Source organism: Neodiprion virginianus, chromosome 1 (genome assembly GCF_021901495.1).
Source record: "Neodiprion virginianus isolate iyNeoVirg1 chromosome 1, iyNeoVirg1.1, whole genome shotgun sequence".
Taxonomy (NCBI): Eukaryota; Metazoa; Arthropoda; class Insecta; order Hymenoptera; family Diprionidae; genus Neodiprion; species Neodiprion virginianus.
The window spans coordinates 22,075,214-22,147,302 of record NC_060877.1 but is presented as its reverse complement, the minus strand read 5'-3'; the positions used below and the strand labels follow the sequence as shown (position 1 = coordinate 22,147,302).

The following is a 72,089-nucleotide window of genomic DNA, read 5'->3' as shown; positions in this document are numbered from 1 at the left end:
GCATGCCTGCGTTTAACGACCACCATCCCTATCCCTATCCCTATCCGGGTCCCTATTCCCACCTTGGTTATCCCGCCCGGGCAACAAAAACACACCCGCAGGCGCAAAGAGTGCTTTCGACATCTCAATTGACTCTCGGTGTAACCGGTGATTTATATCCTAATTTTCAATAGACCTTGGCATTGCCTTCGTGCTGCAGGGCGACTAATGTGTCTCTTGCTCATACGTGTGGCGGACTCGAACGTTGAGAGGGAGCTTAACGACGCCGCACCGGCCGCTCGAGACAATGCCTGCGTTTTATTCCACTTGAAACACAAAATGGAAAGTCGGAATTTGCATACGGCGCTGTTATTCGTTAATTGGAAAAACGGAGAGAGCATTTTTTTCTCCACGAAATTCTTCACCGTGCTGCGGTTAATCCCTTTGAGGAGGATAGTTGGCCAAAAATCAGGCCATTTTGCCAATTTTAGAAAAAAATCATCAGCCATTGACCATTTATCGCGTCTTGTATTCGTGAGCTACGCAGATACCGTTAAAAATATAAAAATATGAAACACTAATTATAAAAGATTGCTTGGATTGATTCTTCGTTTCAAATCACTTCAAAATACAGGTTACAAATCCAGTACCTTCATTCTTTCGATTTCAGTCTGCGATTGCTCATCTTACTCAGGAGGCCATTTTTTACTAATTGTTAGTCACTGAAATGGATATTTTTTCAATAGTCAATTGACTATTGTCATTTGTTGATCATAATTAATATCGGTGCCATGTCGTGAAATTTGATATTTAACGATACAGTATGCATAATGACGGACATTTATTTAATTGATTTTTAGAAACTAGTGTTCATAATAAAACTTCGATCCATCATACAATAAAATCAAACGAGTATACTTGATTTCGAATCACTTTAGAAAATTTGGAATAGAACATGAAAACTAAGCATTTATTATGATTTTATTTTATATCCTTCAGTTTTCAGAGATTCTCGTAACTCGCGAATTTGATAAATAGTCAATATATGACAGTCTCTTAGTTAAAGTTATACATTTATTTTTGAGCAACCAACCACCTTAATTCAAAATAATTTTTCTTCGAACTTGCCCTGCTAATTTGTGCTTCTCCTCCTCAAACATTAAACGAACATGTAACATTTCACGTTCTCCATAGATATAAATATTCTTCGTTATTTTCTACACAGTAATTTTCCGAAGCTTGAAATTCTCGGCAAAACTGCTGGAACAACATATGCGACTTCAGTTTTTGACGAAATCGAATTTCTGTAACGTTTCCGGTTTTGCCTGGCGTCTAGCGCCTGCAGCGGATCGTCTTTCGCATGAATTACGATCCGGCTTAGCTCAATATTGACCCGAGCGAACGTGTGGCGAATATTATTCCGACATCTGCATAATATCTGTATTCAGTTGCCGCACCTCAAACGGTTCTGTAATTACTTAGCCCGCCACGGTTTGGCGGATAAATATTCTACATCTCGCACCGGGTTTTCCCCCATGTAAATATCTTGTTTACCACACAAGAATCTATCCTATGTGACAAACGATATCGTTTCGGTGATTGTCGCCCCAATCGAAATGTCAAATCATCGGTGTCTTCGATTCGTACGTCCATATAAACCAGGTGCATCCATCAGGAGGCTCGTGCATACTTACGGAAAAAAGTAAGAGGCGTGAACCAGGACGGTGTCTTCGTCGCGTGATCCAATTTATATCAAGACGCACTTCAGCTCCGTTATGGCTTCCATCGCTCGGCGAGGTTTCAGGTCGTCGGAGGTTGCACGCTATGCAGGGATAGGGATGAAGCAGACCGAGTGCGTCGGAATGATCCCTATGGAAACAATGCAGCCTTAATAATTGATCCCGAAGTATATAAACGTTGATTATGAATCGAGCTGATTGCCCGAGAGACGTGATGAACGCTCAAACATCGGCTCGTCCACAAAAGCGGTAATGCCCTGCGCCCTGGAACCCTAAAACGATTATCCACTCCAGGGTTTCTCGTTCCAGAGTGGGAGGAATCAGGCCGACGCCAGCTTGCCTCCCGTAACGACGTATTGTCAGGTCTCTTTGGGCAAAGCCCGCCGGGGTTTGGCGCATCGCGAAAATTCAACCCGCAGAGATATTTCTGATGCCGCCATGCCGCCGCCAAATCAACCGCGCGCCTGTAACACCGTCGGAGACTCGGCGAGAGGTCGATAAAGGAATTGGCCAGGTTCAGGAAGTGAATTTATACACGTATAGCCACGGGGTGTCAGAGAATATATAAGCAAAGGCACTGCTGAGGGAAGAGAAGAGAACCTCACCAAAAGTGAAAGCTTCAGTTATATACTTCAAAGCCATTGTTTCGCCTTTTTTTTATATCATGCAAAGTATTGAAGAGAATATTCCATTCGTTGATCTAAAGGTTTTTTGTATCGTTGCTTATGAATTCAAGCTTGAAATTAGAACATAAACACAGGGTATTCAATATTGTACTAGGAATTTCGAAGAATTTTGAAATTTTTACGAGAACGATCGATTCCTCGAAGTTTTTATGATCGCTGAAAATTTTGATACTGACGATGAAATTACGGAATTTGAGATTGCGTGTGAAAAATCGTAGTTACGAAATCAGTGAGTTGTAGAGTGATATTTTTATAGAAATCTGTTGTTACAAGTTTCTGGAGTTTTTGATGACATCATATCTGAGCTTGAATCTGCGAACTCAAAGTAGCAGGTGGTATATAATTCATACGGGAATTTTGGGAATTCACATTTTTATCAAACTGCTTCTTCTGTTGAAGTTTAGTCAGCCGCCTTGAATCTGTTACTACAAATCATCTATTTCACAGACCAACTTGGTAATAAGATACATACGCAAAAGACCCTGAAAATTGGATTTCATACAAATTTTTTGTATTTCCGCACATCGTGTGCTTTAATAACTATCTGACACAACATGTTATACTCATATGAAAGATTCTGTGCCAGAGTAGCCTAACCAGCATTGCCGATAAGGCATATTTTAAATGACTTAGGATAGTTAAAGTGAGCCTTATCAACAATTTGGATTAAGCTACTCTGGCAGTGAACCCTTCATATAATGCAGAGTCTGTGTTCCGCGATCTCATTTCATTCAAATTTCCAACGACAAATTTCAGAATTCAGTTGTTATGTCCAGCGTTCCGCTAAACGACTTCCCCATCTTCTTCGACCATCTCTTGACTCTACCTGCTAACTATTCCACATTCCTTACAGTAACATTATACTCTCCATCCTGTCCTCCTATTTCTATCCAGCCGCACGTCACCTGCTTTCACCCTCACTCCGCTAATTCTATTCCCCACTATTCCGGATTCTCGCACCTTTCATGCACTCGTATTCTTTGTTTCAAGCTTACTGCTATTCCAACGTCCGTCTACTCAACTTCTATTCCATCCTCCATCAAATATACCCAAATTCCAAGATTCAAAGAATTCACTTCGTTCAACTATACATTTAAATTCGTCACTATTCTAATAAAGCACTTATACACTCGATCGTAAGCCGTCCTTAGATTAGTTCTTACTCCTTCCTCCATTCCTTGACTCGAGAGCAATGACCGGACGCCAAAGTACCCGAAACGACACCTCGGGTGGGTGTAAAAATATATTGACAGCCGCTTGTCAATACCTTCCCTCTAATCCGTAACAAAATAATCAAATTTTTCATCAAGGAAAAAGTTCAAGGCTTACTTAAGTATCGCAACTTAATATTAGTAAGTCTCCTTCGTAAGCATCAAACATAAAGAGTTTAGCGTAAGAAGTTCCGAGCATGCCAAAAGAAGTTTGAAAACACACGTTGGCGCGTTGTACCTTTTCTCCTGATCCTTCTTACTTCCCGCGATTCTTACTGTAAGAAGAGATAACAGACGGAAACAGAAATCCTCTTCGATTTCCTTAATCCCAACGTGAGAAAACGGGAAGAGGGAGTAGAAGGGAGGAGAGCGAGAACGTTGGTACCGAACGGCTCTCACAAGCCTGGGTAGAACCACCCTTTTCCGTTCTACCCAACATATATCATGCATTGATGCTAAGGCGCTAAATTGCCGCACCGATTACTTTTGCGAAGCAAGTAAATAGACGGAGATTCTGGTGGTGAACTAAACTCTTTCAAATTTCACTACCCTCCTATTTTGGGGGTTCTCGGACAATCCTTCGAGACTCGAGGCAGGCGCCTCGCTAAGAGATAGTCCTGTCCATTCGAGGAGTTATCTAGAGCCCCTTCAGACCATTTGTCCGGTGGGTATTGCTTGCGATAAACACTTTCGTCGTTGTTTTCTTTCTTTTGAGAATAGCTCGGCTCGCGCATCCAAAGTACTCGAGAAGTAGACAAAGCGTTGATCAAACGACACTATCGTGGTTCCAACGGCGGTATCTTGGGCTCTCGTATTTCGGTTTGTTTGAAAAATTTGTCTCTATGATATACGTACCGGCGATGAATAATGCAGGAGGCAACTTTATCGGCCCGGTGAATAAAAGGGCGGCTGATACCTATCGACGAAAACTTGCTTATTGCATATTTTCAGAGCGGCGTGGTGTTGGCAATCCGTGGCGTTCCAAGATCCATCCATACGGAACACGACGACGCCTCGTGGGCGTCCCGACGCCGTTTGGGACCCTTGGAAGATGAAGGGCTCGCGGCACTGTAGGAACGCTCGCTTCCCCTGCAGGAACTCTTAGTGCCGCTTGAATTAATAATCCTCATCGCATTTCGGAATCGAGTGACAGAGCCGAGGCTCGGGGAACATTCGGGGAAAACGGCAAATTTCCCGTGATAAAGAGACCAGACGCTCGGTGGAAGATATACCGTAAATGCTGAGTTACCGCTGCGCCTCTCGTCAACGAAAACAACAGCTGCGTACCTGCCGGTAGAATATTTAACAGCTATATATTTCGGTTTAGTGGAGGCTGAATTGATGGGTTCGACACAATCCTTTCACTATTCGGATCCTCGGATATCGGGCATCGTACGCTTCTTCCCTCACTGAGAATAATTTCGGTGGTACCTTTATTCGATCCCATTTGATTTCGAAAAATAATAAATCTAGGAATGATGTCTTTAAGCCACTCGGCATTTTACGTGCCATAAATTGGGTCAATATAACCTTCTTCACATTGGATGCTTTCTGTCGATACTTCTGAAATTATAAAGAAACTCGAAAACATTATCGACGTTTGCCAGTTTTGTTGTACGTATACACATTCTAATCCTGCGTATGTGAATTCATCACGACACGAAAATCCTCACTAACGATTTGCAGTTCATTCTTCTTGCATGAGTATGCTTGATACAGATTCATTACATTCAAATATAATCTCTGTGCATGACAAGTATAAAGTCTGCAAGGCACCAGGGGACCAACTCTACCCGTTAGTAACTCAGTCCGAGAAAGGTTCTAGAATACTAACGAAAGTCTGAATAAGTTGTGACATAGCGTCGTGTATAAGTCTCTGGACAAAAGTGAGAACGAGTTGAGTTTGCTGGGTTAAACTTAGACGAGGACGCAAATCTTAATCTTCTAATTTCATCCTAGAGGGTCGTCCAGAGAAAAGTTGAACTACACTTCGCCTGTAGACTGTGACTTGATCTTCACCAAAGCCATCTTGAATCCAACGACTGGGTGACAAGTCGGACAAGTGTTGAATCTGCTTCTTCTCACTTGTTTGAAAAACTCCGGCTGATGATAATAAGCATACATCAATTTGCACACGCCGTTCAAGTGCACAATTTCCGCTGGGGGATTAGCGAAGTTCTACGTGTATACTGCTTGTTCAGGTGACTTTTGCGTGCACCTAGCTCATTGGGCGCAACGGTATAATTCTGTCGGGTGTTCAGAAGGAGTTGTCGGAAATCTGAACAACAGTCACCAGCTCTTCCCGTCGACTAATTTGTTCCAGGAACAATGGAAAGGCGAGTTGGGCGGTTAGCGTTCGTGGCTAATGGTCCGAGAAACCAACATCGGGTGTAGATTGCCGGCAAGCTTCAGTTTCACGCCAAGTTACGGCAATTAGAGCTCTTGTCTTCTCAAAGAAAACGGATTTTCTTCAGACTCTCACGGAATATAAGAGAACGCACAATAGTAAGACACCGGCTTTATACCCGCTTGACACGCTACATTTTCCGTGCCTACCCATTGATTTGCTCTTAGGTCATTACGCCATTATTTCTCTCGCGTTTCTCGACTCTCTGCTTACCTCCCGATCACTAACTCCTCAGAAAAAATAAAAATAATAAAAAACAATCTCAACCCACTCTCGCGTGCCTCTATAATTTACGCTGTCAATGAGTGTCGTTTTATTTGCTGCTCTTTTTCCGCAGTATCTCCGGCTATCTCTGGCTTGTTAACTTCTATCAAAGTTCACGTTTCAGGCTCTGTATCGCGGCTCACCCGCTGGCCACGAGCCAGACCGCAGAGTTGATCGGAATGTTGAGTAACGTAGAAGGATAGAAGCGGACAATTTTCACTCGAGGAATGAGAGAAACTAAAGTAAAAGGACCAAGATGCCTGACTCTGAGAGCCAGGGAGAAGGAATTTTTTAATTTTCGAAATTTCAAACCAACAAACCAACACATTTTTCTTCCAGGCTCATCCCCCGATCACCTTTCGTTGTTTTCTTATTCCACGCCCGGTGATCACTTGACCCAGTCTACGTGACACTCACGTACAATCTTATCAGGATCACCGCGAGCTCAGCATAAGTGGAATGCCGCTGAGCAATTCTCACACTCGAATTCAGTCGGAGAATTTGATTGCATTTTTGTTCGGTTCAAACCTAAGAAGTCGCCGAGGAATAGCCATAAAGAAAAGATGAGAAAGTGAAAGTGGACTCCGGTCACTTCGGAGATTTTATTGACTTGCACCGATCATCGCAACAGCTGGGAGGATCCAGGCGTCAAACTGTGTACAAACACCATCCACGTCAAACGGGAATTTATTATGCTCTTCCAAACCTTGAAAACCGCATTGACGGACGGAAATTTAGATGTGAAAGATAATCCAGAGATATACTCGTCGTGTAAAGGTGATTCAGTACGAACTCCGAGAATAGGTGGAGCTTGGTTGAACTAGAGGCGACGCCCATTAGAGAATCAGTCAAGTGATCATGCGGACCACATTGAAGCAACGTCGATATTGATATCGAAGCCAAGGTTGCCACAATCAGATATTGGTATTCACGATTTCCCGGAAAAGTAAGAAGCGTTTCATTGTGTAGAAAAGTGAAATCAGAAGTCTTCTAGACACCAGCCGGCATTCGGAGTAAGTCATGTTTGACAACGGATTCGTTATGATGAGCGGGTTCCATTGATCAACTAAGCTTCTCCTATTTTTAGATTTTGTAGATTTTTTCTGACTCTGTATTGAAAATCCAAGCATTGGATGAATCGAGGATCGAACAGGCATCTCAGAATCGGGTTAGCTATCCCAGAACATTGAGTGGTTGTGGCATTAGTTTTGGGGCGCGAATTTAAGGCGAAGGAACTGAGTCCTATAACAATACTTGAAGGGGTCAAGAATTTAAGTGCAAAGGTTACCTCGAATAAATATTTGTGGTATAGTAACGGGAGGAAGATTAAAGAAGGAGGGAATAGCCATGAGAGAAACGTCGACGAAGTGCCTCGAGATCCAGAAAGCGTGGGCCTAACTGACACGCTTTCGTCGGTAACACAAGACCCGCGCTGCGAAACAGAAAGGTGTGTGTTTACAACGAAGCTTTTAAGCCCGAGTCCCGGGGCTTCGGCCCATAACGGAACAAGATAACATCTGCGATGCCTCGCTATCGGCATAAATCAATGTTCGATGGACCGATGCTCCCAACAATATATCCAGATTAAGATCTCCGTATATATGCTTTACAGCCTTCCATTTGTGCCAGTTGTCTCGGCGTACTGGGGATGCACAAATCATCTTATTGTCCCGATCTTGGAGGTTGATGCTTTCCCAGCTACCCCTGAACGGACACCCAAATGATGCACACCTTTTACAAATTGAATGTACCTGTAAGAGCCTCCCGATTCTTTCGCTCGGACCACGGTACTTCAGGCTTCGTCCGGACACAATGAAAGTGTTGACAAATAGCAAATTCACGTGTTTCCGAAGGTGACGTTGTTGAGTCATCGCAGCCTGTTAATTTATTCACGATCCATTTATCTGGCTGAAACGCAATCCCGCTTATCATTAGTTACACAATTTATATCCATGCTGCATTGACGGGTGAATCTACCAGTCGTATATTCGACAACGGCATAACGATTCGATGCTCGATCCGGAATCGTGTTAAAGTGATCGTTATCTCTTTATATGCACGGGCAATAATGCACAACGAGCTTAACGACGCCGCGGTTTTATCGCGTTACGAATTTTACTGATTATTCAAATTTCAACGTAGCAAAATGGCGAAGGCTTATGATTTTGATTACGATTCATTGAATGGCTCTATCACGCGGAAGTAACAAGTTTGGAAACTGTAGATTAGACAAATTTTAACATGTATTTGGACGTTTATTGGAGACTTTGAAATATTGTGAATAGATTATATCTGAAAGTGGTAGAAACTAGGGAAATAAAATTCCGTCCGAATAAGTAAAAAGACGGAAACTTCAACACCAAAAAAACAGAAGCAAAGTCGCTACAAAGAAGCTACAAAGTCGCATTATTTGATAAATTGCGAAAATTTAAAAAAAAATGTGATCCATTTACGCGAGAACTGACAAATTTCAACGTTTATCAAATGAGTACTGTTAGGTGAAATGCATGTGTACAATTCTTTACCGTTGTAGATAACTGAATATGATAATTTTGTCAAGACTTTTCTGGAATGTTCTGCAATTTTCATCTTTCATCGGAATTTTATTGTTTGGTACTTCTGTTATTGACGTACATAAGTTTTCATTTAACGTTCATCATGAATTCGATTTTGACTACTATAATTCTTTGTGAACGTAACCTAATTTACTGTTTCTGTATTCTAAAAAATTTTAATTCTGTGTTAATTTAAGAAATAGATCTTATAAATTCCAGAATCATTACAACAATATTTCGTACTTGATTATTTTTCACATTTCAAGTTGCAATAACTTTCTATTCGTACATTCAATAGTTTTATTATACCTTTTGTTTGGTCAAAAATATGACCCCTATTCGAATTTGTTACCTTGCCTCTAGAAATTTGATTTTCAAAAAATTGTGTGGGTAGAAGTATCGTAATATTCGACGAACCATAATTCAACTAAAATCAGAAGTCAAATAATGCGGCCAGTTCGGAAGTACGAGAAAAGGTGTACAGCCCTTATTGCGTAACGTTGGAGCTCGTTTATAATGGAAATATGCCTGCCTAAATCGAACCCCTCCACCCAACCGGGTATCAAGTTACCCATTAAATGGGTCACAGATTAGTTCATAGAAACTTAATAAATTCCCACACGGTCTCTTTTGTACATAAACAAACCAGCCTCCGTACCTGAAATTCGATACTATTTAGCCAGTTCTTTTTTCTTCCATCAACCGAACTCCAGGTGGAGACCGCCAGTCCTTGCAAACCAATTCAAGGGGTTATTTCCGGTCCCGACCATCTTGTCAGCTTCCATTAGCGCGGCATCCGTGAGAACCCTTATAGTAATAACTTACACGATGCAGCGTAGTTGCACGCAAAGATGTTAAAAACATCAGCAGCAATTGTACAAATTTTTTAGTGTGAACGTATTACTTTTACTTTATTTCACATTTCGTACCTAATGCCAATTGTTCCTAAAGTGTGACACAATAAATTCCACGTATAAACTCGTAGGATAAAATTTTAACTTAGTTCAACCATCGACAAATTTTCTTGAATAAACAATATCAATGGTTTATATCAACTCTTCACCTTATTGGAGTAAAACTTCCTGGAACTAAAGCAATTTATATTTTCGTTGGTCGTACTAGTAATTCGGTAATTGATTACCTATTTTATAAAATTATACTCGTATTTTGTAAAAATTGTAAATAATTAAAGCTGCCAGTGTGTGTGATTTTTTTTTTTGTGCGATCGAACTGGTTGACAAATATTCATTTTGATTTCATTAACTGATGCATTGATAGTAATGTCGAATATATACTATATTCAATTTAAATTTTTCGACACAACCACACATTTCATTTTGTAATCTCGTGAAGTTCTTAGATTTCGCAATTTTCGATTTCACGATGCAAGGAAAATTAGAAAAAAATGTGATTGGGAAGAATAATTTCGGCATTGAAAGTCACTATCAGATTTTCCGTAAGTAAAAAACTGATTCTTCAATGAATTTCATGTTAAAAAATTTTATGCATCAATGAGAGCACACAGACATGGAAATTTGAACAAAGGAATACGTTAGGAATACTTTGGTATAATTACGAACATATCCTGTAATGAAAGTAGTCCCAAAATTGGCGATGAATATTGTACATATCATACGATTTCGTTTGTTGCCTTTTTTCAATTTCAAGGGTAACAGATTCCTAATATTACCCCATGAATTCCAGAACAGGATAGAATAAAACAAAAGGCAGCATATCAAATCTGTGATTCGTTTGATATTATTGGGTTTCCGGTCCGGGAGGATGGACGGGGACGTTGGGTCGGCTTGGATCGAGTCCATATTTTCGAAAAAGTAGTAACCCTCTCAACCTTTTTTATCTTTCCTTTCGTATATTATTAAACATCCTAAGGTACGAAGGTTCGAATGCCGCTTTCATTCTCTCGGCGGTTATGAGACAAAAAGTTTGCCCGTACTTTGTATTCAGCATTTAACTGTTAACCAATCCCCGATGTAAGAACCAACTATTCCAAGAATGCGTAAAAATGTTTTACCTCCTTATCCCGCAGGCTACATCACTGCTGAGAAACAATGGCCAGAGAAAATATATAGGATCTAGCGTCCCTAATTAAACTGTAGAATTGAATTTCTCGAAATTACAAGATTCCTTGAGTTAAACCGGCAATAGAAAATCCTCCCCCGCGATAATGGACAGCTTTCATTACAGATACACAGTCGTCGATCCTTGCAGCCTGTCCCCGAATATCCGGATTGCACTTAAACGAATTCCCGCAGGATTCTAATAACGACAGGTGCATCGCACTTTGCAGGCGCGTCGACGTTATCTTAAATTTCCGGCTATTTCACCCGCCAGGTAAACAGCTTGGATTAAACACTTCGCCACCGAGTGCATAACAGGCCGCAGGTAAACCGAACCGTGAACCTTGAGACTCGGCTCAAGATTCCCGGCATGTGAAACGCAACTCGGATCTGTCTTTTTTGCACTAAGCAAGGGTAAGTCTAAGTGCATTCGCTTGTACATCTTGGCCATTAAGACTTCTTTATTGCCTCCGAACATATACAACTCTCTCCTCTTGTACCGCACTTGAGTTTTTTCTTTTTTTTTTTTTTGCACGATAACAAACCCTCGCCTTCGAATATTTCGATTGAATATTTTATTATCTTGAAACAGTAGTACCCACTTAGTTTACTAGATGCAGCACATCCGTTTCGAGGTTTCGATGACTCGAACATTTCCCACCGTTGTGGGATCGGAAATTATGCATCACGCTTAAGAACATGCTTTTCTCCTGAATTCATCGAGTGTTACGAGATTTTTCATCTGTGTTTAATCGTGGCATTGTGTTTTCACTATTTTGGCACAGAAAGTGATTCCATAGACCTCTCGAATTCTTTTGCAAAAGAATTAAAAAAAATCAGGATCAATTGAATAGAATTGGGAATCCTGTAAAAGAAACAGGTATAGGTAGAATTGGTGGAATTGGGAATTGGGTCGAAAGGATCATAATTTTTGTTCAAGGAATGGAAAGAAATATTTAAAATAAATTCATGATTGAGCGATAATTTTTTTTTTTTGCATCATGTCGTTAATGAAGTTGATAACTTAGCGCGGTAATAATCACCTGCATCAGTACAGAAATAGCCCTGTCAAAAAAAAAAACGCCGCCCTAATACAGTCCGACCTCTTAATAAGCCCGCAAAAGCCGCCGCGGGTAAGAGAAAAAAAAAATGGGTGCGTGTACTTATGTACGCGCGTGAGAAGTTATACTTCTTTGGCATCATTAAAAACAATAAAACAAATAACGGATGTCTTACATTATATTTAAATAATCTATTAAATTTTTGTCACGAACTTTTTATTAAATGTTCTATTAAATTTATTTCTTTATTTTGTAAATATTAAAAAACCAATAATAAATATTCAACATTGATAATTTAATAATATTTAGTATTAATTATATTAAATAATGATATTTTAATTTATATCAATAAATAATACATACGGATAACTAACCTCAATTATATTGGAGCACTTGAAAAAGTATTTTAGCACAATTTTTTCACTAATATTCACAAATAGTAAATAATATTAATCCAAATATTCAATTTAAATCACTACTGAATATATTTTATTGCCACATATATAATTCGCACTTGTATGAAAATAAAACACGTGTTATGACTGTAAAAACTAAAACCATATGGATAAATATTTAGCTTTTTTTCGAGACTTAATGAATTCGGTTGAGTGGGCAACTTCATCCTGTTAATTGTGTGTTGCAGTGATGCGCGCGCATGAATTCGGTTGAGTGGGCAGCTTCATCCTGTTAATTTTGTGTTACAGTTTTGTATTACAGTGATGCGCGCGCATCCTGAAATTTCACTCTCATCAGTTTTTCATAACGCGCCTAAAGAAGTATAACTTCAAAAATCCAAAATAAGGTTAGTCGGTTGGAAATCAATACTATTTACCATTTTTAATACAACGTAGTAGTGCACTGAGTATGTATGAAATTATACATATATTCGTAAGCTGCAAAAATGTCTTTAAAAATATAAATATGAAAATATTAGAATTATAGAAAAATCCTAAGGATAGCGATGCTACAGTTCAAATAGCTTTCAGATGGTTAAAGATCTATCAGCTATATTCGATTCACGCTGCAATGGATAATTTCATTTACAATTAGAAGACCAATTTTTACAAATTCACAATTTTCTTTTCAGCAATGTTATAAAATTAAATATAGAACGACGCTTGTAATTCAAATGAGTTATCGTGGAGGAAAATTGACAAGATCTACTATGCTGATTTTGAATCTGATTTCCAAGCATTCTTAGGCTACTCGAAACGAAGCATCGGCGCCTGAGTACTTGTTCACAATTCTAGCCTTATGTATTTTTGTATTTTCAAAGAAATATTCACAGCTTGTAACAAATATAATATCTTAATAGATACGTAATGCATGACTAATGCGTAATAAGATAAAAAAAAAGTGTGTTTCGATTTCTATTCAACCAACTTGATCAAGATGGCTGTCCCTTTTATTCAAACCACGGATCGTGTCATTGTACTGAAAATCAAAGTTTTTCAACGACAAATTACTGCAACGTTTGATGGAAATAGTATATTATGTCACAAGGGAATAAAGTCGGAGACTATTCCCACGAATAGGTTTACTGCCCGGGCGAAGCGAGCCGGCGAACCGTCGGCACTCATTATAAAAACGAAAATCGAGACAACTGAAAAAGTAATCAGCGAAAGATTATCTCAAATTTTTCGTAAATCTCATATTTCTCTCAGATTAGCGAAAAAATTTAAGAGGGAATAATATGCTGCTTTCGTCCCACTTGTCAGGTAAAAAAAGTGAACATTCGGGTTGAGTCGGGAATAAAAACACTTTCTTCGTTAGGCAAAATGAGTCACAAATATTCGCGTGACGAACCAAATGACTCAGAAAATGCTGAACCAGACCCACAGGATGGAAATCCCACTTAAGACCGCGCACGAAATTACGACAAATCAAAAATCTGCTAAAATTTCGGATTCGCAAGGAAACGAAATTCTCCCGGGGAGATTTTTATTGGCTCATTCATCCCCGATCGACGGAAGTGCAAACCAAATGCTGGCGCATTCGTACGCGAGCAAACGTATACACACATACCCACCACCGTATCACCTCTCAAGGGGTGAGTCGTGCATCTATAGCGAAGCGGGCAGCAGCGCAGCTCAGTCGCTCACCGCGTGCCGACCCGCGAGCTTCGCCGCTTCGTTCTCTCGCGTCTTTGGTGGTCCGGCGTTTCCCCGTCAAGGGAGCTTCGCTAAATTCGTCAAAACGAAAGCTCGGGCGATACCCCGAATGTGACGTCCCGGAACGAATTGATGTTGGCGCTTCCGCTGCACTGTGAAATACGGATAAGCTATGAGCTTGCGTGACGAAATATACGCCTCCGGGAAGATCGGCCGATACTGATTTTAACAGAATTTTGTCGTTTTTATTATAGTTTTTTTCATCTCTCAACGAGAAAAAAATTCCATGCCATGATTGATCTCGACACTCGATGTTGGGTCGAGCTTTAATTCCGTCGACTCCGCGATCTTAACTACCGTGTTAATTAACACCTCGGTATCGTAGCACCGCATGCTACTACCCGACACGCGACGTTACGGTTGTCGCGTGGTGGTTTCGTTACCAACAGTTTTATATGTGAAATACATCTGAGTTATAGTAATAATAACAAGAATAATAAGATTAATAATGATAATAATAAATTAAAAATGCCATGAAGTGATGGAGTTGAAAATAAGCATCGTGCTGTTGGCACTCCTTCAAATTGCCTTCACTCTCGAAAGTAAGCGGTGTTATACATAATGTACATACCTATATACCACATAATTCCGCACAATTACCATAATTCTTGTCACGCTTTCAGTGAGCCTCTGAGCTTTCGCAATAAGCTCTTATACACGGTTAACGTGACAAAATGTCAACATTTTTGACGGCTGCGAATATCCGATCGCTTGTGTACAGCCACGTTTAAGAAAACACGACCTCAAAACGTCAAGAGAAAATCTCCGTAAGCCGCTCACGCGAATTTACGCACCGTTATGTTCTTTCTTTTTTCACGTCTTGACGCGGCGCTACACGCTGAAAGCCTCTGACGTTATAGATGGGATACAAAAATTCGCGTCATGATTTGAATTTCAAAGAGAGGTCAAAATTCAAACTAACCTGCGGAATTCGTTTAGAAATTTTTAGAGATCCCGAACGAAGAATAAAAGAACTAATATTGACACTTACAGGGGTCAGAAATTAGCACTGGTTATTTCCCTCTTATTTTTGGCCTGCTTTCCATCTCTTTGAATAACCCTGAGAGCGTTCGGGTCAGGGGTTGAAGAACATTAATCAAATGATCACTTAGCGAGGAGTAAGGAAGTGCATGAGGAGCTTGAGCGAAGATGTTAAACCCCTTCGAAATATCAGAACGATAATCGAGGCATGACTGACGGGTGGCTTCTTTTAACTCCTACTTAAATAAATTAATGATCTTACCTAGGCTTGCTCGGGGTTTAAAACCGTGACGTACGAGCCACTAATTCGAAAATAATTGCCAAATATCAGAGAGACGGCTAGCAACGAACGCCGCTGCATTCACCCTTCGTTCTTCACTCACTCTCCACCCTTTGCCCTCCACCCTTTAACCCCTACCTTTTACCGCGGTAGTGAGGTGGGGAAGTATTTTTAGTTAGGACAAAAATACGCAGGGTTAACTGACACCGCAGTCCAGGCGGTTGTGTTGTACATGCATGCATCCGATATACGTAATTATAGGGCTAAGGGATCACGCCGCAATTAACATCGGGCAAGAAAACGTGTTATTAGCTTCGAATCTTTACTTCCTCTTTCACAGGAAAGAGCAAAGCCGTGGCCGTTACGTTCTTTTCGTCGAGAAAAAAAGTTAATGTCAGGAGTTTTCGAATTGAGTTTTTAATTACCCCCCGAGGATCAAATCAAAATTTCTCAAATACCAGCTGGATTTCGAAAAAACTTTAAACACAGAGTAGCAACTAAATTACAATGAAGTTGTATTCACAATTAAGGATTTTCGTGTAAAATATTAGGTTGAAACACCATCGATGGTTATAAAATTGATTTTATCATTCGAATCTAACTTATTTTTTTCAGTTTCAGCGAATTTTCTCGCCTTAAGATAATCAAGACCAATTTTCAAAAACATCATATATTTCATTTCAAAACTTCGGAATCATAGTGAGATAATATTCTTTATCGAAACTTTCCTGTAGGTGCACTGTATCGATTTCACTGAAGATTAGTGACAGCTGGTGTAGCGGTGCAAAACGTCGCAAACTTTCATCTCATCTTCGATTTTTCTTCAGCCTGAGGACGCTTGTTATTTTTCAAGCATATGTAGCGATTTTTCCCTCCCTGCTGCAATCGTTATTTGTCGCACGTAGCCTCTGAGCTTTGCCCGCAAGCTGGGATCGCCCAACGTAATTGAACACCTGCACGGCAACGGGATTTCCGAAATATAGGTGAGGGACGATTGCGGGCTCGGAATTAAAGCAGTCCTGCAAGCGGTTGTCCGCAAGCCGACATTGACCAGGGATGGGCTTTAAGCCCGTGGGTAAAACTGAGCGGATTTCCAAACGAGAAGCGACGCGTTGCGTCGAGCCGGTCGGAAATGGAATCCTGAGTGCATCGCTGCGCTGATGGATTCCTGACATAAAGTACAGCTTCCTCGTCGTTGAACAGAGTTTATGGCCTCGGTGTGTCATTTTCCAACTGCTCATTTCTGGCGCCTAAATATATTCGAATGATGAACGGAATTACCTACGTGACGACTGATGCAACTTTCCCTCGAGCTAACGATGCTTTCAGACTCGCTAAGCTCCCGGTGTTACGTCTTACGTTAGTCTGCAAAGTAAACCCTCGATCCGCTCGATTCGTACTAGTTAAACCTGTTCGTGCGAGAGAATTATTCCAACTAACTTTGACTTCGGCTCGGTTATTTTTCGCCTAAGAGACAGACGAATTTTATACAAGGTTGAAGTTAGCAACGTTATCGTAACGATACATTGGAGAAAAAACCACTATTTTTTTAATTTTCCAATCATTTTTAAGGAACGAGCATTTCGAAATATGAGCGTGTCTTGTTTTTATTACGGTTTACTGAATTTCAGACAATTCCAGAATCGTGAAATAACAGTATTTCCTCAGCGTAAGTCGTCACGATAACGTTACTAATTTCAGTATGATCATTTTAAACCGCTTTTCGCGGATCTTGTATAGAATATACATTGATTCGTAGACCTTTTCATTTAATGTCTTATGCAAATCTGCAGGAAAAGAATCTTTGAACCAATTCGCATTTTCGTCTGAATTGAATATAAACAAATTAATATTAAGCAATCCTACTTTTACTAGACGAGATTCTTAACGCCAAATCCAAATTCAATTAGGCTTTAGATTTTTCCGAAATTTTTCATTCGCTTAAGAACAACTTCTTTCAAAAATATTATTTTATTAAAGTGCAGAGATTTTTCTTACCAAATTGGTATTCAGCATGAAAAACTTCTAATATAGACAATTGGACGAGTCGATCAAGCTTAGTTAGCTTCTATTTTTATGGTAAAACGTAATTCAAAATCTAAGACTCGAGCTTTGAGGTCAGATTTCTAGGGACTTGAGACTCGCACATGTATTTGCTTCTGGGAATCATAACCAGAGTACAAACCGGTATTTTAAATCGTTCGTTACGGTTTGTTTCAGGTTCCAAGGAAGATGACGACGCCGAGGAGGACGACGAGGATAATTATCCACTTGAGGATTATGAGAATCCAGCGACGATAGCCACTGACACGGAATTGATTCCCGGTGCATCGCTTCCCGTATTTCTTATCGAACCTTTGGATTCCTACGTCGTTAAAGGAAAACCAGCAACCCTAAAATGTCAAGCTGCGAATGCGCTTCAGGTCAGTGCGATTCTCATGTGTATATTTATATATGGAAATCGTTTCTCGACACGTATATATATGTATTAACGAACTTAAAGTCCGATAGAAGTCTTACACTGAGAAAAATTTCGTTTGTTACAGTAACTAGAAAAATTCAGTAAAACAGGTATCGTTAAAAAAACTGTTTGAATATTGTTGGAATTCCGAAAAATTAGGTACACATAATCATTTTGCGTTATTGTCGATCCGTTTTTGGTAATTGCAACGCAAAATCAGTTTGTGAGGTTTACTGTACTTTTTTAGTTAAGTAAGGCTTCAACATCAATTTATTGTTGCACAAGCATTAAATTTTCGCAACAGTTACAAGAAAATATAGTAACAGTGATCGTAATGAGAAAAAATACTAATGGGTATTAGACTTTCTGGTAACAGCTAGAAAACTATTTTTCATTTTGTATCTAGAACTAAATTTTTCGATCGTGATAAAAAATAAAAATAGTCAAAAACTGAGCGGTAACCGGAATTAAAAATTTCTCTCAGTGTAGTAAAACCTGCAGGCCCTTAGGGGGCATCCATAAAGGATGTCCGCGCTTATAGGGGGAGGAGGGGTTCACGAAATGTGACTATTTGCGACCAACCCGACCAACAAAAAACCCGTTTTCCATATTTGAACATAAAACGATGCTTTAATTTTGTTGTGATATTTTTTCACAATTGTTTTTTAGCATATTTTATTGAAAATGGGTAGATAAATAATTTGAACATTATTTTTCATTCAACTGCACTAGTAAGAAAGGTAAGTTCTTTGAATACTCTTTAATAGATTTCTTCAAGAGTCTGCCGGGTGGTTAGAAAGACCTCAAAGTACTTCTTCACCTTAAGGGGGGGGGCTCCTCGCTTAAAAGAGGGAAAAACACGTTTTATTTTTTTATTGAGCGAAAGAAAATCGTATCAACAATCACAAACGAGAGATTGTTCAAAATGCTTTTCTCGTTGTATAAAAAAATATTTAGATCGGTGTATAAAAAATTGTGGAAGAAGTGCTGTTTTAAAAATATTTGTCTTATTCCGAAAAAATGCAACTTCTCCTATAATTTCTTATATTCTGACCTGAACATTCGTCAATATGATTATTGAAACATTACCAACAATCGCTCGATGCGATTTTATTTTCACCAAGTTGAAATGAAGCGTGGAGCCCCTCCCCCCCCCCCCCCCTTAAATCGTATGAAGAATTTTGTTCTTTCTTCTCATGGAATAATTTTTCATATTTACATAAAAGAATTTTTGAGACATAATTTTCATAGTATTTTTTTCACGTCACTTGCGACTTTAAAGAATTAAGGGGGGGTCTACTATTGTGACCATCGGACATTTCGTAGGGGGGAGGGGTTCGAATATTGTGACCAACTGCGACAAGGCCGGGGGGGGGGGGGGGGGTGGGCCAAAAATTCGCAAAAATTTGCCGACGTCCTTTATGGATGTGCCCTTACCAGAAACTCTAATCCAATTTTTATCAATTTTTTATTGAATGAAATCGACTGACTCTAATCCACGTAAATTGAATTCATTTCTTGAGAAACTCAAGTCTTACGGTGCTCTGTAATGATGTGCTAAGAATTAAAATTATAATTTTTTAAAATATTGACTCAACCTCTTTTTCATTTGACTGCCGTCTTTATTCGCAAATCGATAAGGGAAAATTTTGTGAAGCGAAAAATTTTATCGTTTTCCAATTGTATTCCGGTTTGTTATGGCTATTATTTGGGCAATATCGATTCCGCTTCACAGTATGTAAATGACAATATCCAGTGAGGGGCAAGGGGTGCTTCCCCGATATTGCTTACCACTTGCGGCTGACATGCGACGCAGCAGGAGACATCAATTTCGGCACGCAGGATATAAAATATGGGCAAGGTAATAAACCTTGAGGCATAGTTTCGGTAATAACGGGTTTGCGAGCTTTTGTAGGGCTTTGATGCTCGCGGTTTTTGCGGTCTGGCTTGTTTTCAGAGTAAGCTGCAAGGCAACGCGTTCAGGACCTTCAAAATTTTTGCCACGAAATCCGACAACGCCAGGCGAATTCCTTAACTTCCATTATAACCACGAAGCCTCGTGCAGCCTGCGTGTATTTTCTTGTCGTTTAATTATCGCTCATTTTAATGTCGCTTATCTGTGTAAGATGAAAATAAATCTTGCGATTTTTTCCAACTTCCTAGTTTTCTCTGGGCGAAAACTTGTCAGTGACATTTCACCGTTTCACCCTTGCAAAAAAACCGACAAAATAACCGAGATAAGCAAGAAGAGAAAAATAATCCCAACCGTCCGTTCAGTGTTCAAAAATAAACCATCGCGTTAATTAACGACCGTTCACTTCAGGCAGAGTCTGCAATTTCCAAGAAGAGACCTTGAGAGCCGTAATGAGTGCTGTTTCTTTGATCGTGATGGGCATAGGAAATTAGTAGATATCCCAATTTCCTTTGTGATTCCCGAGTGTCTTACCGCGGCAATGTTCCATTTGTATGGACCCACTTTTCTTCTGTTTACGAACGGATGAATTTCTCATTAGTTCGGACTGTGATAATCTAAGCCGGATAACTCACTCCAACATCACGTCGAACTGAATATACACAATACTGTGCTAAATTGAGAATGCTATAATCGAGATGCGTTGTGAAATCTTCCACCATGAAAACAAAAACTGTAATATCAAAAATCCAGCATGGATATTAAAATCAAAAAGTCACCTGTCGTTCTCCGGATCGGTGAAATTTACTGTGCGAAATATTTAATTAAGATTCAGTATTTTTTCAAATCGTAATTCCAAGCGTTGTTAATACGAATTGAATCGTCTCCTTGTCTAACATTTTTACGACATTCCATATTCAATACTTTACCAAACATTTATCCACCGGTTTTACATCCGGCTTCCTAGACATTACAATTTTATCAACAAAACCAGAAACAGTATCGTTCAGAGGCGTTGTAAAATTGTGCAGAACGTATTCACGCAATATTTAGTAATTCGCTTCAAAGTCCCTCTGTAACGGGATTGACAGCAACTGCTTCAAAGCCAATAAAAAACCGTTGTCAACTCAGCGGCTGAAATTTTACGATCGCTAAAAATATCGGAGATTTTTCCGAGATATCCAGGATTCTCCGTGTAACCTGGAACCATGTAGAAACGTGGAGTGCATCGCTGTTGGGCGCATTCCAATGTCAACGTAGCATTTCCCGCTAACTTTATATCGTCACGTTCGCGGGATCAGCTTTGCTGAGCTTTTCGCAAACACACTTTCTGGCTGCAGGTATATTTCCGGTGCAACGGTGTTCGAATCGATGGCTCCCAGCACCAGGGGTTCGTCGATCCTCATACCGGCACCCGCATCGTCGAGGCGGAGCTGAACGTAACCAGAAACCAGGTTGAAGAATACTTTGGCAAGGAGAAGTTCAAGTGCGAGTGCGTCGCCTGGTCTGGACCGGGAGAGATCAAAAGCCAAAGCGCCACTGTCGACGTTGCCTGTGAGTACATCACACCTTGAATCGCCGAATTTTTACTTAACAACAATAAAATATCGGAAACCTTGTGCAGAAAACAATTCGACGTATCTCTCGCAAACTTTGATTATTTAAGAGACTTTAAAAAGTTGGTTGTGTTTGTAAAAACCATATACGGACTCGCGCATATTGAAATGTTCCAAAATTGGTCACCAAGTGTCTAATGTGTTTGCAAAAAATTTTGATGACAAAAATGACGTAGAAAATTACTGTAATTCAGTTTATAAATGGCAAACAAATGAAACCTTGTATATTTTCCTTAAGCTCTTGTTTTAGACGTAAATGTGACAAGCTGCTTGAGTCGAGATAAAAATTTTAGAGAAACGCGCTCTGAACTTGACACAATTTCTGTACAGACTGTAGCGTTACAAGTAGCGCATTTTAATGTGGTGCATGAGTTCAATTTAAAGTCCATCGCGAAGATATCGATTCTTGGGCTGCAATGAATACGCAATGAGGCCGGTTGCCGCGGCAGCGTATATCCTGGTAGTATCTTAAATTAACATCTCGGTTCCTCCGTTCGTTATACAAGGTTCCTGCAGTATTTGAATACATCTACTTACGCCCAACCGAATACAACACGTTCGAGTATCGGTGTAAAACTTGTTGGAAGAAACAACTTTTCAATACAAACCTACTATTGTTCTTTTGTAATTTGACAAGTAATTCGCATGTACCGTTGTCCCGCAGAGCGAGAGTTCTTCCTTGAATCGTATATATATACGTACAAGTTGTAAGGAAAGACAAAAAAGCAAGGAAATTCATACGGTCGGTAGGTAGATATATTTTGTGATCTTATAATGAATCAGCTCGAGTTCATGTTTTATTAATGACGTGATATCCGCTCCTTGACAACCGAGAAACTTTATTTGAACCTTATACCTTCGCTCGCCCTTTAATTGAGACTCGTTTAAAAAGTACCAAACTAACAACCGTCGCGTTTTGCGGTTGAACTGCCCTCCGAGGGGCAACCCAGGACCCTCCTTGAAACGGTATAACTTTGTTATCGATGAGGTAAAAAAAATAAAATAAAAATAACACGGGTAGGTACCCAGAACTCGGAATTCGTCGACGCGTTCAATGATAACTTCTTGAAAGCGCGGATTTATGGTTAAGCAGATATATACATACAGCCCCGTGAGAAATTTTAATTGAAATTAATTCAATATTTCTCTTTCCAGTTTGAAATTCAAATACCGTATCTACCTGTAAACATTAAACGAAATTGAATTTGCATTTAAATGTAAACATCCGGTTGTACAACGCCAATGCTCAACGATATTGCAAAATGAAAATTGGATACGTGACGTTAGAGTAATCCGTAACGTTCAGTAAAATTTTTCAACCTTCACCGCTTTTCGTTTTCTTACTTTATCTCGCTGCTTTTCTTAATTTCATTTCAATGCATGGCTTCAGGCATGATGAAAATAAATATGTCCAAGGTTACTGCATAGCCAATATCCCACGCCATCAACTTCATCGATACATGGCATTCCATGCCGGCGTAGCTGACGTTCAATATGGGCTAACCGTAATCTAGTTATTGTTTATTTTTCATATTAATATTGTCCAACGACAGTAAAATTCGGTAACATGCTTGCAAATTTTCCTTTAAAGTCAAATTAATTGTCATTCCACTTCATTCGCTTCCTCAAGCTTTTATTCGACTATCATGATACTGACTGATCTGAGGATTGATCTCGCGATTTTTTAAAGACGGGTCGATGAATCTTATTCCTAAATTGATTTAGGTACATTCCCAATAAAACTTCATTGGTTAGCTATTCAATGAATATTTCAAAAATCCTGCTCTCAAAAATGCAATTTTATTCCAGTGTCCAGACACTGATACATACAAAAATATGGATTAAATTTGGCGGCCATTGTAAGCCAGCCGTTAATTGAATTGGTATGAAATGCTCCGTATCTACTTGAACTCTAAACTATTTGCCGTATAGCTGAAAATCCAAAGCAAACAGATTCGTGGTGGACTTCCCCTTCTTTGTCCATTTCCATTTCCTCCCATGCTCTTTTCATGTTTGTTTCTTTCCATCTATACTTACACACTGTGCCTTATACGTATACCTATCTATCGCTACACTCGTTCCTCGGTATCCCACACAGACTAAAAGGCGTTCGTTTCATCTCACGTTACTAATGCTATTTACCCTGGCTTTGCCAGGGTTCTAGGGACGACTTGGGAATAAATCGATTTGGTAATTCTATTCTTCTAAATCGCATTAAGTACCACTTGGATACGCAACAATCGTTGGAATTAAATTGAGCGTGACTAAGTACATTTGGCTATGTTGGTGTTACTTTCTGCGAATGAGGTAGAGGCACATATCCCGTGAAATCCGTGTGACTTCATCACGAGCGTTATTCGCAGGTAAGAATTTTAAAAGAATGTCATCTTCATATCCATCCAATGTAAGCCGAAAAGAAAAATATGAAAATAAAGAAGAAGGCAAAGAGAAGAAGAATACGAGTCCAAAAATAGTATTCATTTCCATAAAAGAGAAGAAAGTATCTCAGGCACAAAGAGCTGCGTATATCAACGCATCCCATTCACTCTAGGAGGGTAGTAGACAAATCCCCTCCTCATCGTCACGACGTCCATTTACCTAGCTACACATTTCGACATGCAGGAATCCCCGCTATTTCCTTCCCTCCCTCCTTTCCCTCCTTCGAATCACCCATAGCTTCTTCTTCCATCTCCCCAGCCCTTCGAGTAACTCGCGTATCCACTATCCCACGATCTCTCCGCCGAACCGATACCTCATTTTAAAGCTTTTCCCTCCAAATAGGGCTGTTCAGTTTAAAGGGAATTCGTCATTTTTCGTAGGCGGTATTCGATCAAATCCCATGGCTCTTATTCACTGCACTGAATGAGTTCCGAAACTGCAAATAGTGTATCTGGTTTCGACGCAGAGGCTTTAAAATATTCGCAAAAATGATGTATACTCAATATCTATAACTCTTGGACGATTTCGTTGAGTAAATAATGCGTTATTCATGCATAAATCCCTGGTGCAGGGCATTACCTGCTGAGCATATATGGAAAGGAGCATGTAGACTGCAGAACGGTAGGCAGTCAATACTCGACTATAGGACTGTATGTGTACGCGAACGTTGGGGGTATGAACGCCATGAACGTCACGAGCCTGCAGAACCCCGGCAACGCGATTGCCGAGGTATATTTTTCTCTTTTCTCCATAAAAACCGGCTCCCATTTACCGTAGCCCTAATATCGCTGAGTGCTTGGCCGCTGCTAGTCAACGGTGGCCAAAGTCGACGGCGTGCAGTAGCTGGGCAACCCCTCGTTGCAGCCCGTAACTCATGTTTAGCGAATATTAAAAAGCGCCCCACGATTGGTTGGAGGAAAAGAAAAAGAAAAAATAGAAAAAAAAACAAAACAGAATATACCGAACAATGCGAAGGACAGTGAAATGTACAATAAGCGAATGCCCTTTATAAGCTTCCAGGACATGTATTCATTATGTGCTTGTGCTCAGGCGCATATCCTGTAAGGATATGCAGCTAGGTACGTGCTTCGTGTCTCTGTGTGTGTAGGTACTTCGGTACAAGAGAACGTCTTTTATTTAGTCACGGCTAGAGTGACACGAAAATTGCGTAGACGAAGCCAACCTGCAGACGGTGATTCTGTATAGAAGATTTTTCTCTCGCTTTAGTCCTCGACTGCAAACTGCGAATGACGTGTCAGGAGAAAAACGACATTGTCACGCCTTTTAACCCCTTCAAGTCTTTTCTCTCACCACGGACGCATGCTTGTCTTCCCGCGTCTGTCTGTTCCCTAGTGTCGTTTTCTTCTTTCTCTTTTTTTTTATACCCATTTTGTTTCGAATTCTCTTAATGCACAACACCTTTTATACCACTATTCGTTTTGTGGAACTTGGCAAGCTCACTTACCGAATTAGTCGAATGTAACGCAAAAGCTCTGAGTTTTGTTGTAGAATGAATAGTCCGCCATGTGGACGAATTACTGCTCGGCTTCATTGTTTGGCATTGTTTTACGACTTAGTCGAAATACGCGGCTCTTGAAATAGATTTGGTTCCACAATAATTAAGTGGATTCGCGCGAGACGCTATTCACACACCTGAAGTCGTCATTGGATCTGATTAGTCTAGGAACCTCAGAACTTCTTCAAAATCAACTCAAACTAAACATAGCTTAAAAATTCGTTAAACGTCATACCCCACCATGAAAATTTAATCTGTTAAAAATTAATTGAAAATTACCTAAAGAAAAGTGAAAAAGTATGTTTATGCCTCGCAATTAACAAATAATTGATACGGAATTGTTTTTTAATTTTTTCCTTTTATATTCATCCAGTAATTGACTTATAGGATACAAAATTGAGTCAATGATCTTTTGGGATTCTTCAACTCCTTGAAAAGAAGTAAAATAGTATGTGACCTACTTACACTTGTACTTACGGAGGCTTGCGTTGAACTGAACAATAGATTAATTATTCGACTACTCTAGGCCAAAAGAATTAGAACTTTATTGAGGTCTCCACGACTAATGCGGGATTTGTATTTAAAAATGAAATATTACAGACTTAAAAAAACAGTTTGAATCACCACCATACTCCGTCTCGGTGGAAGTTGGACATGGAACTGAGTTGAGATGCATTCCACCATCCGGAGTGCCTTATCCCCAAGTTTACTGGTTCAGAAATGGTGCGCCACTTGAAATAACGCCAGCATCTCCAAACGCGGACACCCTGTTGGTGTCCAGTGAAGGCCATCTTCTCCTGGGACAGGCGGGACTGCAGCACCAGGCGAACTACACTTGTGTTGCTGAAAATATAGCGGCAAAAAGGATCAGTGATTCGGCCAGCTTGACTGTATACGGTACGACGCTACAGTGAGAGTCGTGTCTGCCAGTGCGATTTTCGGAAAAGTCAAGTCAACGAAGTTCTCTTGATTGCAGTCAATGGGGGATGGACAACCTGGTCTGGATGGTCAGAGTGCAGTACCAGGTGCGGCAGAGGAGCGCAGAAAAGGACGAGATCCTGTTCAAATCCGTTGCCTATCAACGGCGGCCAACCATGTCTTGGTCCATCTTTGCAGAGAACGGATTGCAACTCACCGTGTCCCGGTAGATATTTATCAAAGATCGATAACGCGTTTGATGATAGAACTGCGTGATGTCTTTAACCTTCACTGAACTCATTTGAACTTGCAGCATTTGATTCGCTCCATCAGTACTACCAAAACGACAACGTCCACGAACCATTTTTATAAATATCATTTCCTAACGTAAACAAAGTTCTATTTGGTTGTACGTAACAACAATCCTGTTCAAAAACGACTCTGCGATTATTCCAAGCGAAGAAAGTTATCGCTTCCTGTACCACTTTGCGTTTTCTGTATTGAAACGGAGTCTCAAACGGGAACACCTTGTTCCAGCGGTGGATGGCAGGTGGTCAGCGTGGTCCTCTTGGTCTATGTGTGGATCCGATTGTTCTCGAATAAGACGAAGGGCCTGCGACAATCCGCCTCCGAGTCACGGGGGCCGAATTTGCCAAGGCAGGGACATCACAGTGGACGTTTGTTCCGGTGAACAATGCAACAACGGTGAGTCATCTTTCGAAATAGGTATGTTGTAGGAGTTGAAATTTTTTTTTACCTTGTCCATTATCAATCATATTGTGACGCACGCAGCGGTTGGATACGGTGGTACTCAAGTTCTTAAAGAAGGTGAGAATAAATGGATGTGTCAAGTCGAACACTGTCATGATCACCAATGGGGAATAAATCTGGAGTAGGCAATGGGAATTTATTTTTTTCAGCCACCAGGGCCGAACAGCAGACTTCTATAGCACTTTGGATATCCCTAAGCGTAGCAACGATATTCTTGCTACTGACAACGATCTTTATCGTTCGATTTCTGAAGCGTAAAGAAAGAGACAATTCATTGTACAGCATGGCGAGGTCAGATTTTCAGCCGGAATTTTTTCCGGAACAAGATAAGAAGTCCATGATTAACGGACACACAAACATGACTGGCAGCGGGCATGGATGCTACGATTATTCGTTAAACAAGCAGAATTTCTCAATGCAAAGGTAAAGAACGTACGGTTACATATAGTTTCTTCGCGAAATAACCATAGACGAGAGTAGCCTGTTGACGGTTAAAGTTATTCGCATGCGGTCAGACGTCAATCTTAGATATCCGATCTAAGTACACCCTTCAGCATCGTCGATTTATTCCCCTGAATATCATTTCGCTTTAATTCGAGGCCAGCCACTAGATCCTACTTTGTCGTTGACCAGGTCCTGTTCCGAGCACCACTATGACGTGCCACACATGTCCCTACCCTCGACCAAATCGTCGTTGACCCCAACCCCCACTGCCTCGACGGAAAATCGTTCGGTATCGATGAAGGATGGAGGGGACAAGCAGGCCTTTTCAGACAGTGAAAACAGCATCAACAGCTACTCTTCCTGTAAGAAAGTCACAAAAATTGTCGCGAATCCTCATCCACAGCAGATCGTTATTCCTTCGTCTGTAATGCTCTGCGCAGATTCCACTTACAACGTGGCAACGGACACCGTGGCACTGCCAGCCTTTCAGAACTACGAAAACGATTTTATCGCCAGAGCATCGGTGAGCACGCAGGGAGCTCTTCTGGTCGTTTCAGAGGCCGGTGTGTCGATGTCAGTACCGGACGCGTCAGTCTGTCGGGGCGAGAAGGAAGATCTCTATCTCGCCGTTCTAAGGGACGACAAATTCCGGCCGAACCTGCCCCAAAACTTGACCTTGCTTTCCGGGGTCATAACTTGCGGCCCGAATACCGTTGCCTTCAACAAGCCAGTCATCCTGCAGTTTGAACACTGCGCCGAACTTAAAGCCAACAACTGGGAACTGAGTGTTTGGTCTGCGACAATAGACTCCGAGGAAAGTTCCTTCCTCTCAACAGCCAACAGCTTTTCACCAACTGGACTGAGGTCGGCGAACCTTCCGAAATGGACGAAAGTCCTCACCCTAGGAAATGAGTCCATCAACACACCACTATTCACACAGCTTGACCACGGTGAGGTTTTCATCGTCACTGAGGAACTGAGAGGATACGTTTTGGCCGGAGAAAGCTCGTCCATCGCACCTGGGGTCGCCGTCAAGAGGCTACGGCTGGTCGTCTACGCGGCGCAGAATTGCGACTACATCAGGTGTTACGCCGTTGAGGATACCAAAGCAACGCTGAAGATAGTCTCAGACCTCGAATACCGTTTGGGTGGCAGTCTTGTCGAGAAGCGCACTTTCTGTTTCCAAGACAGTGGTGCACCGCTCTGCGTCTACTTGGAGGACCTTGAGAGCGGATTTACCGACAGACAGGAAGTTCCGTTTCAGCATATTTGGTCCTCGTCGAAGAACACCCTTCACTGTTCTTTCAAGATCGAAAAAATAGACCGTGACGTTGAGCTTAGCTTCAAACTCCACGCCTACCAACGTGGCTTCGACAGTCACGGCGTCATTCTAAGAATTGACTTTGACGTTTCTAAACAGAGTGTTGTCTTCGGAAGCGCCAAGAAGAGCAGGAAACCCGACATGACTGTCATCAGCCACGGGACTAGCCGATCCACCGAATCAACTATAAGAACTTTCAGGTGAGACTTGGTGTCATTTAGTTAATTCTTTTCAAGAAATCGTTTCTGGGCTCTCCAGGGCCTCATTGACCATTGTATGATGCATGAGAGGTGTACTTTCTCGAAGATATTTATTTAATCTTCAGCTTCAACTCAATTAAAGGTCAGTATCATTGAAATTTGATATCCAACAATACGTCAGCAAGTTTATTGAACTTTTAGGTTCTCTAAAACCTTAAGAAAACAGTTATGCCAATACTTGGATCCGCCGAACGGGAGGGGCAACGATTGGCGCATGTTGGCTCAGAGGTTGCAAGTTGACCGGTTAGTTGAGCTGTTCAAATCTACCTTCGCGAATCTATTACGGTGACTGAAGTAAATTCTGGTACTATAAGCGCCACCTTTTTACCAATAATTAAGCAGTCTAACTTATAGTCACACCAGAATTTATAAGTCAAAGTTCATCAGATTCGCATTCACGCACACAAATGATTTCAATATTTACTTTTCTGAACCCACTCATTCCCCGTTCCCCACGAAAAAAAACATCCACCAGGTACATAAACTACTTCGCAACGAAGGCGAGTCCTACCGAGCATATTCTTGATCTATGGGAGGCTAGACACCGCGAGGCAACAGCTGTCACGGATTTGCTAAATCACCTGAGACTGATGGGGCGTATAGATGCTGCCAGCGTTCTCGAAAGTCACCTAGGACCCTGGATATGAAAGTTCAACGATTACTTCGTAGCTACAAGTACGTGCCCAAAAATGGGCATGAAGTCCTTAACCACTGTTGGACAACACATGTTTCCTGTGGTAGATCAAGGAGTTACCTAATCGAGAACTACGTGTTTAGCAAGAATGGGATTAGATTGTGTTTTGCAACGAAAGGTGTCATATAACCCACAGCAACATTGAACTTGATTGAAGCATCGATGTCAACTGCAATAATTTCGGGGTAATTGGTATTATGATATTATTATTTTTTCTTTAATATTTTTTGTAAATTGTTCGCAATTTCTGAACCCAAACCGTAAGCGAAGAATAACAGCGTGAAAATGGAAATGTATTAACGTAGTTTCGAATTTTTACTCTTTTCAACGTGGGAATCATACCTTGACCCGTCCATCTTCGTTGTTGAACGGGGAACAGACAGGTGCTTCGTGTACGTTTAATTTTCCCGCTCGCGGAGAAGGTGAAAGTTTCGTCCATTTATTTGATTGATTAATCGCTGTCACTGTTACCTCGACCGAGTAATCTCTGTTCAATAAGAAGACTGCAAATACTATATGGAGAGGCTCGAAAAGCTCGGTATTGAAAAAACCAATTTACCGTTTGACTGCATTTGTATGTAATAATAATTATCGTTGACACAACTCCTACTATTATTATTATTATTATTACTATTATTAACGTTAATGTTACTTTTCGTACGTTTTTTTTTTAATCAGTGTGCACATACACTTTTAATGATTATCATTAATGCTGTCAGAAACAATATATTTTAAGACGAATCTAATTAGTTTAGGTTCGTTGCATGAATAAAACAGATGAAAAAAAAATAGAATCATATATATATATATATATTATACAATTAAACAGTAGCTGTACAACTATATTAATTATAATGTTGCATTGAATGCAAGGCTGTACAAATCATATAATGAACGATATTGATATTTTGTAAATAAAAATTAATACCGCAAATATTGTAGAATATTTGAGGTAGGGATCGACGGAATAAAGTACATTTATTAATATGACCACGTCTGTCTGATAAAACATGATGCCTGAAAAAACCAGTATACATATATGCAGTTTCACATCACCAATACATATAGTGATATGGATAATTTATTCACGTTGAAAGGGGGCAATGATTTATCGCTAAGATTACCGCCAACATAGTTGTACAAACCAGACAGCATTCCGCATGCTGATAAGTCCGAGAACAAAGGCTGAGAATTAAGAGAATATTTGCTCCGTGCAGCATGTGACCGCGGATTCAGGGCTATTACAATATACGAGAGATTCCGTCGAGATTCACGGGCCAACGCACGTGGGTTTCTCTCCCTCTCTCTCTCTCTCTCTCGCCTCGCCCCGCATTTGCAATTGAATGCACTTAAATGCTATTAACAGACAGACATTAGCACATAGTATACATACCACTGCAAACTAAGCATCGGGTCATGTATCAAGACACAAGGATCTCTCCAACAATGGGTATTATGTCTGGTGTGGTATCGGGGTTCAGGTTCACGACCGAGGGTTCCATAGGTGGTGGACGATCTCCGAGCTATCGCACCACTAGTGTAGTGCTCTGCTGCACAACCGGCATACTGTAACAGGTAGAGATATAACTGTACTCTATGTCTATTTGTATATGTCAGATGCGACTCGGTTCGCTTCGCCTTGGCTTGGTTAGTTTGATCCGGTACATAGACGTCCTCGTATGTACATCTCTTGCCTGTGTTGTGCCCACGAATGCCGCCATCAAGGTGGTGCCATGCTCGTTGCTCGCGTACACAGACCGGGGCGAAATAAGGACAACCTACCGTTTAATCACAGAAGCTTCAGGTAATTCTAAGGTACGGTACTCGTTGACCAGGATCTGCAGGAGCCGTATGCACGGGAAATTGCAACCATACTTAAACCGTAATGTCATACAACCATTTGACACGTAGCCACACGTATAGAGGAGCGGCAAATTGTCCTCTGAACCCGGACGCGCGAGGTAGGAGAATCATCGTTAAAGAGCCAGAACACCTTTACTGAAATTCTCTCGGAAGCTGAGGGAAAATAATAAACCTTGAGCAGAGTAAGCGTGCGAAAAAGAATGTAAACGTAAATTGCATAGGACTTGACCGTAATTAGGTTGCAGAATTTCTGGGAGTTATACTAGACGTGGATCCTTCTTATGAAACCAGATTCGCGTTCTGTTATGACAAGGGCTATAGATTTTTCCAAATCGACAAGGCGCGACACAGACAGTGTGGATTTTGATTTTATTCCTAAACATAATTCCGTAATGTAGCCATGAGTTAATTATCTCATCGCAACATCAGTGTAGATACAACATTTTTTATGGGTACTGTTGGGCTACCGATAAGCTACAGCTAATGTTGGTTATGGTTAGTCGATACTTGAAGTCGCTGAGTTCCCATCGTTGGATTTTTTTCCGAAAAATTCTTTTTGCACGGACGGTTGAATTACGTTGCGTGTAAACACAAGCCAGGAGCTTTGGTTGAGTGGAATGAGCGGAAATTGAGGAGCTGACGATTACTAACGAACCTCGCGTCACCGCCTCGGGCGGCAGGATAACAATTAACAAAGGCTTGAAAACAACAAATTAAGTATCTCATCAATTATCACCTCCGACACGAATAATTACTCCTTCAGCTTGGAGAGGAATGGGGAAGACGGAGAATCAAAAGGGGTTTGAATCGGAGTCGAGAAGCAGAATTTTCCACTTTCGTACATCAGTTAGGAATTTTGGTGGAAAATCTTTTGAGCCGGTTTATAACACCCGACTCCCCCATGCCGGCTTTTCAAATTCTGTTCCCCTATAAGCGTGAAATCAAATAATTAGAAAATACCAGACGACGCGAAGCGTCTGCCTCCCTATAAATCAAATACGGCCAGAATTTCCAGTGATATGGGTAACTCGGTATAACGTCGGGGGAAGCTAAGGGCACGTCTGTCATTCCGCGTCGGAGGGCCAAAGGGATGGATGTCCGTTGCTGCATTGTTCGCATTGTTGCACTTCTGACACTGACGCCGCTTTGAGGAGGGTTACCGATCGACGTTCGCCCTAACCAGAATTCCGCAATGCCTCGGGATCAAATAAAACTTCTCGCTGGTTGCACGAGCTGATATAATACCAAACAGGGACATAATACCATCAAGCAGGGTGAAGATTTCGTTTTCTGCAAATCTGTGTCAGTCCGTCACACCGTATTAGTGTGAATTTGGGTGTAACAGTTACACAATACATATGTATTGAGATCCGCTTGTTCAATGGAAATATTGAAAAAATAAAAGGGAATTCAAATTTATCAAGGTCCGAACGACGTTGAAGAGTATCATTATTCTTTCTTCATCGCGTTCAATCGATTGGATATCATTCAGGTATAATAAAAATCGATTGTGTACCGGGTGTAATTCATACTGTGTACTTGGTACTAACGATAACGTTGAGGCAAAAAAACTGCATTTGCTACAAAGTTGCGAAAATAACGTTATACATTTTATTACATCAACAACGTGCTAGCAAATTCACAATAAATTCACAAATGGCACAGTTTAAGCTCGTAACTGAGCAGCAAAATAGGGACACAGCTCACTGCGATTTTGTCGTAATTAATAAATCTGCGGCTGTTTGACATTGAGCAATTTTTCGAACCGTCCTCGAAACCCCAAAAAAGTATATTAATTAAAATCCACGTTGAACAAGGAAGCTGCTTTTGAAAGTAAAAAGTGCGAAACGAGTAACCAAAATGGCGTGATGACAAAGACCGTTACACGATGACAAGCGTGACTGGGAAATTTTACAGCAACGTTGCCTAACATTTTATAAAATTCCTTCCCACCCTTTTCTGAGTGATTACCCCTTTTTTTCTGACCAAGTGTCCAGCCCACCGACGATCAGAGAGATTTGCACTCTTTATCTTTTGCAAAAAGTTAAGTGTACCCTTTTTGATTAATGCATACATATTTTGCGCCAAGTTCAGTAAAGTCGCGCATACTTCGTCATGATGTTTTTTTTTTTCTTTCTGTGCATGAGACCACCGATCTGATGTAATATTAAATTCGATTCCATTGTGATGTTTTTCTTCCTTCATAAAACAGTAGCTCTCAAAATAATAGCGGTTCACTAACAACGATAGTATCCCAGGTCGATCTCTCCGCGTTGATTTCTTTAGTAATACGTTATAGTAGACTAAAAACTAAGTGACATGTATTTTTTTATCGGCCGTTCAACACTTTAAGGGGGTGAACCACCCTCCAAAGTAAGGAATGTCAAGGGGTGATTTGGCAGTTTCACTCGCAGAAACGTAATATTTTTTAACCAATCCAACTGGAAAAGTTTTCCTATAACGAGTGATGAAAAATCTAATTCTCTCAGTTAAAAAAAAAAAAACTGCCAAATCGCCCCTTCACATGCCTTACTTGGGAGGGTGGTTTCACCCCCTTAAAATGTTAATGGCAGGTAAGAAAAAAAAAAAAAAAAAAAAAACGCCTAATCGATACTCTACGAAAACATATTACAAAAGAAATCAAATCGGAGAGATCGACCTTGGATACTTTCCTTGTAAGTTGTAACTTGTCGTTTTTAACAACCAACCCTTCGGCAACATTGAAACATATCGCAGGTGTTCTAGTAGAGCTTGCGGAACAAGGAGCGTAGAAATCATCCTCACCTTGATGGTAATCGGAATTAAGATCTACAGGCAATTACGAGCAGATTGACAAATTAGATTGCGCGTTGTGTTTCATTGGGTGTGCGCTTCCGTTAACACGGCGTGATACGAGATCCTGGCACGCAATATCAAGCCTAGATGTTACACGTAGCTGATACTTACGCCCACACGGCCAGACGGCGTTTCACGTTTATGGGAGACCGAGACGAAGACACGAGATACTCTTTTGACTGGTGATTTCTACCGGAACTGATAACTCCTGCCCTGAGAATTTATTTGTTATTCAAATAGCCAGGAGTCGGATAACGAAAAATACACGCTCGAGGATCATGTTTATGCATTTTTATATTCGTTTGTTCAGTCTCGCCGCATCGTTCTCGCCAGAGAATCTGCACTTTGCGGGGTGAGGAGAGAGGAAAAAATGTAAACGTTGAAAAATAACAACTTTTGCTAATGGTCTTAGTTTCTTACTGCTAAAAGTGAGTGCATAACAAAACCTGTCGTTATTAATATGCAGACAACGGTTCGCCCGCCGGCAAAATACGTGGCCCTGCATTCATCGCTATCCTTACCTGTGTGACAACGGAAAATTTGACAATTACAATTTTAAGGGTGAAATAAATTGCTAAACTCGGTGCAAAAAATTCAGCTCACCCCACGCCATCGCGCGTAATCCTTTACCACGGTTTTACGTAAGCTCTGTGGAATTTTTTGCCCTTTATGATGAGAAAAATTTATCGCATAGTTCGGTGTTAACCTTGCGGTCAGAACACCAGGTTGAATATATGGCGGTATGTTGGAGGAAAAAAAATGTCATTGTCAATCCACGGTCACCTCTTTATTGGATTTTCAAACCCGAACATCAAAGCCTGAAAATATAATATCAGTGCCAGGAATCTGTCGTTTATTTTGAATTAATAAACTGTATAAGTAACAGCTCTTGTTTGATTTTAACGCGAAACAAGTGACTTGCGGTCAGACAGTACCACTAATTCTCCGTTCAACGTAGGAAGACCCGCAACACATCAAAATCTTGTTTCATATATACATGTATATATATATTATACTTTGTATATATATATACAAAGGTCTATGTGCAAAAACTAATTTCTATTGTATAAAAGGCCAATGTGTCAAACCTAGACTGTTTATGTTTACATTACGCTCTTATGTGTCCAGAGCGATAGCCAATAACTGATTCTCGTTCAGCGCCTGAGTTCGTCAGTCTTGTCGAATATTTGAGAGAAGGAAGACGTAGTGAAGCCTTGGTGAATACAATCGCAAGTTAATAACCCATTCCGCGTAGAACACCCGGTAATAATGAAATGGGTAAGCGCATTCAGATTTCAATCTCTGACAGGATATACTCGTAATTTGTGAAAAAACATTTGGCTTTGAGGCTGATTGTAAGCTAACGACTCCGCAAAAGGATCTGCACGAACGTAATTAACATTAGCAGTAACACCTCTTTGATAAATCGTTGGACGATCGAAGTGATTTGAGGGTCTATAAGCCGCCGGTTGATTGTGTCTTCGATTTGCATAGAAGCGGACGGTGGCGCCGGGTGTAATCCTAGGTTGAACGTCGGTATAACGGCTGTATGGTTGAATTATGTGATCGTTATTTGCATATTATTGCACAGTCGATAAATGATAATTCATTTAAAATTCGATGTACGTTCCGGCCCCGCATTCTGAATTAACAGCGAATTTAATTAAACTCGTGCTTGATTCTTCGCCAGCTGCAGCAAGTCTTGCAATCCGGCTAGGATTAGACGCCATACATACGTACATATGTATATACTCTATCTAACAAACTCACCACCCTAATGAACTACGCGCATTATACGTGTCACGCTGAAGGGGATATTCATCACCGCAGGATGCACCTCGGTGCATCCTTCAATCCAATTGGCCCAGGCAACCGCTAACGCGAAACGTAAATAAGCATAATTGAGCAGCCACGTTGAGGTTCGCCGCGGAATTGCACCGTTGCAATAGTTATGCTCTTGTCTTTTGAGGAGGTTCCTCATCCGCAAAGCGGTCGGACTGAAAGAAAAATTCAATCTGAGAAGACTGAAATTTATCTCGAGAACCAAGGAGTCAGGATTTTCAGTTCAGAAAATCAATTAAACTGATCGGTCTGAATGAAAAATGAACTTAATTACTAAGAAATGGTGGTAAAATTCTTGTAATAATCAAAGAAAGTATAACTAGTATCTATAATATTGATGAATTCACTGCGAGAATTTCAAAAAAATTAGTAAACTCTTGTCGAAATCATGAAACTTTCAAAATATTGTGCATATTTTTATGAGGAAAGAGAATTTTCTACCGCGGCATAGCCAGATTTTTATTGAATCTACTCGCAGACGAACTCCTTAAAATTTATGAAACTTTAGTATCAACTTTCTTTTGTGCAAAGCAATGAAGGAAGGTTTTTTTGAGAGAGGATTTCCGCATCACCAATTTTGCGAAGGTATATATGGAAGTTAGCTAAGTCGCTGAGCGCGTTTAAAACTGTCCCACAGAGGATTTGGCTGCTTTGAATTTGCAAATTTTGGTACGCGTATCTGTAATACCTCTTATCAAAGATGGTTGATCGCGAGTCAAATCTGCGATTATCTTTCATCCGTCGTCGAATATCCGATGCCAGGCGATAATTCAATAAAAGTGAATTTCCCACCGTTGCGTAAATATCCAGATTACCTTGGAGAGGCAGCCCGTGGAACAGCTTTTATGTGACGACGCGATGTTTGTGTAAAGGATATAATATTTCCCACGATTCTTCGATTATATTTTCGGATTTGGAACAGCCTACGCAGATACGGCGACACGCCAACCAAATCATGATTTATGCCTGTACATAAATCATCCGTGATTCGAAAATGTATAATGCAGATGATCCGTGTGATTTTAAATAATACATGACATTTTATACGCCTTGCGTTTTTATATTTGATTCATTCAAGCTGAATAATTAAAGATATTCACAAATCAATGCGTAAGGTTCTTTCACCTTTTTCAATTCGAACCATCACACCAAAGTTCACTTCAAATATGAAAATTAAACTACGGTATGGTTGAATGAATAATAATGAAGCTGATCAAATTTGTAAAAATCTACGTGATTTCAACTCTCTGGTAACTCATCATTTTAAGTGTACAAAACCTACGATAAACTTACCATAATTTCCAAAATAGTAGCTCGAAAAGTATGTTGGTGGAATTTTACATGAATTTTCAAGCTGCTTCGAAAAAAAAACACTTTACGAAAGATTGGTTCGATCAAGTGAATCCAGATTGGATTGTATGTGAGCACCGAGAAGCAATACGATGTATTATAGCCTGTCCGTCGATCAGTTGAGAAGTCAAGTACCCAGGTATTGGAATTTTAACTCGCTTCGTGTTCGTTCACAAGAGTTTCACCGCGGTGCAGTCGATTAATTACGCTTTCAGCATCAATAAATCAACGATTGAAACGAACTTCTACGTTCGCATAATATTACAGCTGCTCTTAACCAAAAAGAATAACCGAACAATAAAATGGGTAAATAAAGAAAATCGGCACCGACTGCGATGCAACCGATCGATTTTGCTGCTCCGCGGATCGGTGAAAGAATTTTGCTCGATATATGCTCGTGTAGAAGTTCCTTAACACACGCACACGCACACACACATTTGTGGCATAGGAGAGCCGCGCGTCTTCCTGAGAGCCATAAAACTTCTAATAAATTGTTAATAATGGCTTCTTATGATTGACGATCGACGTCAACCGTAACTCAGGCGATCGCGATTTGGGGATGGGGTGAATCAAACCGTGATTACCGATCGCGTATCTCGTCTACACACACCGACGTACACCAGCGTTTCATATCCCGGGGTTTCCACCCCTCATCTTCGAACAGCACAGGACTGACCCGAGAAATAACCTTTGCCCGGCTGAAGTCGCGCGGGCAACCATTAACAAATTGGTCCTCGATCGCACCTTCGTAAATCTCTGTCTGGTGTACGCAGGAACGGTGCAGTGTAATACTTACGTGTGTATGAGTACACGTTTCACCGCCGCCTTGAAGTACTTCCCGGGGCTCCGTACGCCGCTTAGTCCGCAGTATTTCTAGACATATAATACCTTTGAACAAATAGACGGAGCCCCAGCGTAAGTATGAAATTACATAACTCTAATGTGTCTGCTATACCTCAGCATTATAGTTCGATTGATTTGTTGCCCCCCGCGGATATTTTATTCAGTGTCTTATTTACTTACCAGTTATGCACTCATCTTACTTATTATACTCAACGTCTATTCTTTTACTTATGCCATAACCGAAGCTGATCTCCTGCCGCGTACCAAACTCGAAATATGATATAATCGCTGGGTACCTTTCAAACCAAATAAAGCTGTGCTGTCAATTTTCGGACCCACCAACGAGAATTCAATTTTTCTTACGGTGCGGTGTTTAATTATCGTCGGTTTATTGGAGAGAACTGATTGTGCCTAGCATTGAACGCGAATGATTAACCGTGCTCGAAGTCAAGTTTTCACCAAGTAGGAAGTGTTTTTGGACTCACTTAAAATCATTCGATGAAACCTCCAGAGTTACGCATCTTTGCTCTTTCATTTCGACACATAATTATAATTACTGAAATTTTTATTGTTAGTTAACATCATTTTCGTCTTCATAAACCAGTAAATAGATTCTACTCTTCAAATCTTGAGCATATATCACTAACATCAAAAATTAAAACTCCTGCTATTCATTCACGATTAGTTAACAATAAAACTGTCATTTTTATCAATATGATTTGTACATTTGTAACAAATTTTGCCAATGGATTCCAATGTCGATGTAAAGTCTGATCCCCACAGATACGTTTCTACTTACACACATACTCTTTCAAAAGTTGAATGAGCAACATAAGGAAATGGACAACCCATCATGTACTGGCATCGGGTATTCAGTTGGTCTTGCTTCTTTTTGGCTATAGATATCATGAGTTTATTTTTGTTGAAACACGAGAGTCCGTGCATTTGTAGCGCGTGCGAAGCCGCATGATCTTGGTGTATCGGATAACTGTTGAAGGTAGACAACCGATCGGAGCGACCAGTGAACAAATGGCTGAATTAATCCACTTCAGAGTTTGTTTCCGCGGAGACCAATGCCGACGGTGATGTAGGCAAGGCGGTACCTACACGAGTGGCATATAGCGGATGTCTACCTACTCCACGATTAATTTCGCCCACTCTTTGAAACGAAACTCTCTTCGCTACACCTTTATTTTACATCGAAATCCAATATACTCCGCAGACCCATGCGGCGCATCACTTCGTCCCGAAATAAGAAAATCTCCTTGAATTGCAAATCAACGTCATTTGTATGCATCGTCAAGTATCCTGGTGAAATTTCGGAAAATTTCATCCCCCATTACGACCTGCAGTACGGTACCATCGCACTTCTAATCCAACGGATTACCCATCGAAATCGTTCTCGAGATACACTTTCTTCCGCTGCTTTACCTTTACTGCACTCTAAAATGTCCGAATACTCTTAGTGTAGCCGTGAATATGTCTGCATCGTGTAACCACCTATCACTTCTTTCAAAATACATAGTCGGATGTGAGAACAATTTTGGAATTCAAAGGAAAACTCATACCACAAACCTACAGGTCATGCTCTGTTGTATACAAAGAGTAACGGACTTCAAGTAAGGATTAAGGAAGAATATACAAACAGTTCGTAAGAGCGATAATATAGGATTCAGATAAATTAAGTCGATAATAAAAGATATTCTACCTTAATTTAACAACGTGAACTTCTATAGACAATAATTTGGTATCGATTTAACACTATCTAATCTTGAATTTCCAAACGGAGTACAAAAATTGTTCTATAGTAGTCCACATCGGTCAATCTTGGTTAATTTTAACACCACCGTTGGTTACAGTGCGTATAATCGTAGTTTCAAATACTCAGGCCGAAGAGTTTGGAAGTCAAATATTGTCGTACGATTGCCATTCCAAACATGAGAAAATCCTGGATCAGTACAGTACCTTGGAAAAGAAAACACTTTTATAAAGTGTTAATCAGCCTGACCTTGTTGGAATCATGTCTGTTCCATCTAGCAGTGTTTGAAATCAACTATTTTATTCGCAACCTGTACAGTATCCGTTGGTTTTGTCGTCACCGTTTTCTCGGTTTTATTTTTCTTCTCCGTTTCCCGAAACGTTAGTTGTCAGAGGGTGTGGAGTACGCCGACGGAAGGGAAGTACTAAAAGGGATAAATGGAAAGCGCGGTCGGTTGTCCAAGTCGTGAAGGAGTGAAGTGGGAAGCGATTCCCCGGCGGAATTGAGATATCGATTTCAATTCGCAACACTCACCATCGGCAGCGAGTTCGCCGCGAATGACCGACAGCGTGTTTACTCGTCCCCATAGCTCGGCGTTCGCAATTTCCTCCATGCCGCAAGACTTTACGGATATGCTCGTTTTCACACTCCACCTTGAATCTGACAGGGAAGATATGCTCATAGGATATGTACGCATGTTACACCCTTGCATATTGCTCACCCCAACTCGCACTCACCGTTGATGTACGTAGGTACATGTCCTCTGCTTTCCGGATGCAAAAGAGCCGAGCATGCGAGAGGTGGAATTCCGGCATTGTACGTAGGTACGGGACGGACGGACGGACTACTCGAGACTTGTTGTATTTTCTCTATTTTTATCACTCTACAGAATTCAGAAGACACTGCCGCATCTCGGGTCGAGACGACGAGGGAAGTGGATTACTCTTTTAAAATTGTACAAGTACAAACATTCGCGCTCTGTGCTCCGTGGCTGACGTCGCATCGCTTCAACGCTATAAATTTGTCTGTCGCACGTCCCGGCGGGCCAGAATAGCTTGCCGCTAACTTTGCATAGCAGTCTTAAATCCCGCGCGTTCGTGCATGTATGTAACACTCTAGAGTCCAGCCTACTCTAGAGAGTAATAGAAAATAACTCTTTAGTCTAACGGTAGAAAACCAACACTGCAATTTTCGAATAAACGTAATCGAAGCTGCACGCACAATATCTCGCAATTTGTTAATGTAATTACAATTTACTCCTTCATTCGTTTGTATTTCCAGCCAAAACAATAACCGCATATGGAATCCGCCCAAAACGTGAAAAATTTCCTCTACCATCCGTCCAACCAGCATTGGATTTGATCTCCCTGTTCATTTTTTTCTTTGTTTTTCAAATTTCCATATTTAACGAGTCGCACGGTGAAACTCGGTACTCCCAGCACCCACGCGACGTCGACGACATGTGGGGTTGTCGTTGGCGAGAGTATGGGAGGCTGCGATTTAAGGGGTAAAGCGATCGCTCCACGCCACCCTCTTCGCGTTCATGCAGAGGCGATATATTTATTGCAAGCAGAATCCCCCGCGATAACGGGCCTGTTACTTTCATCGGACAGATCCGTCGCCTTGTAGAGGCGCCATGTCTAAGATACGGGATCCCGCGAGATCTTGTAAAGATAACGGAAGAGCTATCTCCCTGGCCCATATACAGCCCTCACTCGACTGCATCCTGTTCCCGTACGTCCGATAAACTACCTGTTGGAAAAAGGGGCTTGGGACATAAACGCCGTTGCCTACGCAGTGGTAGTTCGCACTCATACGGCTCGGACGTTTCTCTCGGAACGGCGATAGTAAAGACTCACTTTGAGAGACGATGAAGCCATGTAGAGACTGAAGGTTCAAAAGCCGCGGCGAAGGGCGGCGGAGGTTGGGCGAAAAAGACGAACACGTGAAAGACAAGCAACAGAAATGTGAATTAGAGATACAAGAGGAGAAGCACAAAAAAAAAAATAATAAAAGTGTGTCGTATGTACATATGTGTTCGTATGTCTTATCTGAGAGTGGGTAGTGGCAGTCGCTCGGGAGAAACCTGAATGAACGTGGCTACGAACAAAAGGGTGCAGGACTAAATTTAACAATATAACTTCTCGCGAAGCAGCAGAGTGCATAAATACAAATCATGCCGAGACACGTTCAGCATTGTATTTAACAGTACCGAACCTACGAATCAGTAGAACCCACGAGTTTCGGCAAGTTCAAAACATCTGGAGGTGAATTTTCCCACTAAGGAATAGTTTTTCGCGCTGTCGACGAATCGTTGAAGTCTGTTGTGCAGTGGCATTCAAAGTAAATCAAGAAGTGTGAACTCATTTTCCCGAGGAACGAAGTAACAGCGCGAGAAGATCCAGTAACTCGTTCATGGCCCTGGTCCTGGAACAGAAAGTGGATGAAGTTCGGTGTGCAGGACTCCTTGGACTCAGCTTCAGTATACCACATGCATTATCTAGATCTTGGTGTTTGAAAGGCTGGAGTGGACACCGCTAGACGGCAGAATCAAGGTCCTCCGGTATCCGAAGTGAGCTGAAACTGGCGAATGTTGCAGCGGACATCAACGATGTCGGTGAGTCATGATGCATGCTATTCATTTTTTACTCTTGTTTGTATGTTTTACCACACGAGACAATTCGTTTCTTTGTTTTATGTTTTTTTTTTTTACTTTTCGCAGGTAACTTTATACAAGAGATCCTCCCCCTCCCCCTGCCTTTGCTCCGATCCCATCCTCGTTCTCTACGTTCGCATTTGCATCAAAAACCAATTAAATCCAGAAAACTCCGATATCCTTCACGAGAAGATCCCCATTGTTAATATTGCCGTTATCATTGTTATTGTTCGGTCGGGCCGTGTGTGTATATACTCGGATGTGAAAAATGTTGGCACCGCAATTAGAGAGTCCCGCTTTCAATGAAAAATTTTTGAACCAATCACCGATTTACAAAATTATAGGCTGGAAATTAACCACTCGTTTTTGTACGTAATATTAACGCGCATGACTATTCATAGGCTGAGCAAATTAATCACTATTATAACCAACGGCAGACGTAAATCATTGTGTATGTATCTAACTCATGAACTGCCATCTTGAAATATTGCACAACGCAAGGCTCGCATTGATTAGTCAGTGCTTGGTTCAGAGGCACATCCACTAACAACGGTTGTGATATCGTATTGGCGTTGAATGAATATTTTCTTCTGGAAATAATGCCAAAGAGCATAGCATCAAAATAGTAGCGAAAAGCAGTACGCTTAGTGGACCACTTCAATGAAGTTTTAATTTCCAAATGATCAATTGAACCCGTCTGAAAGGAATTACTTTTCACCCTCTACTCCAACGCTGCATGGTGTTAAGTTATCAACACCAGTGTCCAATTAACGTAATTCTGGTAACATCGATCATTGGAAAAAGGACAGAAATGGTCTCATATTGACTGGTAAAACATAAATGTTCTCGGGGATAAATTTACAGCTTGACATCTGCGGTAGCAAGTTGGTATTTATTTGTACTAAAACAGCGATGTAAATGCAAATGGATTTCAAGTGGCTCCGAGGGAACGCAGCTAAACAGGGCACGGCTCGGTGTTACTGTTAATCTGCACCACATTACCTTCGCTCGCTCCTGCGAATGCAGACGATATAGTAGCTGGTTAGTAAGGATAGGAGAAACGAGGATGGAGAGAAGCGGTGCCTGGTGCTGCTGACTGAATATGGAGTAGGCTTGGGCGAGCTTAAAGCCACCAACCGAGATTAAAGTGAGCGTACAAAAGGTCATGAAGGGTCAGCCGTTTGGGGTGACAAAATTCAGGACAAACGATTGGCAAATATTTTGGGTATGTGTTTGTTTCAATATTTTCACGAATGACAATTAATCACGAATCAAATCGCGTTGCCAATGCTTCATTAGTACCCTTTCATCAAAAAGAACAGTTATGCATCTTAGCCGAGCCAATCTCCCATGTCAATAAGTTGAATAACGTGTTACCTGGGCAGGTGAATGCGCAATATTCTCAACTGACCAACGCTGCGTCACAGTGATGAATGAGAAAAAGTTTTAATGCTGGTTCTAAAACACTAGAGCTCGATGGAATTAACGGCCGTGAAATGCTTTCTGCGTATATGAAGTTTGGTATATTGTCGTTATTACGGGTATAAATCAATAAGTCTCAACGATCTTGAACGTATAGGTAGACTGGCACCCTAGCTCACGTGTTCTATAGCTTGTGTCATAAATTTCGGCCTTAATTACTTCTCGCCTTCCTCGTCCCGTAGTTTCCCCACTCACTTCCAAGAGTCCTTATCGTCCAGACTCTGTCCCTCGTTCGCCACGTCTTATTGACTGTTTTCACCAACGGAATACATGTATGCGTTGAGATGTTCGTGTACATGTTATAAGTTTGGAAGCATCTTCCCCCGCTGTCGTCCACTGTCGTTTACAGCATGATACTTCGAGGAAAGTGGCGTTCGGCTGGACCGGGAAACTTTCATATCTCGGTCAGAAAACACTGAAAGTTGTAGTCCCTCGTAAACGAGTTTTGTATCGGGGTTTCTCGGGAATCAGTCTCAATCCAATTATCCGGTAATCCCATAGAGCTATCGCCGGCCAAGAGGTGCAACCTAACCCATCTTAGCCTGACCTCTCTCAACTTGGCCCAACCTAGCCTAACCAAGTTTCCCACCGAAATTCCCAACCCTTCCTTCCTTACATCCGCAAATACATCCGCGATTCGGCCATCGATCATTATCAGTCTTCGGTGGCCCCCAATACTCTGCAATTGATGTGTAGCAGTTATCACTGTAGCTCTCCGATTTTTTGTTGTAATATTCGGAGAGGACGAGAGTACAAAAAGGGGTCGACTTTTTCGCGGAAAACTTATTATTATAAGTTAGGACCACGAAGCACGATGGCCATTGTGATTTGTTCTGAACATGATAGCAACGTAGCCTCCGTGGTTAGTTTTTGCGGTGATAATCGAAGAAAAGTTTCTTCTATCTCCCCTTGAGAAAGGAGTGAGTGAAGCATACCATCTTCATACTTTATTTTCATCATACTTTATCGTGAAAAATTTCAACGAAAAAAGTAATAACGCAAACGTCAGATTCAGGACGTCTCATACTATCAGTGCAAGTCAATCATTCGCTTCCTGCTTGAGAATGAACAAATGGATATGGCGTAGTCGTAGAAAGACGTTAATCGAAAGCCCGAGAAATACCAATCCCATTGATCAACTTATATCGCCATGTTTCCTACACGCTCCAGGAAATTGATGGTCACTATCGCGTTGAGGAAATATTAAACGATAACGGTACGGGCATCATTCGGGTCTCTATTCCGGGCAAACTCACTCTTCAGAAACCATGTTCTTCTTTTCTTTTGCTTTCTTCGAACTTGTCTTCGCCAACTATTGTACAAGAATGCTCACGGAATGTCGCTAACAATTCAATCCCTTAGTCTCATGTGGCAAAAAGCTTCGACCTGACATTAATTACAATAAGTGGTTGGTTAATGCTGCCAATACTTCGTACCCCAAAGCCAGCACCTTCGTTCTCAGGAATTACTCTGTACTAGAGCTACTACTTTTTCGGGTATTTGGATTATACGAACAATCCGGAACCACCGGATCCAACGCTTCTAATTCGGATATCGAAACTATCCGGATAGTTCGAGTACTCGACTACCCGGGTATCCATACTAACCGAAGTATTCGAATAGTTAGAACAGATGATTTATTTGGATACTTAAACTATCCGAGTAATACGAATAGTTTAGTTAGGTTAGGTTAGGTTAGGTTAGGTTTTTTGTTCTTTTTTTCCTGAATTAAATAAAATTGAATAGATTAAAATGATAATTAAAAAAAAATTTATGAATTTTTTTGTAAAAATAGCCGTTTCTTTTTTTTTTGGTAATTTCTGTTGCTTTTTTCTAGTACACGTAATTTCAATTTTTGACTATATTAACTACATGATCCTTTAAACTTTTAATATGTTCTAAAAAAAAAATTCAAGTGACAATGTTTAATAGTTTATTTTTTATAATAATTATTGTCGGTGGGGTGTGAAGCAACCCGATCTGGCAAATACGTGCTTTTGCAGAAGTGTGGCAAGTAAGGGTTAAGATAGTTGTACTACAAATATTACAGCTACGTGTTAATTATAACTACCATTATATGTATACTCTTAAAAATTTTTGCGAATTTACTACCGATTTTCTACGCAGAGGTGGAGCAAGATTACCTACAATTTCTGCACAGCAAAGTGGAATTACCATACATTTTGCGTGAATTCGACAGCTAACTCACAATCTTATAAAACTGTGTTGCAAAAATATATTGTTTTACAAATTTCCTGAACGTGTGGTGTGAACGTAAATTATTTGCAAATTTTGTACAAATTTTTCTGGATATACTAACTATCCGGATACTCGAACCATTCGGGTACTTGAACTATCCGGATTTGAAGTTTCGCGACTGACGGATCCGAGTAATTCAGATATTCGATTATCCGAATAACTCGGATCTACGTGTAAGCACTACTCTGTACCATTATGATGCTGAAGAGTCGATAAAAAGAAGTGCTTAAATTTTAACTCAAATTTAGGCAGTGCCTTCTATGATGATGATAAGGTGACATATTTGGCAAGCTATCTGCCCGGTCGATCAATGTCTAGATTTCTTTCATAGAGTCCGGTCTCTGTAATCCTGAACGCAAAACGCTGAGCGGTTCAGCCTGGTGCATAACGATAAAACAAATAATGAGAAAGCAAGGCACAAAGGGCAAGGTATGTGCAAAAATAAGACCCCTGCACCGTGGTCGAAAAACGCTTACACCATACATTCGTCCTTCCGCCTCTGAAGCTGCAGGAACCTGGAGCTCAAAGTGTATTTAGCGGAGGTCCTGCAGACGGGGAAAACTGCAGACTCAGTGCTTTTTCTGGACGTCTGGAGCGGGCGAGCTGGGGAAATGAATCATGTTTAGTATCTGGCGACGACAGGATAAAGCGACTCTTAGCGAGCTTTTATATGTATTTATGTCACACACTTCCAGTCCATCCTTAAGTTTGCTCGACTGCGACTGTCTTTTGTTCAGCCGTCGGGTACGGCTCTCGGCTGTCTTTACGTTCCTATCTCCCTCTCCGACTCTGCACCACGTCTAGATAAGACACGTTTTGTCCACCGGGTGTGTTGGAAGTGGTCTGTGCTGCGGAATAAATTTTTCCGGTAGTTTCCTGCCGCAGCAGACATTCCACGTGGGTCACACGTTCTGCTTGACCACTGCAAGTTTGATAATGGCAAGCGACTTTTAACGGGCCTATAGTTACTGAGGAAATTCACGTTCAGCAAAAAATATCGGTTCCTTGCCATGATGGTGACACGGAAAGGATTGGAAGTCGATCGGTCTCGACGGCGGGAGATAACATAGATTTTACTACAGGTACCAAGGATTACGGGTATCTTCTCCGCCAGGATCGGTCCACACTCCTGTAGCCAAAGTCATACTCATGGCTCGAAACACGGGCGCAACGCTCGTTGAGCAAGTGATAATCCCGTCTTCTAAATTCCGTGCATCCCGAATAAGATTGAACAACTTGATATCTTCGGATCGCGTCTATCCAGCATCCGACTCGGCATAAGATCAAGAAACACTTACTTTATCCTGCATAATTCTGGAGAACAACTCTGATTTGTCAGCAGTGACGGTAAGAGGAGCGATATTTGTTCTCTTAAGATTCGTCGAGTAATTTTCAGATCAAGAATGCGGTGCATTTATGGCCTGGACCTTGAATCCAGACCACAAGAATATGCAACGAAATAGTTTTCATGAATATCAGTTGAAGCTGCCGGCTTAAGTCGTGAATGACGAGATTTTTTTCACATCACTACATTTTGGACAATCATTGTGGGTTCTCATGACGCTTGGGAATAGCCCCTTAATCGATTAGGGGTGAGAATTGCGTCATAAAAAAAAGTCTATTACTGACCCCAGAAACTGTTGCTGTAATTTTCATGTACATAACAAAGGCGACTCGCGCAAAATAAAAAGCAAATTTGGCCTGACAGTGATTCCACAAACTAATACTGTACCGAATTAAGTTTCTCTAAACTCCTGACGATGACTCTGAGGAAAGTTTCCAAAGATCAGACCGAAATAGTGATCTTTAGAGAAACAGTTTCACGAGCGTGTCTCGAGTCCCCTACTCGTTGATTTTTTCTGTTCAAACTTTTTCTGTTTCTCTCTGACAATGAGAAAAACAGGAACGTCTGTGTGTTTCCTTTGGACTCGAGGTGAGTTTCGGCTAATTGCGACTTATGTCACGTCGGATTCAACGTCCCGGGAGACCGTCCGCGGCGTTTGTTTGTCCCTCAGTCAGTGAGACGCTGAGGTTTCCTCGGAAAGCTCAAGCTCGTGAGTATCGGTGAGACAAGGCCGTGTTCAGAGCGGATAATTTCGAACTCCGAAACTTGGTCCAAACACGTTAGTAGAGACGAGCTGTTACAGCGCGGCATTGGTATGGCATCAGCTACTAAACCCTAACAAATGACGGTACGCGCCGATACACAACAATTAGCGTCAAAATTCGCTGACCGACTAATTTCTCGCGGACAGATAATTAATATCTTAAAGTACCGGCATCATACCAGGATCGACATCAAGAGCCTCGCCTCTTGGCGTCTCATTCGGTGGTGAAGCGAGTAACGTGTACAGAATTGGAGTGGGTGGATGGGTACCTACCCACCGCATCAAACCGGAAACGTCGTGGTCTGAAAATTAATTACACCCGTTTTGTCAGCAATGGTATTCGCGTATAACTGGAGTCAACGATAAATTAATTCTCTAGGTTCTCCAGGGTTATGCGACTGCGGATGCGGCTGTACTAAATACCGAGGAGAATTAGACGCTACGAATAAGTAAAGACCATTGTTTGACAATTCCAACGATTTATCACTCTATTTCGTTGCTGTGTAATTACCTCCAGCTTGCGGCGATCCTCGTCACGTGTTTGTATCCAATTTCTATTCAGCTCCCCAGGACAGTTCTCATTTCCGCCGCAAATGGCTCCAAGTAAATCGCCAGTCCTTGCAATTGTTGCAGAACTACAGTAGATTCGAGAAAAAACGGTGAATCTCGGAAGTGACACTTTGACACCACCTTAACGTTCTTTTTTCAGGCTTTCAGTATTAGGATAAACGTACCAGTTTTGGTTATCTGAGTACCAATTGTTGATATCGTTTCATCCAGTCGTAGCCACATTCTGTATGTATAATCTGTGGTTATGGGTATGAATGGTACAGCTTAATTGATTTGATTAAAGTGAACCGAGGATAAAAAAACTTCTTTCTAAAACTTGCTCAAAGCCAGATTTTAGTCATAAACTGAAGAAAATGACGTCAAATTGATGAATATAGAACTTTATGATAGAAGCCACAGATAGCAGGAAATGGTACGGCGGACACAATCATGATGCTACTATACGAAACATTTTTCTGAATGGTTCTATCATCCTTTGGCGATATAACTTTTATATTTGTATAAAATAAAGTATTTTGTTCGAGAAATACTCGCATGATGCCAATTTCATCATTTTTTGATATTCTGTGCCAACCCTTGATGCGTTTGATCGGCATGGTCATCGGGGGCGAAAGACTGAGGTCAGAGCAAGCTGGGGCGATTAAAATTCTAGGATCTCGGGGAATCCGCAAATCCTCAAAGTGTACGAAGCCCCAAGTTTAATATACAGCCGCCTGAACCCCGCGTAATAACGTTAGGACGGAGTATAACCCGCACACCTCGATAAACCATGGTCAGAGAGGGCTTCCTCCTCTCTCCCCAAATCCACCGAGATACGCGGTGGACGTATACAAATACAACGATGGTTATCCTCGTGGCAACGTGCTTGCGGCAAGTCAGCAAGTTTGAAATTACGAACGCGAACGTTCGCGCAGTCCGCCATGGACTCAATCAGATAAGCCCCTTGCATGAGTGAAGTAAGCCGACCACCCCCATATTTCGGATTTTCATTTGATATAGAATTCAATTTCACTCGCCGCCGTGGTATCTTCAAAGGTATTAAAGGTATTCCCATTACGGCTTAGGCCTCTCCATCATGGGCTTCGATGATAGCCGGCTGTGTATTCTGACCCAAGAACGTTGGGAAAAGAAATCAAGTTTAAAGAGCAGTCGATTCCCAAATTCTGTTCACCTCAAGAGGCTCACCATCTTTTACAGATGGTATCCACTAATCAGTGAAACCTTGTAAAATCATCTAACGTCTCGTAGAACGCTCTGGAATATCATCATTTTATATCTTTCGAAACCTTGTGACATCTTTAAAACCGCACAGAGCCATTCGAATTGTGTGAAATCTTTAGCACTCGCATAAAAAATCTTGAACCCCCTGAAATTACGTGTCATATTTGTAACTCTGAAATCATAAAATCCGGTGTACACTATACGATTGATGTCGAGTGCTAATGAATCAGAAGACAATGCTTCCTTGAATAATATTATCCAGCCTAATCGTAGTTTTCCATAAAAAGTCTTGTACAAGCTCAAAGTAAAAAATGTACCAGATTTTTTCGAAAATATTCTACTTGTTGTAATATATCATTCGAAAATCAAAGGTAACGGAGTTGTCTAGTAAAAAAAAAAATTACACAGGTTATATTTTTGAGAGTGACTAAGAGCCAGGAAAATCCAGAGAATTGATATCGACTTCTTCGGCACTTTTTCTCAAGTAGCATAAATATGTTTTGCAATGAAGTTGCAAGTAAAGAAAAAGCCCGTTATCGTTTCACGCTTCATTAAAATGAAAAAATGCCAAGTCGGCCTGACATTCAATCTTGAACAATACACTCATCAATTTTTTCAGTCTAAAAGATGAATCAGCGTGGGTGAAAGGCACGGCTCGAGATCAGAGCCGAAAAATTCGATCTGATAGAATGCGTTGGAAACATAAAGCACTCCTCCGCGTCCTCAATATCCGGGTGGTCATGCCTAAGGCCAGTGTTTAATAGCGTACTAGCTGGGGCAGGCTGTAAACTTAACCGTCACTAAGCCCTAATAACATAGACCTGTGCCTAACAACTTGGTAATCTCCATAACTGATCACCATTGGCACATTGGCTTACGTCGTAACGGCCTGGCGGCTTCGCTCATAGCCTTTGCACATAGATGTGACTATCTATGTACCCACACCCTATATTTGCACTGCAACCAAAGCGTCAGGTGCTTTGGTCGACCTATCGAGGAAGTCTGACGAGATTTACGTGATTCCGTGATGTTTCCTTGACTTTCACACTCACGAATTCTGACACAAAATAGCTGCGCAGTGATGCAAATTCCAGAATTGGGAAGAAATGAAGATTCGATCGTGTGTAATTAATTATTCACTGGAAACCTAGATTTTTTTGAAATGACGAACCATCGTTACGTATATAAATTAAGCTCTGGGTTTTTTTTAAAATCATTGTACTTTATTGACTATCAGTATTTTGTCCAATCTTATAAGACTTGATATTTTAAGAGAGATACTTTAATCTTCAACTCAAACTACGGAAGTATCCGAAAAATATTTCAGATCGATTGAAATAACTGTACTTCAAAATGTATTTTTGAAAATTCCTTTGATTAATGTACGGCGAAAACATCAAACTTTATTCATAAGACTGATTTTATTCTCTCCAATTGTCGAAGTTAACTCACACTGATCCCATATAATCTAGTGGCGCAAAATCGATACATAAATCATTCGGTTTTCATGAAGTTACAGGGCATTCTTTTTCACCTTCAAGGGAATAGTAAAGAGTTCCGTAATCGTTGGCAGAAAAAATACAGAAAATTTAGTAAATCGCGTTTATTATCCCACAATAAATATACCAGAAACTTTATCAAGGCCTAAAAAATTCCCTACATATACACATCGAAAAATCAATTCCTATCTAAATCGCCTCACCGATATCTAAATTCTTTGCCAGCTGTTAATGAAATTTTCTTCTGCTTGACAGAGTGTCCAAAAGATAACATCAACCTAATTTTGTACGACACTCTCTAAGGCTTGTACTCAATATAATTAACTCTCTTAAATGACTCTGCCTGGAACTTCAAATGAACTTCTCAACTCGGTAGGTAGTGCAAACTCACTTTACACCGTATTTATAATTACCTGTGTAGCAACATGCATCTGATTAGTTAAAGCACGGGCTGAAAACTGAAAGCTTCAGTCGTCTTCTTGCAATGCTTGTATGCTATAATTTCGTTTCGATTTCACGATTTCTGTCTATCGCTACGAATTGCACTAAAATATTTTGATTTACTACGTAAGATATCCAATAACTTGTGGTCATGAAAAAAAAAGAAATAATTCAAAGGTAGCCGCCGTTCAATCGATAAATTAAGACCAAAATAAGTTTTATAGTTTTCCAGAAAAAATATTCAAACTGCGTCTATTTAGTTGGATTTTACTAAAAAGTTGTTATTCTACACCAAATTTCAGTTTACCGTCTTCCGGATGTTCTAATTTATCCATATTTTTCGAAAATAAAGTTAAATATTTTGCAAAGATAATTTGACAAATTCATAGCAGATGAATTCCTTCTCGCATCATTATACCTCAACTCGAATTGCCCGCATCTCTTTCCTCACGAACGGTTTGTTTTCTAACGCGAACTCGGTCGGAATACAATTGGTAGCCGGGATTTGCGCGAGATATCGTAAAGAAAAAAGGAAGAGGGTCGATGGTGGTCAGATTAACTTTGGTCTTGAGGCGCGATCTCGGAGACGAGAACAAATGCCCGGGATAAATTGGTGGCGCTTTGGCGCAATGGATAGCGTGCCGGCGAGCGCTAAAAGCTGCCGTAACTCATATTTAACACCGAACAAGCCGGGCTTTTATATAAATGAAAGCCTTTTAAAACTACAGATTCGTGACGGACGGCTGTTAGAATTGTCGGTAACGCTGCATGGCGTGTAAACGGTGCTGCTTACGGCGCACTTGGTTCCGTTTATGGCTGAGATACGTGTGCAGGATGTACAGATTTTCGCACGTTACAGTCTGGCCAAGAATCGCCCGCTGAAAAAAAATGCGAAAAGACTGTCGTGGCTTTTATTTTAACTCCGGGCGCACAGGGCGAGGTGAAAAAGGTATTATATCTATTCTCTGAGGCAGGAATGAATGCACTGCGGTGAAAAAAGGTATGAGGGAATATCTTGATAGGGATTTGCGGCAGCGAGACTCCAGAAGGAGCCATCAGTTGCAGCTGCCAAGATGATACAGACAGACAAGCCGAGTTCAAATTTACATTTCAATACACGCATATATTCCCGCAACGCGTTTCTCCCCCCATTGTCAAATTTTCTCTTCTTCGTTTCTCATTTTACTTTTTCTTGTTCGCAAAATACGTACGTAATTTAGCCACAAAGGCGCAATCAGGCCTTGATCAAAAATAGATAAGCAAAGATTCCAGATTCTTCGCAATTGTCGAGCGCTTGATGAAAAATGAGAATCGTGCAAAGCTGAGAGAAAAAAAAGTTTCACTTTATAATCTAGCGGGTTAAGCTATTAAATTCATAATAAATTGCGCTTAAAAATGCACGCTGCTTCAGACATCTGTCGATGCATCGAGTGCCTTCGAATTTCACATTCAATCATGAATTAAGAACGGTAATACATCGAGTTAGACGTTCACTTCAATTTTCAAGGTGTTGTTCAATATTCATTCCAAAGTACTAAAGCTACGCAAAACAGATATTTCATAATGAAAAGCGAATAAAAATTATTCAGCATAAACGTTAGGGTGAATTTTGGAATTTCTTATCAGTTAAAAACACAATTAAGCTCATCCTCAACTGATTTTCACCAAATTTTTCACTCCAAATAACATTACATCATTTTTCTATTTATGCCTGCACAATAAATTTCGAAGGGCATGGTTGTGGTAACAAAAAGCTACAAATTCTTCGTGAGACTGTTTCTCGTTACCGTTATCACTGAACCACCAAAAGACCTAGGGGACGTTTATTTTCCGAGCTGTACACGCATGGCGTCTGTTCCATTTATACGAAAGTAGGAGAGAAGCTCTCTCTGTGTATCGGCAGAGCCACGGTGACCTTTCGGCCCTTTTCCCCGGGCAAATGGAAAGCCCGGTTTTTTCTCTGTAGTGCATTTCTCCGTTCCTTCTTCTCTCTCCTCCGTTTCTTTCGATCTTTCTCCGTAGTTGTAAGCTAACTCTGACTAAACGTTACTCGCCTGGTGCTATTCATAGAAAAACTGCACCAGGAAATAACTCTTCGAGACTTCACGTTTCCGAGGTCCGCCTCATTGACTAGCCGGGCTTTCGCTGCTTTCGCTCTCTTAATGACCGACCACGTGATACCGGGACCCCCAAGAGATGGATGGGCCCAAGAATGTCCCCGGACTTCTGCCAAGACGAACTCGCTTCCACCCCCGAGATCCTCGATAAATGGACCCTGTCGTAAAACTGCCTTGTTCAACTAATCATTTATACCCCTTAATTCGTGCCACGGCGAGACGCTTTTTTAACATTTTTTCTTTTCCTCTCTTAACAGCTTATTTCTATTAAAAGATACACTCGAAGCTGATTCTGATGCATCTGTTACATGTCGTTATACTCACAATCAGACAGTCAGATAAAAACAACTTCGAATAAAAAACCCGACTAAGCGAACCGTTACTAAGGCCTTATTAAATCAAATATCGTTAGAAAAGTACTTCTGATATGGAAAAAATTGATTAGATACCGAACTTCAATCGTAAATGTGTCATTTATCCAAGGTTGTTAATACATTAGGATCCTTTATACATTTAAAACTCACTGATTGTACATTTTTTCACGTGTCTTGAGGATTTTTTTAGTTTGTGTAACTGCGTTAGCTTAAGTAAGACTTTCTCATCCTTTGTTCTATTCCGTTTTTGATTTAACCAATTTTTCGTCCGGGCTTTGAGTCTCGTACATCCTTAAAGGGAATATATATATATATAGCTCTTCAAAAGATATTTTTTATCTTCTTATTACGCCCAAAAATATCGACACCTTAAAAAAAGACAGATTTGTTGTATATACCTACGTGAAAACAGAAAAAAAGTAACCAAAAGTCAGATTTACATCAAAATGAATATTTCATAGTGATGAATGTTTGGTGATTCTGGAGAAATTTTGAAAGCATTTGATCTGAATGGCTCAGGAATAAAATTATTGGTTCTGTTAATATCTAGTAAGAAATTTATCCGGCACCTAAAATTTTCAATTAATGTCCTCTACTATTTGAATAATCATGCTATATAAACTTACTTATTTAAGTAATAACTTTTCTCATTCAAAAGCTTGGACTAAACAGAATAAGATAGCAAAAAGTGCTTATTAGAAATTTTAGACGTGCAGTTAGAAGAAATTAAATAGTTAGCATAATTAATTATTTCAACATGCATACGAAATCGACAAGCAGCTACTTTGCTTACTAAAAAAATTATACACATAAACATAAATTCGAACTTAGGCCTCACGGGTAATTAATTTTTTATTAGAAAGTTTTAAATATTCCTGAGTTTAATGAATTGTTCTGGCATTCTGACCACCGGAAGCTTTAAATATTACATTTTTGCTTGAATTAAAAAACACCACCCGTAAAAACTTTTAGAGACTTGATTATTCAGAGTATTTTTATACAGATTGTGCAAAATTAACGAACGTATAACTTTCACCATCGATATTTGTCACAATTATTCAGAATTTTTTACAAAACTAAAAAGTAGTTGGTCTTTAAACTCTCTCGTTTCTCTTGGTAAAAATCTAAGTTATTATAAGACAGCGAAAAAAGTATAACAGCTCAATACCAGACATTCAAATGTAATGATGAAAATCCGCGGAGTTTAACCACCTGTGGTTATTGTTTTTTCCATTTCTTTTCCATTCTCTTTTTTCCCCTAAACCAATCTCAGTGGTCAGCAGATTCAAAAGTATTTGGGAGGTCATCCGTCGAGTTGAGAATGGATAATCCGCGTGTTACGTACCTGAATGCAATTGAAGTAAAGGCATACCTACAGTATGAATAACCTTTCAGTTTTGATTAAATTTCCGGATTTGTTCCGATTGCGGTTAAACCTGGAGCTCGTAGCCGGTTTAAATTCCTGATTGAAGCTTGGGCACGGGGTCGAAAACCGGCAGTCTGTTCGTACATGCATATCATGCACGTATAGGCCTTTAGTATCGGCTTACCCGAGTTACGCAGGCCTACACACGTGAGAATATAATACCTGAGCGTGATCGTCGACAAAGGTTTTTCAATTAAAAGATAATAAACTGTTTTGTTTTACTCCCAGAAAACGAACCCGTGGAAATGTAAAAAAAAACGCGACTAATTGTAAGAGAAAAAAATCGAAAAAAAAGAAGCTCATGCCTGCGTCAATTTTCGAAAGATCCTCGCGTACCGATAACTGAAACGTAGTGTAATCGAGCTCTTTCTCTCTACCCGCATCCTCCCCGATCCGCAAAGTGCGTAGGTGTGTGAAAGCGCGTGCAGGAGACGAGCGGATTGGGGAACTTCTATAAAACGGACCCTCAAATGTATGTGGGTAATTTGTCGGATCACTCGTAACCTGAAACCTTTTCTTCGATAAGTATAATCCCTTCACCGTGCGCACATATCCGCCTCTCTTGCGCTTCGAGATTAAGACAAACTGCCCGCAGGGAAAGATCGGGTTCACTTGTATACTTGCGTAATACGTGCATCGATTCTCTTTCATGTACCGACTGACTTCCGGTCTTGTTTGAACTACAAGTCGAAATGAGATTAATGGATGCGGTATAATTGAGAAAATTGCTGCAAGCACTTCAATGACAGTCCAGCTGCAGTTTTTTTTCTTCAAATAACACAGAATCGATCACATGGAAAAGATTTAAAGGCTAGTTGCTCACAGATTCACTCATAATAGACTGTGATGATGGAATTTCATATAAATCTACAAGCGATTTCATACATATATCTTCTTTTTTTTTTTTTTTCTTTGTTTGCCAACTATTTTACACGATTCATACTTAGATTCGAAGTAATTCCAATCATGATTTAAGAAGAGAGAATCTTGCATGTTGTTTGAAAAAAGTATAATTTGATGAATAAATATTTACAGAATTCTATAAAATAATAATTCAAAGTTGATGTTCTAAACTAGTGGAAGTCGAGCAATTCACGGTCGGTAATTTTATACACATAAATTTCAATGAGTCATTTTCGAAGGGAAAAAGACATGCTATGGCTAGTATTGAATACAATTTAACGGGTGAAGATGTTTCCTGATTTAGGGAAACCAAAAAAAAATTTATCAAAATTTTCTATATCCATTTGCTACTGACAATTAGTTACAATATTAAAATTCGAAACGAAAGTTTGGATGTTCGGATGTTCGGATGTTCAGAAAGTGACGTCACCTAAATTTTTTTTTTCTCTTGACGTCATCGATCTATAGTAATCAGCTAGCCGAATTCCTCAGTCTGGAAACAACCGCACAGTAGAGCGGACGGATGAGAATCGCGCTCCGCAGATTTCGAGTACCGGGTTCTCTACCTCCTGGATCCTGCGCTCCGGTCCGCTTCCTGGTACAACTCGACTTCCAGGACTAACGCTCCGTGGTTCCTGCGCTCCATGTCCACTACATGGTGAAACTCGAGTTCCAGGACAAGCGCTCCATAGTTTCTGCGCTCAAGGTACGCTACCTGGTGAAACTTGACTTGCAGAACAGGCGCTAAGTGGTTTCTGAGCTCCAGGTACGCACCTGGTGAAACTCCAGTTCCAGGACAAGCGCTCCGTAGTTTCTGCGCTCAAGGTACGCTACCTGGTGAAACTCGACTTCCAGGACAAGCGCTCCGTGGTTCCTGCGCTCCATATCCACTACCTGGTGAAACTCGAGTTCCAGGTCAAGCGCTCCGTAGTTTCTGCGCTCAAGGTACGCTACCTGGTGAAACTTGACTTCCAGAACAGGCGCTAAGTGGTTTCTGAGCTCCAGGTACGCACCTGGTGAAACTCCAGTTCCAGGAGAAGCGCTCCGTAGTTTCTGCGCTCAAGGTACGCTACCTGGTGAAACTCGACTTCCAGGACAAGCGCTCCGTGGTTCCTGCGCTCCATGTCCACTACCTGGTGAAACTCGAGTTCCAGGACCAGCGCTCCATAGTTTCTGCGCTCAAGGTACGCTACCTGGTGAAACTTGACTTCCAGAACAGGCGCTAAATGGTTTCTGAGCTCCAGGTACGCACCTGCTGAAACTTGACTTCCAGAACAGGCGCTCCGTGGTTTCTGAGCTCCAGGTACGCTACCTGGTGAAACTCGAGTTCCAGGTCAAGCGCTCCGTAGTTTCTGCGCTCAAGGTACGCTACCTGGTGAAACTCGAGTTTCAGGACAAGCGCTCCGTAGTTTCTGCGCTCAAGGTACGCTACCTGGTGAAACTCGAGTTCCAGGACCAGCGCTCCATAGTTTCTGCGCTCAAGGTACGCTACCTGGTGAAACTTGACTTCCAGAACAGGCGCTAGGTGGTTTCTGAGCTCCAGGTACGCACCTGCTGAAACTTGACTTCCAGAACAGGCGCTCCGTGGTTTCTGCGCTCCATGTCCACTACATGGTGAAACTCGAGTTCCAGGACCAGCGCTCCATAGTTTCTGCGCTCAAGGTACGCTACCTGGTGAAACTTGACTTCCAGAACAGGCGCTAAATGGTTTCTGAGCTCCAGGTACGCACCTGCTGAAACTTGACTTCCAGAACAGGCGCTCCGTGGTTTCTGAGCTCCAGGTACGCTACCTGGTGAAACTCGAGTTCCAGGTCAAGCGCTCCGTAGTTTCTGCGCTCAAGGTACGCTACCTGGTGAAACTCGAGTTCCAGGACAAGCGCTCCGTAGTTTCTGCGCTCAAGGTACGCTACCTGGTGAAACTCGAGTTCCAGGACCAGCGCTCCATAGTTTCTGCGCTCAAGGTACGCTACCTGGTGAAACTTGACTTCCAGAACAGGCGCTAAGTGGTTTCTGAGCTCCAGGTACGCACCTGCTGAAACTTGACTTCCAGAACAGGCGCTCCGTGGTTTCTGCGCTCCATGTCCACTACATGGTGAAACTTGAGTTCCAGGACCAGCGCTCCATAGTTTCTGCACTCAAGGTACGCTACCTGGTGAAACTTGACTTCCAGAACAGGCGCTAAATGGTTTCTGAGCTCCAGGTACGCACCTGCTGAAACTTGACTTCCAGAACAGGCGCTCCGTGGTTTCTGAGCTCCAGGTACGCTACCTGGTGAAACTCGAGTTCCAGGTCAAGCGCTCCGTAGTTTCTGCGCTCAAGGTACGCTACCTGGTGAAACTCGAGTTCCAGGACAAGCGCTCCGTAGTTTCTGCGCTCAAGGTACGCTACCTGGTGAAACTCGAGTTCCAGGACCAGCGCTCCATAGTTTCTGCGCTCAAGGTACGCTACCTGGTGAAACTTGACTTCCAGAACAGGCGCTAAGTGGTTTCTGAGCTCCAGGTACGCACCTGCTGAAACTTGACTTCCAGAACAGGCGCTCCGTGGTTTCTGCGCTCCATGTCCACTACATGGTGAAACTCGAGTTCCAGGACCAGCGCTCCATAGTTTCTGCGCTCAAGGTACGCTACCTGGTGAAACTTGACTTCCAGAACAGGCGCTAAGTGGTTTCTGAGCTCCAGGTACGCACCTGCTGAAACTTGACTTCCAGAACAGGCGCTCCGTGGTTTCTGCGCTCCATGTCCACTACATGGTGAAACTCGAGTTCCAGGACAAGCGCTCCATAGTTTCTGCGCTCAAGGTACGCTACCTGGTGAAACTTGACTTCCAGAACAGGCGCTAGGTGGTTTCTGAGCTCCAGGTACGCACCTGGTGAAACTCCAGTTCCAGGACAAGCGCTCCGTGGTTCCTGTGCTCCAGGTCCGCTACCTGGTAAAACTCGACTTTCAAGACAAGCACTCCGTAGTTCTGGCTGTCCAGGTCCTTGACTTGGTAACTTTTGACCTTCTGGACTAATTTTCAAGTTTACAAGTTTGATTATTGAAAATATCATGTTTTTTACTATCAAAGCAATATGCATGCGTCAAATGAAAGTTTGATTCCGAAAAAAAACTGAACGACCAGGATCAACAAATTGCAATTGGTGAGTAGTTCGCATAGTATACATAGGAATACTTGACAATAACGTCGTTAAATTAGAGCTAAAATTGCTATGCGTAGTGTTTGAAATCTGTTAGCACTTAGCTGATTGTTCTGTGGTATTTTTTGACAGAATTTATTGTCATGAAATCACAATACGTTTTTCTTACATGAATGTGTAAACGTAATTTTTAACATTATATAGAAAAAATCTTACGAGCAGATTCGGTTTGCGTCACATGCACAAAGACAGTATTCATTCTGTATATTGTGAAGCAAATACCAAAATTTTTGGGGAGTCCATCGTGCCCCAGTCTTCCCTACAACTGTGTCATATGGTAAAACACTGACAACTAGTAAGGTAGCGCACGAGATCAAATTGAAATCACATCGATCAAAACAATGCTAATCTATTCGAGTAATCCCAGTATTACTAAAATGCTATAAAAATCTAAGGCATTACGGAAACTCGCTTAACGGGTATGAAAATCCAAAAGTGATAACGGAGACTTGCAACCACGGTGTATAAAGAGTTTTAAATATGTTTTACCAAACGAACATTCAAAGTATCATAAAACTTCGATGTATACAGGGATCTCGGCCATGCCGAAAGTAGTAAAACTGTATTTTTTTACGTCCGAGATACGAAATCCCCTTAAATGGTCCATGAGTAGCAACAGTGTTCCTCGATCCAAGCATGGAATATTCATGCGGTCCGTTGACCAGAATTATTAACTTCGTTTTGCCCGACGAGTGTATAATACGTGTACGTACATAACAAAAGCCTTGGTTCCATGGAAAATTTTATTGTCACCGGACGCCTTTTTCCCCCCAACTCGCTATTTCTAAAAAAAAGGTATAAAGCGAAGTTGAAACAATGCGTGGATTAAAAACAGTAACATTATTCGCGCTACGGACGTAATCCTCCAGCGGCCACATTGCACTGCGCGGAATGATATTTATTACGTGGTCGTTTATATATAAGCTGGCCCGTTGGAATGAAAACAAAAGCATATTTTTCCGAGGTCTTAAAACAACGCTCGGCAATGGATATCTGACTCAACTTGTAATTGCTTTACTCACGATTATGGGTAAGTTTTGTGGCCTACCTTTTTGGAACTACACGTAGAATGGGGGTGTGCCCTTGTTTAGATAAAAAATGCCTAGGCTAAGATTTCAATCGATATAATTGACGTGTTGACATTTTACGATTCACACAACATACACCGAGAAACATTTCATTTGTTCTAGTAACTAGAAAAATTCAGTAAAACAGCTGTCGTTAAAAAAACTGTTTGAATGTTGTTGGAATTACGAAAAACGAGATACGCGTAACCATTTTGCGCTATTGTGGATCCTTTTTTAGTAATTGCAACGCAAAATTAGTTTGTTCGGTTAACTCTACTTTTTTAGTCAAATAAGGCTTTAACCTCAATTTATTGTTGCACAAGTATTAAATTTTCGCAACAGCTACAAAAAAATATAGTAACAGTGATACTCTACCGGGTATGGCGGGTAACGGCAGTGATTATTATTATTATTATTATTGTTATTATTATTATTATTATTATCATTGATCGTAATGAGAATGAATAGTAACGGATACTTGACTTTCTGGTAACAGCTACAAAACTAATTTTCATTTCGTACCTAGAACTATGTTTTTCGATTGTGGTAAAAAATGAAAATAGTTAAGGACTGAGCAGTAACCGGAACTAAAAATTTCTCTCAGTGTAAAAGTTTGTCGATTTTCACTGATTTTATGATTTCATCGGAATCTATTCCTCAAGAAACATCCAAGGCCGCGGAAATAACGATTTCGATGTACCGTTTTGTAGATATTCATCCGTGATTTCGACGAGGACATCGCCTTAAGAGTGAAAACTTTTTGGTATAAATTCAAATTTTTTTTCTCCTCGTTGTTCGTCCCCTTTACGGTCTCTTCCCGCAGTCATCATTGTCTCTTTTGAAAAACACGATGAACGAAGTAAAAAATAAAATCAAACGTAAACCGAGGAACGCGAGGGTAGAGTGAAAAAAACCGATACGCCCAACGCGATTCCACTTAGTATAAGCCCTGCCAAGTTCCATATAAACGGCAACATAGACTTATTACCATAAAGCGAGCTTTTCACAGCCCGAGCTTTTATGTTTGTTTTAAAATATTTCGGGTTTATGAACGCGCTATAGGGGTGCATAAATTATACGGTATACAACGCGGGAAGAAGACAAAAGGGGGAACCACCGAAAATGACAACCTACTGTTCCCCCTAAAATACTAGCGTAATCTGCAGGTAAAATATACATCTCAGAAGTGCAAAGTATGGGTCTACACCTTCACCGACACCCACACAGATGTGTATAGGCGCAGCTGTTCTCGTCGACGTTGATATCTCGAATATATATCCTTTGCCGAAGACTTTCAACCGTTTCTTCCAATTCTTCTCCCGACTCATCCACCCACCTTCCCAGACCGCTACATAATTCAATAGAGATACACGGTGGCCAGATTGTACTCGACACTCCGCTCCTCGGATTACACGATATCTACATGATGCTGCGGAGCAAAAAATCTCTAATCTTTAAGAATAACCACGTGACGATTCTAGCCTGTAGTTGTAAAGAGAGCTGAAAAAGCATTTGGTCTGATGCAAGGATCACCTTGTTCAGTCTTCGTAATTGTATCGAAAAAATTGTATCTACGAGGGATTAATCGCGCACTTACGATTCCTTGTTTTACAATTGATGGATTAATCTACGAACCGAAAAAACCAATGATTGAGCGGGCTGTTTTGTTATTATTTTTTTTATTATTATTCAGTTACCTAGTGGTGAAAACAATAATGAGGTTACACCACCCTGAGAGGCTAGAATAAAACTCAGTATTCACGAATATTTTGTAGCTAAACTAATTCATATTTTTTATTTCTATCTTTACACACTTTTAGTACATATTGTCAGCTTCCTTAATGTATTTTATGCATCTAAAAATATTGATAATTGATGGAGATACATTCAAGTTTTTTTTCCACCTCCAATCTACGGGAATCCTAACAGCCTCACGGTTGATCTTAAACACAACAGAATGAAAATATTTTGTCAAGTCGGATCAAATACACGGCGCTACATAGGAGTTTCTGGAAAAAATGGATTTTTGGTATCACGGAGTAATTTACATTTGTTTTACACATCAAATTTCTACTTAAAAGCATTGATCAAACAAAAACGCCCAACATTAAAAAAAAATCCTACGTACGGATTAAAAGGATTATGTTACAAATGTGTGGTATAAATTTCAAATCAAACTGAATAGTTGTTGTTGAGTGAAATTTCCCGCAAATTCAAGAAATGTCGTTTCGAGAAAAACGCGTTTAAAGTTCTGACGCGGCTTCAACAGTATAAAACATTGAAAATTTGTGGCTTACCTTGTCGTACAGTTGACCGGCGATTCCTGCTCCATACTGGGGTCCTGCTTCAGCAAGTTTCTGGTCCTCGAGAAATAATCTTGATTTTCTCCGAGCTGTTCTGGCCTCTTTTGTAGTGTCTTGCGCGGGTTTTTCAGCAAGCGATATACGGTGGTCGTCTTCTTCATTACAGATGTCATAACAATTACTTAGGATGGTTATGTTTAATACGTGTAATATTAAAAAGGTATTACTGTAGCAGCCATTATAAATACACGTAGCGAACTGATATTCCATATCATAGCGTTTATGCTTTCGTTACAGTTTTGATTATATCCTCCTAAACACCGTTTCAGCAAAGCTCAGTCAGCGAGAGCTTCGCAAACAGGGCAAATTACTTTTTGCACGTCTGTATGAAATGCAGATTTATGCTGATATTCGTGAAGATTTGCTTGTGCCCTTGAAGAACGCATACGGAGCACTTCACAGTGCGGTAGAATAAAATCAAACTTTAGAAGGCCGGTATTTTTCCCTTAAGATTCAATATTTTCTAGAGGTATGATTTATGCATATAAATAGGCGGTCAACACGTCCGGTGGAGTTTTTAGAATCGGATTTTCAAAAAGTTCAAGATGATGTAACCCCTTTACGTAAAATAACAACTGAACGATTGATCAAAGAATCGATCAATCGATTTATTAAAAATATATTTACATTTAAAATCCATCGGAGTCGACGATTAATCGTACTTCCTAGTACAACAAAGATGTCTTATAAATACAGACGAGGAAACCTCGGTAGGTAATTTTATACAGTTACTTAATCTTATCTAACAGTTACATTTTGTGTTTGATCTTTAAAAAACAATAACCAAAAAAAAAAAAAAAAAAAACAACATGATTGCCACCTAAAATCAGATGCCGTAATCTATTTATTCGAAGCACAGAGTATGCCAAGAAAATTTTCCTACGTTTCGAATTCTCATTACCAGCATCTATCAAGTGAGAATTCGTGCGTGCAAATTTATCGGACACACAGTGAGCACGCTACCGTATAAAATAGGAGCGGGTTTCACGCCCTTTTCACGAAGTATATGCGTAGCTCCGGCGATAGAGCTTGGAAAATAATCCGTGCGCGGAGCGAAGAACACTAGCGAGTGGTAATATCTCAATTCTGAGTCGGAAGCTCCCCTGGCCGCCTAAATCACGCAGCTGCGTCCCCTCGTCCCTCGGTTTTATCGAATCGTGGGTGTCCGTGCGAGTGCGCGAATAGTCAGTTGATTATATATGCCAGTTGGAGTAGCACTTCGACTTGCCAATATCCGGTACTCGCACTGCAGACCCACTTGAGAGCCTGCGAGATATATGGAAGTTATACGGACTTCTTCACCTGGGTCGAGAAAAGGGTGGTCAATCCACCCACCGATGCAATTCGCGACAAAATTCACCCTCCGTGTTCGGTAGGAGTTTCAGGAAACTGAATACCCGAACACGCATGCGCCAAATCGTGTCACTTCATTGGCAAATTCGACAGAATCACATCGTGATTTTCGTCTGATTGTCAGGTTGACCAACTCAATTACGTGCAAATGTGGAAACATTTCACCAAGCGAAACAGTTCACGTTATCGTCAATAATTATTCTTCCTATTGATTGATTTTATTGTAAAAAATAAATTGTGAACTGGACAATTCGTTGTCAAAGTATAAATTTTCACAAGTCACCCACTTTCTCAACTGTCTACTCACGTACATTTGGGGACAATGAATCTGAGACGGTCAATTGTTTACACTAGACAGTTATGTTGGCAGCACAGAGAAACCTGCAGCGCCACAGTCGGCCGAACGCGAAACAAACTCAATCTCAATAAACATAACATAACCCATGACCTTCGAATCTAATCTTAAAATACCGCGGGGATAATGACTTGTTGGATTGACACGTCGACGACGGTCATGGGTTACATTATGTTTATTGAGATCGAGTTTGTTTCGCGCTCGGCCGAATATGGCGCTGTAGGTTTCTCTGTGTTGCCAATATAATTGTCTAGTGTAAAAAATTAGTCGTCTCAGATTCATTGTCCCCGAGTGTACCTATAATACCATCTTGATTGAACATAACCTCGAAACGCTTGGGCGTATCGAAAGTTGGCTAGCCTGTCTAATCGGACGAAAAACTCGCGGCACGTGCGCATTTGGGTTGTTCAGTTTCCTTAGACTGTCGCGGTATATATTCGCAGAGTTGAAAATCTCCCCATCCCATCCCCATCCCCGCACGCCAATGGCCTCTTTTCATTTTCTCCCCGCGGGAATCGCGAATACGCGACCCCGTCGCCTCCACCTTTATCACGTGACACGAGGGACCGCGACTCCTGAACGCCCGGGTATTTATCTTCGTTTAGGGAAATCGAAAGCGGGCGCCAATACCTCGTCGACGCCACCCTCCAGCACCGTACACCTGGGGCGAAAGGGCGCTCGCGACGAAGATTCGTTTAACAAATTATCCTTGCACTTTTGTCTTCTCATACAGGCGAGAGCCCCTTTTCTTCAGAGGGATGTCACCGCCTCCGAATTTCCCGTCTAAAACACCTTGATTTGAAAACGGGAATCGATCGGCAACCGCGCGTTATATCTCCCGTATTATACTCAACGGATCAATCTTCCGCTGAATTTTCCTGTCAATAAAATTTTACTACTATACTCTGCGTCGGCAAAAAAAAAAAAGAAATCGCTATGGAAACGCGTTTCTGGTTTTTTTTTTTTTGCATTTTACAATCATACCTATTTATCTAGTGGAAGACGCGGGGACAAATAGCGATATGCAGAAACGCACAAATATTCGTTTATACCGGTAGTCTATCCGAATTGTTACTCACTAACAGTAATTGTGAAATTTTTATTTAACTAATAATATTTCTTATTCACACATAAACCGGGCACAGGAAAACAAATTCGAACTCACTGGTGATGAGAGAAATTAACGACAACAGAGTCAGGCCGGATAGGTGGTCTAGTGGTCTAGTGGAGTAGGGCTCCGGTCAAGCATCTCTAGACGCCGGGTTCGATTCCTGGCTCCGTCGTTAATTTTTCGAAATCAACAATTTTTCGAATTTACATTCTTTCAGTAATTGTTCAACATTGCGATCGTTACATATTGTATTTCGATTGCGAAAATATAGTTCGATCGTGATAGTTTTAAATAAGCCAGAAAGCGGAATTTTCAATATTAGTAAACAATTCTTTTATAATAGAACGATTTTAGAGTAATCAAAATCAAATGTAGGGAAGTTTTTTTGTGACACTAAGAACAGGACAAAATACCTGACTATGCCGGGTGCTGTGAAGTATCGTAAGGAACATCGAAATAAGAAGGGTATCCACAGTGTTCCGTATTCTAACCTAGAACTCTCAATATATCACCCCCCATAGACGCCATAATAATTTCAATGAAAATAACGTGCCCTATAATACACTAAACTATCCACGGGCGTATGTCAGAGTTGGGAGAGAAAATGTATAATACAAGTACAACTCGAGAACACCGTTGTGAAAATAAAGCTGAAAGTTACGCGAGACATAAAGCTAATAACTAAAAGTCCCTCGTGACGTTAAAGGGGAACGGTTATTTCCGTGAAAAACAATGACAAGATCGCATCCGCGTGTAGTTGACAATACAAAGGAGGTACAACAACGGGAAGCGGGACCGGCGACGCACCCTGGCTACATGCGATCATGTAGAACATACGTGCGTACATTTACATATCTGCATACATATAACCCGTAATGTCTGAGGGAGGCATATACAGAGAGAAACCGGTAGGTTGGTACCGCGTAAGTCAAGCGAGGCAATTACGACAGTGTCAGAAGATGGCGCGGCGACGCGACGCGACGCCCTCGCGGCGTCTTATGTCAGACGCGCCTCGAGCTCGACTCACGGTGATTCACGCGACCAAGATTTCCCTTCTCAGTACGTACTTCCCTTAACTCTCGTGGTAACGTTGCTAGTTGCTGAATTGCGCAGCGTAATCCCGCTTCGAGACACACTTTACAAGGTTACCCCTGTGGCTAAAAGTGATTAAAAGCGGAGCCTTAATCCTTCCACACATCAGCACAGAGAACACCGGAATACGCACGGATTTTGTAGAACATCAAGTTACTTGATATCTACTTTAAAGTCAAGCCTCCGGAATATGTTAAGCTTTGCACTGTTTTTACCCTCACTAGAACCACACTTTCGACTCTAAAGGGTTGAGCGTACTTCGAATGGAAAGTATACTTTCTGTCCAAAGTGATTTTACAGAATCTCGAATTCACTCGAAGTAATTTAAATTGATTTGGAACCGAGTCAAGTCACTGCAAGTCATTCGGTATCTCGTCAAGTTACTTCAGTTCATGTGAATTAATTTGAAATTAGTCAATGCGATTGAAGTTCCTTGAAAGGCTTTTGAATTCACAGTCACTTGAATTCGTGAAGCCTTGAACTTTGATGTTTTCTCCGACCGGTTGACTCCTTCAGCTTCGGAATGGCGACAACCAAAGCAGGAATCTGATGGTTATTGCGAGAAGAGATGTCGAGGAGGAGGAAGAACGAAGTGTCTGGATATATGAATGGAGGATTTGGGTGATTCGGAACCGGAAATAACCGTTCTATAAAAACCGATTTAAGTTTGGCATCGGAGTGGTTAGTAACTGCCCGAGTAGCCACGTAACCACCCACCGCCACCTGCAGTAGTTTTCTCATTTCGTAGCAATCGCCGCTTCTGACATGTTTTACCGGCAATGGCCAGCAGAACTCCGGCTCATTCGCTAGTGTGGGAAACCTTTATTTGCCGCGACACCCATGTCTGGTATTGACACACAATTTCCACCCAGTCAGGTGCTTTATGACGTAAATATTATATATACATATATATATATATATATATATATATATATATATATATTATATATATGTATATATATAATATACTTTTCCGCCAAGAAATGCCTCATATAACGTTCCGTCTCTTCGACCTGCCAGGAGGCACACACTACATATTGTGAAATTACTCAGGGATGTAAAACGATTTTCCCGCGGGTAGGTTATACCTACATTTTACACATCCCTCGTTTCCCGCGCTACTTCGTTTGTTTCTACTTTAGCGTCGCGCGATACCGGCGTTAATTAGCACCGACACGGCATCATAATTAACAGATGCTTTGAATTAGTTTGTAAGCAAGTTTGATAACAGCTTTTTTCATATCTGAAACAGGTGCAGGCGATAACTAAACTCAACAGAATTGTTAGAAAGCGTAAACCACAGGCCCTTTACTACAATACTGACTTACGGTAGCTTGGAAACATTTTACACTATTAGTCCAAGTTACTTTTCTTACATTTAATGAAATATCATCAAATATCTATTATCGCAATAAGTGTTGTTAAAAAAAAGTCGAATACTCAAGATGGTCGCAAAATCTGTAACTAGTCAAAGCAATTACACAGGTCGAAAATTTTTTTAAATATATTAGAGAAGTTTTGTTGCTTTAGAGAATCAATAATATTGTATAGAAGTTCTGTATTTCAATCCGTTCGCGTGAAATGTTGGGCCCCCATCAAAATTGTATACGTTTCACTGAATTTACTGAAATACGTGTCAGAAGCTTTCGTGGTTTGTACTTCTGAGCAATACATGGGAAAGAAAAATGCAAGAAGTCATAAAAATCTTTGAGACAGTTGAATAACAAAAATAGGAAAATTTGTGTTCATTTTTTACCACCACATAAAATGGTGCAGGGGAAGAATTTTGTTTTTTATCGATGATTAAATTTTATGCCCAAAAAACGTAGATCTACATTTTTATCGCGAGCTTGAATAAATGAGTGTCATATAAATTAAAATGTCGAATTCCATGCGATTATGCAAATCATGAGGCAATTTTTTACACTAATCTGATCACGAATGCAATCGCCTTTTTCTATCACCGTTAGGTCACGTGATCATTTCATTACGTATAATTGTCCAGTTTTTCATCGCTTTGCATCGCATACTCGTATGTTATTTTTTTTTTTTTTTGTTTTCATTATCTTTTCTTCCGTCTGGTCGAGCTTTGAATGGTATGAAATAGAACGCATCTACCTACATGTGTATAATGGATCCTTTTCCAGAGGCACAAATTTGTGGAAGTATGTTATTCACACTTGAAGCCCAAGATTCATATCAGAGTTGCCTCGTGCCTTGAATACATTTGACAGCTTCGAAGTACGCGATCTACGTATACATGTATATGATGTATATCTACGTATTTGTGTGCTTATATATTTTGTAAGTATAATACGTACGTTATTTCGGTGTAGGATATATACAGTGTGCACACATTGTACCCATAAGAGCAAGGAATACGTTAACAAGGAACATAAAGCTGCCCAGCATTTCCAAGATATCACTGCTGGAACATCTCAATGCCTTATGATTTATGTCGACGCGGGAAGCTTAGGAAATTTGTTATTCAAATTTTGACAGTTTGACGTTCTAAACCGTGTCCGCATTGAATTGCCAGCCGCAGATATAACAAGTCCCCGGTACCGAATTGATGACACAGCACTGTTGAATCCTGATTTCTCACTATCAACGACAGTGAAAGCTTCTTTCTCCATTCTTTGTCTTATCGTGAGTCACGTTTAGTTAATTTGATGCAACTTCAGCGTGATCACACGTTTGTAATGAACCTCAGTACACGAGTGATAGTGAAGATCAAAATAATGTACCTAATCTATTATCTGGGAATGGAAATATAACCAAAACGTAATTTCAATTGTGAAGCCTACGTTGGATATGTTTTTTAGCAAAGTGAAACGGGTTTTTATAAACCCAAGCCACCCCCTGTGTGCGTGATTAATAGTCAAGCTTCACGTGCGACCGAGTCTACGAAAACAAAGGAGATTGTCCACCAAGGATATAAATAATAAAATATGGAACTCTGAGGATCAACTCTAAAAGCATTAACAACTTACAGAGTCAGATATATCTTTTACTGAATAATATGTATAACACCTACAGATGGGATAAGAAATTTAAACACTGTCGGAGCGGTGAAAAATTGAGAGAGCAGCTTTAAACCTCCTGCCGTTTTCCAACGATTGTCTTTGTTGCTGCGAAGCTTTGTGAGAAAAACGATAATACAAAATCAGTAATAAATACAGCTTATTTGACCATGGTTAGTTTATTCACACGGACTTTTTGAACTACTGAATTCTCATTCTATTAAATGAAAACTTTTTCAACTGACAAGGAGTTTGGTGGATTAAAAGCATGAAAAATATGTTAAAATATAATAAAAAATACAATAAGTACTGTCCGCAATTGTTAATTCAATATAGAAATGCTGCAAATATTTTCAACCATTAATTTCTACTTGAATTAATAGCCTAGCTGAATAAAATACACCTCAATATTCTCATTGCAGCAATATGACGCAGAAGATATGCGAGTAATACATTCCGATTAGCGCATTTGAAGTGCATCCACCCAATCCGTCTGAACTACATGCTCAACGGCAGGGTTTCAAGTTCACTTACAATTAGCAGCGTGCCAAGTCGTACGTACCGCGTGGACTGAACTATGCCGGAGATATTTTAATTGTCACCTCAAAGCACTCCGCGGGGGAGTTTAATACAAAAATTCTTGGTCGCAAGTGAAATATATGAAGAGGAATTAGGCGCCGCAATAACGCCATGAGGATCCTTGGCAACGACAAGAAGGCAGATATGCGTTGCGGTTAATGCTACGTCTAAATTTAAGCTATGCTCTAATTGAACGATCCGTTTTACCACACTTCGTGACCTCTTCTGCACTCCAAACAGAATATAAGTCGTTGATTCATACTTGACTCGGAGTCTGCGAGTCATTCGGGTTCTGATTTACCGGCCGCAGTTCAAGGATAGAAACGGTTTTCCACTCGAAGAAATTGATTTGAGAGTACCTACCAAAAGGATTCGAATGAATTTCGTTTTTCCGATTCTAATTGTTTCTCCACGACAAATCTCAAGGTGGTCGCTTTTCTTCGAACGGAAAACTCTAGTGAGGGCCGATAATTTCGTTTGCATATTTCAGTATACGAAGCACCTCGTCTTGATAGAATATAATTGAGCCCAATGCTAGCAGACGAAGGAAGCGACAATAGAAATTCGATTTCGCCAAGAGTGCATTTTTCCCTGGCTTTAATCTCCGGGTACTTTTGTCCCAGGCCTTCTTTTCTTAG

General features: G+C 40.8%; 1 protein-coding gene across 7 annotated transcripts; it reads left to right on the top strand.

Annotated features, from left to right (window-relative positions):
• The first annotated feature begins 14,090 nt into the window (after window positions 1–14,090).
• On the top strand, window positions 14,091–53,035 carry LOC124303352 (netrin receptor UNC5C-like). Of its 7 annotated transcripts, XR_006907904.1 has the most exons (14): window positions 14,091–14,693; window positions 17,633–17,835; window positions 21,126–21,339; window positions 25,957–26,253; window positions 26,333–26,500; window positions 26,812–26,979; window positions 27,067–27,102; window positions 27,171–27,468; window positions 27,679–27,851; window positions 27,930–29,010; window positions 29,212–29,313; window positions 29,546–29,949; window positions 47,768–47,772; window positions 53,025–53,035. XR_006907904.1 is itself a non-coding variant. In XM_046760479.1 (12 exons), exons 1-12 carry the CDS (start codon window positions 14,633–14,635, stop codon window positions 29,715–29,717), a joined length of 2,949 nt encoding a protein of 982 aa, XP_046616435.1. In that variant the 5' UTR covers window positions 14,091–14,632; the 3' UTR covers window positions 29,718–30,736. The 7 variants fall into 7 exon arrangements, 4 of the variants coding, with proteins under 4 accessions (XP_046616435.1, XP_046616408.1, XP_046616425.1 ...); XR_006907903.1 differs by lacking the exons at window positions 47,768–47,772; window positions 53,025–53,035 and adding an exon at window positions 30,144–30,736; XR_006907906.1 differs by lacking the exons at window positions 47,768–47,772; window positions 53,025–53,035 and having other exon boundaries at window positions 29,192–29,313; window positions 29,546–29,684.
• Window positions 53,036–72,089: the final 19,054 nt, after the last annotated feature.

Bases quoted from the DNA above. Each gene is read 5' to 3' on its own strand.
- LOC124303352 (XM_046760452.1), top strand. From the start codon at position 14,633: ATGGAGTTGAAAATAAGCATCGTGCTGTTGGCACTCCTTCAAATTGCC. The intron at 27,103-27,170 runs GTGAGAATAAAT...AATCTGGAGTAG, and splicing joins TACTCAAGTTCTTAAAGAAG to GCAATGGGAATTTATTTTTT. The intron at 27,852-27,929 runs GTAAGAAAGTCA...TGCTCTGCGCAG, and splicing joins CATCAACAGCTACTCTTCCT to ATTCCACTTACAACGTGGCA.